At 36.7% G+C, this 62,790-nt stretch overlaps 1 protein-coding gene across 2 annotated transcripts; it reads right to left on the bottom strand.

Annotated features, from left to right (window-relative positions):
* Positions 1-7,900: 7,900 nt before the first annotated feature.
* Positions 7,901-36,946, bottom strand: LOC100370383 (uncharacterized). Of its 2 annotated transcripts, none has more exons than XM_085496996.1 (7): positions 36,692-36,946; positions 32,048-32,150; positions 29,347-29,457; positions 13,854-13,949; positions 11,503-11,682; positions 8,891-9,088; positions 7,901-8,463 (listed from the first exon to the last, which is right to left on the bottom strand). In XM_085496996.1, exons 2-7 carry the CDS (start codon positions 32,118-32,120, stop codon positions 8,090-8,092), a joined length of 1,032 nt encoding a protein of 343 aa, XP_085353122.1. In that variant the 5' UTR covers positions 32,121-32,150; positions 36,692-36,946; the 3' UTR covers positions 7,901-8,089. The 2 variants fall into 2 exon arrangements, with proteins under 2 accessions (XP_085353122.1, XP_085353121.1); XM_085496995.1 differs by lacking the exon at positions 36,692-36,946 and adding an exon at positions 34,656-34,780.
* Positions 36,947-62,790: the final 25,844 nt, after the last annotated feature.

The raw sequence follows: 62,790 nt of genomic DNA, 5'->3' as shown, positions 1-62,790 counted from the left end.
TCGAGGCCATGTAGAACAGCCAATTATAGTCGAGGCCGTGCAGAACAGCTAATCATAGCCGAGGCCGTGCAGAACAGCCAATTATAGCCGAGGCCATGCAGAATAGCCAATCTCAGCTGAGGTCGTGCATAACAGCCAATCATAGCAGAGACCATGCAGAACTAACAATCATAGCAGAGGCCGCACAGAACAGCCAATCACAGCTAAGGCCGTGCAGAACAGCCAATCATAGCCGAGGCCGTGCAGAACAGCCAATCACAGCTGAGGCCGTGCAGAACAGCCAATCATAGCCGAGGCCGTTTAGAACAGCCAATCTCACCAGAGGCCGTGTAGAACAGCCAATCATAGTCGAGGACGAGCAGAACAGCCAATCATAGTCGAGGACGAGCAGAACAGCCAATCATAGCAGAGGCCATGCAGAACTACCAATCACAGCTGAGGCCGTGCAGAATAGGCAATCACAGCTGAGGCCGTGCTGAACAGCCAATCATAGCAGATGCCGTGAAAACAGCCAATCATAGCAGAAGCCATGCAGAACTACCAATCACAGCTGAGGCCGTGCAGAATAGCCAATCACAGCTGAGGCCGTGCTGAACAGCCAATCATAGCAGATGCCATGAAAACAGCCAATCATAGCAGATGCCGCGAAAAAAGCCAATCATAGCAGATGCCGTGCAGAACTACCAATCATAGCAGAAGCCATGCAGAACAGCTAATCATAGCCGAGGCCGTGCAGAACAGCCAATTATAGCAGTGGCGTATGAGTCATATATTGTGCTTACAACTAATACAACGTGCTTTGTCAAAAAATAACCACACTACAGAGTTAAAATATATAAAGTGTCACCTACGAGGCCGGATACATCGCACACTAATTAATAAGACCGTGTTTTTCGTGGCAAAAGTAAAATAGAATCCTGTTATATCAATGAACGTATACGGGAGATGATTAATGGATAGTGATTATTGAATGACAACTGAAAATTGATTATCGATCTTATAGCCGCAAGTCGCCATCAAACGTAGTTACAATCAAAATGACGTCGTCTACATTTGACTTTGAGTTAAACCGCGCCGTCAACATGTCATGTTTAAAAATCACTGAGCAATCTCATTGACCCCAAGACAATGTTCAATCGTGTGTACATTTTGACTTTTACCAAGACAGAAATTGCAAACTGAATATTAATTTAATTTCAGCTAATTCCGATTATTTAGTAGAAAATACTGCCATTTCCACACCATTTTCTAACTATTCAAACATGTTGGAAGCGGGAAACGACCCGCTGTGCATTCGTTGATTGCGGTAGTCAAACACACGAGAATCGTTTTTATTTGGCTGAATGTTATAATACATCATTATCACTGGGTGAAATATGACGACGAAGATGAATTTCTTTGTACGCGAAGCTCATTAAACGAGTACATGAATGAGTCTATATGCGCAGAAGAGGGATTCCATGTGCGTAGACCGCCTGTCACCATTTAATTTTGATATTGTCAATTATATACCGACCTTGCTTCGCATGCGTTCCTTAACGCGAACATTTGAATACACACTAAATCGTATTTTCTGAACAAATTTAATTTGTTCATTCAATTTTAATGTTGTTGCCGAAAGCAGAAAAGAAGTCTCGCGCCATTTGAGTCAGATAAAAAACAACCGTGATATGAGAATATGGGAAATACCTTTCTAGATCAAAATCTGAAGATTCCAAACACGCAAGCATACGTGCACTACAATACACCGCACCGCTGGCGCCTTATCGTCACATAGAAACACACAAGCAATACCAACATTGCGCTATATTCACCACTTACACGCTCACACTGCATGCCCCTTTTTCACACAGCACACCATATTCCCACGTGCACTACTGCACGCATACCACAGGTTAACTATCAACCATCACGCACGCTACATGAAATCCTACCTGAAATGATTTCGATTGTCGACGATTACATATAAAGATTGGAAGTGCAGCTAGAGGACAGGGAACTCGGCGATGTCGATATTGATGACTTGCGTTGTTATGAAGACAGTGAGAAAACAAACATGTGACAGTGTCCACGCTGAGTTAATTGTCGTACAATTGTGACATGATATATATAAAAACGATAGATTTTACCAGAATATAATTTTACCATGAAATATAGCGAATGAAATAGAAACAAACTGTGCAGGGGTGACTGAAATATAAATTATCCAAATTCAGGAAAGTCCACATGGGCACGGTGCTTAAATAGTCGCGGTTTGCAACGAGTTGTTTATGATATCTGCCTATACTGTCTCCAACACCGACTTAAAATCGTCTACGTGATTACTATCGAATATCAGAGTGTCATGAAATGATCGGCGAAAGATGTGAAAGTTAGTATTTCACCGATGTATCCAATTCGATCGCAACCAGGAGCGCGTTACAAAGAGGTACCACTATCCGGAGTATTTCTACTATGAGTGAGCGATAGGTAGCCCGTATGTAAATGAATTCATCATCCGCTTTTCGCTTCGCTGCTACCCACCCGTGACGTCATGCTATGGATTATTCAATCACTATGACAAATCCCGAGTGATGACAACGTTATTGCCGAAATTGTCATTACGGCTGTCTTTTGTTTGAGAATTATTTCGGGGAAAAGATAAGAATGTCTGTAAAATTAAATTGCAGTCACGTGCAATTCGTAAATATCATGAACCTAAAACAAAAACAAATCTGTGATCGTTTTGTAATCTTACACTGGTACAAGAATAGTACCCTCATTTAACATATTGACATTTGACATATTTAAAACAGTTGATTTGTTTATTCATCGATACGAAGCAATGTAGGACTTGGCCCGGGGTGGGCAATTATTTTTTTTCGCCGGTAGTCATGCGTATTTGTTTCAAAGCAGTCCCGTCTGGTGAATAATATAGCTGATTGCAGTGATACTGTGGGGACTTTGCGCTGTACTCTCGGGTACGCTTGAAGGAAAGAGCCAAATTGCCCTACTGTAATATATCTATCAAATCCTAAATACAAAGAACGATTTCACGTTTAAATATAATCCATTACAAAAATCCGCATAATGCATAATGCAATTGCAAATCCATTTCTTTACTTCAACAATAGAAAACTATTCAATGTTTTCGCTGAAAAATCTCGAACAGCAGTCATGTTTTCTGTTGCTGTTGTCATCACCATGGGTAATATGAGAGCAGCATTTTCTATAGCCGTACATAAAGCACTGAGCCGTCGCTCTCAGAGGCCTCGTATTTTGACAATATGAATCGTATCTTGCATGCTAAATGGAGTTAACGCTGCTCAGTTCTCATCACTTAATACGTCTGGACATGTGCAATATACCCAATGCGTAGAGCAATTGAAGGTTCAATATAGTGTCATACTTCAATATGGTGAAAGCAACCACATTACTTAGTTTAATCGCCAGAAACATAATTGAGGAAAGAGGGTAGGTATTCGATTGTCAATCTGTCAATAATATCACAATTGACTGTCAAGAATTGCGTGACAAAAACCTATACCCCGGTTTTTAAGGTAAATTATAGTAACTACATTGCACGTTACGCGAAGGATAATTTTCAGTTGCCCACTTTGGATTCAAATTATCCAAATTCATGATATAATATAAATTGAGGCCATTTCATTGGACGCTGTAGATAATATTGAAGAATTGTCTATATAAAGATGGTCTCCGTCTTTTGCGGGTCGTCAAATATGCCAACACATATTGTGAGACGGGCGCCGGTCTGCGCCACAATAAACACAAAATGAGTGTTTCGAATGACCGTGACAGGTCGCATAATATTTTACGCGAGTTTTGACAGCACGACATATGTGTGCGACACTAAGTGCTCATACACGACCTAGTTTTTTAATGTTTTATTGATGTATTCAATGTGCAGTTTGTCTGAATATTATACACCAATATCGACATGACCGGCATTGATGAGAAATGGGAAATGCATGAACGCATTGTCGGACAAGATGGCGTAAATGCTCTCGGCCGTACATCCAACACAACAGGGAATATCTAGTGAACGCATTATGACCTGTCATATATAACACACAAATGCAGACGTCATTGAGACATCACGAGCGCAATTTATGTATTCAATCTTCCAAAAATTAAGAAAAAAATAGGGCGAAGGCATAATCTACTGCAGATCAACGGGAAAGTGGGCAGAGAAATGTTGCGATAACTGACACAAGACCGCTATATATTAATTACAATTCCCATAGACGACAGTATTAACGTTTAGTTCGGCGTCACGAATTCGAAACTGTGTTCAGTCTAGTTATTGTCGGTTACCGGTAGCTGAGTTATTCGCAAATAGTCCACCATTCTATCGTGAAGTAGCACTGGAAGTAGCACATCGGCTCAAAAAACCCCAAAAAAACCCCACTGTACTCTGAGCGGAATCTCAAAGATTATCCCAGCCAATGGCAATAACCTACCATGAGTTAGACGAATTACTGCTGCGTCTTTCATGTAAGATCTCTGCTCTTGTGTGTATTGTGTGAAAAATATTGACTTGTCAAACCAGTAACGTATCTAACATTTGCAGGAATCAAATCTCACTTAACACGTTGTGATTGTATTGGGTAAACCATTTGTATATTTCAATTTAAGGACATAGTTATTTTACGAGAGACCTTACATATTTTGGAATAAAGCATACAGTATGAAGTATTACAGTTGGAATAAGTATGGCGCCACCTATATGTTGAATCGATTTAAATCATATGTGCAAACAAGGTTGTTTTTTGTTTTTACCTTAAAAAACAGGACTTATTTTATTTCTTAGAAATAGGGAAAGGTTTGAAATCTCTTTCTGTGACGGATATTAAATGAAAATGTGTTGAATATAGATGACGTGGAGAAATCAGTTATCGGATTTTATGGATTATTGATATAGATTATAAGTTTACATTGTTGGGATCATCATTTCCCTGACTCAACTCCCCCATAAATTGTCATCCGCGTGATCTAATCTCGATTTTAAGTCATTTTGGACAACCCTGTACTTATAACTCTGTACCCTGTAACCGGCTTATTCTAAAATGTATAGTTACTCTAGTTGTATAATATTCGTAATGAATACATATAATCGCTAAAACACTAATTAACAATAACAGATGAACTTCAGAACCTGAGATTGTGGTTAGACTACTGGTTTGACCTGGTTAGCACACATATTTGATAGCGACTGAAAACCTCACTGTATCTAGGAACGCTAGGAGATAAGGCAGATTCAATCAATCTATTACCAATTTTAGATATTCTCATAAGAAAACTGCCTCCCTTCGGATACATTCAAACGTACTAAAACAGTTATTTACACAACACTGGCTAATAACATTAATCCCGAATCCATGGAAGTTTCTAGAGGCGTTGTTGTAGCCAACGCTGACACAATAAACCAGAAATGAGAGCATTACATATTAAAAAAGATATAATTTAACTAATAGAAAACAGTGGTGCATGCTACAGACAAGGCTAAACACTTCTCATTTGCTGTTTGTGCGTACGTAAGGGAGTTACCAATAGTATTGAGGTTACAGTATTATGCAATGAATCGGATGTGAATTTATTGCGTGAAAATTTGAAATAGTTTATGTTCTCTTTTATTTGTCTAGGTGTTCATCGATTAATTGAAAACGACTATCATGGGAGCTCCAAACTATAAACACATATTATATTAAAATTTAATTATTATGTCTATAAATAATACAAAAAAATAACAATCCCAGTTGTAGGTAATTGTAGATATCATGACGTAGTATTGAAACAAATTGATGCAATTTACTTTTGGTATACGATAGCAAGAAATTATTTCTCGCAACATGTACATTAAGCTTCAAATGCACGAATCAATAAAACCAATACTTATGTCAAGGCCACGCACATAATTCTCACCTGGTTCTCACTTTAGGATGAAATTAACACCTCTCTGTCAATGTCGTATTTAATTGAATATGACTTGAATATCATTTTGTCTGACAAAAACTAAATTAGTCTAATTTTAATCAGCTGATTCAAAGAAGTGATTACATATACAACAGGCGAGGATCATGTGTCTACTTTGAATCTTGGACCTGATTGAAGTGGGAGCTTGTAGAGTAGTTGTAGTAGGTTTTGTTATTACTGATTTGAATCGTTTGCCGGGGTCATGGCAATATAGAGGTTACTAATTGTCTCCAGGAATGCAGTATTCAAAGCCAATTACACTCCTTAATGATGTTCTATCGACGACTAAGGTCCGAGATGATTAAAGCTTACCCATCCAAGCAATGTATTAATGCGATCTAGTACGTATTTTGACATAAACAAATAGACTATTGATACACCGTTAAATACCCGTGAGTCTTATTCCGTGTACGTGCACGGATTACGGACATAAATGGTGTATACTTCAAGGTATACATGCAGGCTAGTGGTCATTCAGGAGCCTAATGGTTTTGCTTTGTCTTATATTTAGTCAGTGTTGGTTCACACACTGTTACAAATTTAGAGCTCTGTTGTAAGTATTTCCATCGGTTATTCTCTACAGGGAGTTGCTCATCTAAATGAGTTTTAAGAATTTTCTTTTAACTTGATTGGAAATGTCTACACTATTAGGCATCTCTAGAAAAAAGCGGCCGGGACTTTTGATATTTTTCGTTGTATTTCGTGAATGATGTGACTTATTTGAGTGGGTTCAATTATGCGGATAATGTTTAGTTAACACATTCCCACTAGAGAACAATTCTAGGCGCCGACGTAGTGTGGAAATTTCACAGGGCGAAAACTCTAGAGCTATTTAAGTTGAAACATTTTTAACCAACTATATCTAAAAAAAAGTTGAGAGAAAAACTAATTTGCACAATAATGACCCAGAGCAAATTTTTCATGAAAATGGTAAATTTACACAAAGATTTCGGCTTCGATTTTTGAAACAAAATAATAGTTTCAGTTATTTGTGTACCACCTTACCAATTTATGCACAGAGTTCAAAAAAATGCATTTCCCGATAATTTAACTTTGTTTAAATATGTTGCGTCTGTGACAGAGCGCTATAACTTTAAGAGTGTGAAGCTATATGTAAAAACTTAAACACTTTTTTTAACACAATAATATGTTTTGGACTGTATCTACAACTAAGACTACAGTCGACAGTGTTCGATATTGTGTAGAAAAATACATTGTTTGTTTACTCGAACTCCGAACACGCGTTGTTACCGAAAGATAAAGACACACTTGTGTTGATTGGAAATATACTTTTACTGGGTCATATTTTTATATAGCGGAACATTTATAAATGTCATATATATAGAAATAATAAAATACAAAATATTTCAAAACAAATTCCACACTACTATGTGTGTTTAAAGTATATAGTAGAAGAAAGCGTGTTCAAATCGAAAGTTGAAAATTGTTTTAAAGGGATGTTTTAAACACTACGGTTATAATGATTTGTTTTTTTTGGGGGGGGGACTGTATTTGTTTCTCGGGAACCGTTTTTGTTTGGGGGTCAATGATTGTTTTCTTGGGCATCATGCTTGTTTCATGGGGCACTGTGTTCGTTTCTTGGGGAATCGTGTTTTTTTTTTCATGGCATCATGTTTGTTTCTTGTGGTACCATGTCTGTGTCTAGGAACTTCATGTTTGTTTCTCAGGGCGCCATGTTTGTCTCTCAGGGAACCATATTTTTTTCTTATGACACCATTTTTTCGTTTTTTTTTTCAGAAACCTTGTTTGCTTCGTGGGGCACCATGTTTGTTTATTGGGAAAACAAGTTTGTGTCTTGAAGGCATCGTGTTTGTTTCTTCGGGTATCAAGTTTGTTGCACCTTGTTTATTTTTATGGGGATGTTTGTCGGAAATGGAAGCGATTGAGACATATGTTAACACGTCAGTTCTGTATAAGCAGATTGTATATTTACATGATAACATTTCACCGTACACAGTGAGTCTGAGGTATGGTCGTTGAACATATACTAAACCCTTACTTTCCCATCACAGAAAGAACAATGATATATCTTGTAACAAAATATATAATATTTGTAGCAGGATTTTGTTTAAATAACTAACTAGTCCAATGAATGTTAATACTTCATATCATCCTCACGTACGTCGGCGAGTTTGACGGTTTGGTACTGTTTTGTTACGGTGTCGTACGAGGGCGGCAGTTCAGGAACGCGACGTGTTGGGGTACTCTGTTGCGTTCTGCCCGATCTCGCCGATATACTGATTGAAGGTATGGGTGGAGCAGGCACAGAGGGCGCTATATCATGCTGGCTCATTTCGAGCTGATCGTAGCGATAGTTTCCACTTCCTCTAGCTCGACCACCATCGTCAGCATCAGAGGCGGTATTCATTGGTTCCAGCGTTCCATTCACAATAATTTTGGGTCGGGTTTCTTCTTTCTGGCGGACACTCTCAAAATGGGTATACCAATGTGGACGATAAGTTTGAAAACCTGGGAAAGAAACATTTAGAAAAGAAAATTTAAAGAAGTGGCATAAATACACTGCATGACAAAGGCACGAAAACAGAAGATGGAGAGATCGTCAATACGTCATAAATTAGAGGCAGAGCCTTACGTAGTGGAGTCTCGAGAAAAAAACTTTATGAATTCAGAGAATTGTAATTACTGCGTAACATTTTTTGAATTAGTTCCATTAACCTAATGAAATAAAATATAAAATTTGAAAAATTTGTAAACAGCAAAAATGAAAATCTGTTTTCGTGAAACAGCCTAGTAATATGCTGGAGTGAATTATTCCAACATACTAGTATACATATTAACTGAATTCAAGGTTACTACTCGGATGGCATGAATTCGCTCTACTCTCGTGATTACCAAGGCAACCACTTTAATAAAATTACTTGTTCTACTGACATACCTTGCTTAGGCTGTAGTGATATGTTGGCTGCCATCATTTGGTGGCGCTGTCTGGTCTTGGCATTTCGTCGCGATACACAGACACAACAGGCGCAGAGACCGGTTATAGCAATAACTATTATCACAAAGGCTATGACCAAAATTTCCGTCACAGATTTCTTGTTTTCTTTATTTTCTTCTTCTTCAAGACTGTACCATTCTTTGTTTAAAACAACAGAGGAGACCATAGTTAGAGGCTGCACAGCTTCTAGTTTGCGCCTTATGATTTTTTTCGCGTTTAACTACTACAATTCAAAGGCTGTGTTACGACTGTTACGTTCATACACTCTGTTTCAATCTAAACCTACAATCAGTACGCAACCCCGTATTACGATATTGTAATATTCTCTAGAAACTAGCGTGCATTGAAATTGAATGTACATACTCAGTCGTCGGTAGGCAATTTTAATTAATCGTTGTTGTTACCATAATACGGGGCATCATCATTGTTATTTGAGAGACACAATTTGAATCACCTTCAGTTAAAGATATATTTCCGTTCAGAAAAATTTAATTATTTTCCGTGAACAGCTGGCGTAGTTATCTGAATTAGATGTCGTATAAAATACATTTTGAGTGGTAAACCCTATTTCCAACCGACACACGCATGTACAATTCATACTAAAGAAGATACGTACAGGAAGCTTTCATCACACTCTCATTTGAACACTGTAGATTGTTGTTCCTATCAGTTAATTTAAGAGATGGACAACAAGAGACGGAAACTCATCAGATAGCAGGAAATTAATTCGACCGACACGTGACGTACACTTGTAGACTCTGTAACCTACACCGTTGCCATCGCCTCAACGTGTTATGACTGATTGAAACGTTAGTTGCATCGATTAAATAGATCGCCTTGCAATTTATTTGATTACTAGCTTCCCTGGTTAATACTTCCTCGGATGTGTTAGCCAGGTAGATCAATCAATGTCAAGAACGCAATTATTATTTACATTTGATCTCTATGACAACAGTTCTCCTCTTGTCGAACGGATGTGTGTTCTTATTTCAGCATCAACGTACGCGTATTTTGCGTTTTTGAATTAAGATCTTTTTAGAGCACCTTTTTATGATGCAATGGGTAACCGAAATGACATCATATCCACCGACAACGCCTGTGCTGTCACGGAATTGGTCACGTGACATCATGAATAATTGATATTTGTTTTACTTCAGTAGTCGTGATTTTATCTTATCTAAGTAAATATTTGAAGAACATATAACAACGTATGTTCTGAATGGTCCGATAAATGTCCCCGATAACCATCCATCGACATTTAGTTACGGCAGGGAGTCTCATTTACAAGCACCAATAAGAAACATAATCATTTCAAATTGCAAGTACACTTTAAAACAATATACATTGGCATTAAGCAGCAACAACGCATTATATACGGTCCACTAAATTTATACATCATTTGGGACAAATTCAACTATTTCATTGGTCTAGCTAAGGGCGAATGAATCAACACGACTACAGGGAGGAAGTCTGAAATATGGAAGACCGCCACATTCTGAATGAATGAGATTATAAAATCACAGAAGCGTCGTAAATACCGCTGTCTCTTTCATTATTTGTAGAGCATAATGTCGATGTAGACGATGATATAAATGCAGGTATGCATTGAGAAAGTATTCACGCTGATCACCATCGTATATCTTATCAGTTTGATAAAACAGAGATAATAACTTAGCGCTGGATTCGTCATCGCCACTCAATGTGTTTTGTCTGTCTAGAAATTTCCAATCCATTTCTGAATTGATGTATAGATGAATATTACACTGTTATTAACTATACCAAACACTGACAGCGTATTCTGAATTAATTCTCATTGTGCACCGCAAATAATGATAACAAATATATCCTGCTAGCATTTATCATACACAATAATACGATGAAGTTGTGCTTTACACGGAAAACAACATCCCAGTAGTCGAAGTCTTGAAAATGAAAATGATATTGTTTCCCAGTCGTGTAACGAGGGAACAACTTGAATCTTGGACAATAATATACAAGTAATATACCGATTGTTCACGAGATACCTACATTAAGTTTATTACATTTTGTAGTATCTATTATTGATTATAACTCTTTACATGTAGTAGATGTTGATCGTACATTCATATGAAACAAAATGTATTTACACCGTGTCTTGAAATTGATGTAGCATGTATTCACATCCCCAACCATATTTCCCATCTCATACCATTTTATTGTTGGATATCAGGTAAACTGCCACAAATGACACTCACATCATAGCAGAACACATTCAAACGCTAACAGCTGAATGTGACGTCCATCCTTAGTGACTTTGCATAATATGTATTAATTTCAACTTGTTTAAGTTCTCGCCCTAGGGCAAACTGGCAGTGACGTTTTATTTCTAGTAACAGTTAAATAGGTATTTCCGGATAATGTAGCATTATTATTATTTGTTATTAAGTATACAGAATTTAATTCCACGGAGACTGAATTCGTAACCAAATAGAGGCAAATTTATGCATTTGCAGCGATGTAAATGGTGAGATACAACACAAAAGTTGTTATGCAGAGGTCGACGGAACACTCACCCGCTATGTTCTCACATTGTTCTCCCTCGTAACGGAAAGGGCAGTGGCACTCGCCGTTGGCGAGGCACGTACCGCCATTTTGACAACCATTCACGGTATATTCACAATGAAAATCACCATCTGCAATATATGCTGACTCGTCTATCCCGTATTTTTTATCGAGCAATTCCTCGTAGCTATCTGAAATACAATAGTTCAAAACATTGGATGGTTACTACATGAATGAATGAATCATTCGATTGAATGAATGAATGAAAGAGTGGAAGCATTAATGAAAGAATGAATTATAATCTCAGAGCTAATAATAACTAAGAAATAGTTTTTTTGTACGACTCCGAAAAGCCATTTATCCGGGAATGTTCAGGGTGTATTGTTGTCATATAAAAGGGAAAAAAATATATTATGCCTCATATTTTGTCAATGACAACTACTTAAATGATTTGTTTTTCGAAAGAATTATTATAATAATCTCCCCCAAGAAAGTTCATCATATGTGACCTTCAAGGGCTTAACGTCTACTGTGATGTTTACATACAAATTAAGTTACAATCAGCTTTTATTCTCATCTTTTATCACGTGTTAAGACTGTTTGAACAAGCACACCTTGACTAGCAGTGAACTCTATTATATATATTAAACTCCTATCTGTTCTCCACATAGCATATATTTTGCTATTACAACGAATTTGGACGTGAACTGCTCGTACGACAACTATCGAAAAACAGAAATGATGGCTACTTAGCAACAGCCGATGCTGTTTCGTAATGGTTTACGACGTTGTTGTACATTTCAAACGCTGCGTCTTTGTAAGCGGGAACGATAAGGCACTCAACAGCGCAGACACCAGAGTCTCGTCAATCTACACGTCGCATGCCAATACATCATGGATGTTGTCATAGAAACACCCGATCTGGGTTTTTTTTTGTCTAAGCTGCTTTTGGTGAATTGTGGATTGTGTATTGAAAGTGCTAAAACCTCACACTGGCCGTCATATCTATTGATGGGAATTTGAGATGAAATAAACTAACCCTAAGAAACGGGACGGAAGCATAGAGATGGCTAGCAGATAATACAATGTGTGCACTGTTTCCAGTTCACCTCTCAAAGTGTGTTCATCAACATCCCCCACGCGCATTGCCCTGGGTACTCAATTCACAGGTTGAGTTCTATATTTTTTTTATTACAATCGATGTCATTTCAGAATTAAAAATGCGTTCTTTATTGACGTATCTTTTTATTCTTTTAACATAATCGTTTTTTTGTGGTCATAAATATCAGATTCCGTTACAAAGATCTAGCAATCGTGAACAACTATTCTAGAATTGTTTGCATGGTGTAATTTACTTACCATACTGGCACTGTTCGCCATGGTGTAACACACTTACCATACTGGCACTGTTCGCCATGGTGTAACACACTTACCATACTGGCACTGTTCGCCATGGTGTAACACACTTACCATACCAACACTGTTGGCCATGGTGTAACACACTTACCATACTGGCACTGTTCGCCATGGTGTAATTTAATTACCATACTGGCACTGTTTGCCATGGTGTAATTTACTTACCATACTAGCACTGTTTGCATGGTGTAATTTACTTACCATAATGACACTATTCGCCATGGTGTAATTTACTTACCATACTAGCACTGTTTGCATGGTGTAATACACTTACCATACTGGCACTGTTCGCCATGGTGTAATTTACTTACCATAGTGGCACTGTTTGCCATGGTGTAATTTACTTACTATACTAGCACTGATTGCCATGGTGTAATACACTCACCATACTGGCACTATTTGCCGTGGTGTAACACACTTACCGTACTGACACTGATTGCCATGGTGTAATACACTCACCATACTGGCACTGATTGCCAAGGTGTAATACATGTACACTTACCATACTGGCACTGATTGCTATGGTGTAATACACTTACCATACTGGCACTGATTGCCATGGTGTAATACACTCACCATACTGGCACTATTTGCCGTGGTGTAACACACTTACCATACTGGCACTGATTGTTATGGTGTAATACAATTACCATACTGGCACTGATTGCCATGGTGTAATACACTCACCATACTGGCACTATTTGCCGTGGTGTAACACACTTACCATACTAACACTGATTGCCATGGTGTAATACACTCACCATACTGGCACTGTTTGCCGTGGTGTAACACACCCACCATACTGGCACTGTTTGCCGTGGTGTAATACACTTACCATACTGACACTGATTGCCATGGTGTAATACACTCACCATACTGGCACTGTTTGCCGTGGTGTAATACACCCACCATACTGGCACTGTTTGCGGTGGTGTAATACACTTACCATACTGGCACTGATTGCCATGGTAGTCTTCCTTACATGCGCATATCTTGGTGCCAGTGATACACGTTCCTCCGTTCAGGCATCCACATGTGTTAACTGTAAAAAAATGGAACATACATCACTTTCAACTTTCACCTCAATCACGTTTCTGACTATTAAGTAAATTAAAAAAGGAGCTAGATTTTTGAAATGTCGGACTAGTTCCTAAATCAAGGGCTTTGATGGTTTCAGGTTCCCAGTCGGAAACGTAATTCTCGAGGGAAATTACAGAATATTTGTTCTTTGGATTTGTGCACTCACTATTACTTGGAATAATAGCTATTGCTCCATGTAGCACTATTTCCAGTTGATAACCCTCGGAATGTATATAATAACAGTACATTGGAGTTGTTACCGTTAAATATGGGTCAAGGCGGTTCAAGAACACAACGTAAAGAAAACACGTCGCGTCCACATCGGCTGCATAACCGTGACACGTTCCAGTCCCACTCTTACTATCCCGTGTACACGTTACGATGGCTCATTTGTAAAAACATTGTTAAATTGTCAGTGCATATGTCTTTCTACACGTTAATCAAAGTACGAGTACCTCTACAACATGTTAACTAAAAGCATGAGTTTTTTTCAAACAGCAGACACATCATTTATAGGTTGTGTACGTGCGAAGAAAAGTAGCAACGATCGCTTGACGAGAAAATTCAATTTAAGTAATGTGGAATCCGCTTGACAACAACCTCGCCTACACTAATATCTACTAGGCTAGACTATTCAAGTAAATATATCCCGTAGTTATGACAACGTAAATTTCTTCTAGTAACATTAATATGTACATAGGCCGTGGATGGAACTGGCGAAATCTAAAAAAATACATGCTGCGTCTTACATTGCGAACAATGATTTATTTATGAAATTAAATTTGTTTTGCGTAGACACCCCGCAAGCACTGCAGTCGGAGGGTTTTGCACTGGTAGCAGCAGAACAATAAACCACGCTAATTACTCCAAGGCAAGGCTTTGGTTGTGTATTACACTGCGTCTACTGAGAGTCGCTAAATCAATGACTTTTCGTCTCATTTACGATAATTGAATTTCTTTAAATCCCATTTATTAAGAAAGGCGGTTGACAATCAGTTTTATAATAAACTAACATTAAACGAAACTATTATTTTAAAGCGTGTGTCAACTCTGATTAATATTTTAAGAAAGATGCGCGACTCGTTGCCATGAATATTCTTCATCGTTTGTCTGTATATATTTCTAGACTTGTGGTCATACATCACTCATTGAGGACGTAATACAATTTGCGCGTATATATATATTTGTACATACGCTGTTTGTATACATTGCACGTCCCACCCGTCGTATTCTGATCATGAAGCATGGTTTCCACTGCTGTAATTAACATCACTATGATTTAACATTCGCATTCTACATGATAAATGCCTACATTAAAGTAATCACCCATGAGAAGATTTTTTTTTTATATTACAGTCTTTTTTTGTAATCACACCTTTGTCACAAATCCTTCTTTAGCTTTGGTTCCAACCCGACCACCGCAAGGCAGTGGTGTCACTAAATCAAAACAGACTGTTTTGACAGCCACGGGAATTAATGTCTCAACGAAAAGGATAAAAGTAAGTACTTATTTCTTGTGGCCGACCTCTGACCTTAGGATACGTACACTAGCCTATATTACCAAACCGGGGTCATTATGACGTGAGAGAAAAGTCAGTTTGTATATTATATAATAGTATATATTGTGAGCGTGATGAATATACTAATTAGCAGAGATTTTAATCACTAAAAGCAAAAAATAATTGCCGCTAATATGACGTATTATGTCTACAATGGATGCTGAAGCCCGAAACGCAGTAGATATAAGATTTCGTTTTTTATAGTTTATTTCATCCCAAAATGCATGTTATTTGCTGTGTTCAGTATTGGTTGATTTTTACTTTCAGGACGTGTAATTTTTGTTTCTTATATAGTACAGATATGCAATCGAAATCAGGGAGGATTAACATATTCTGCACCAAATTTCAATATTTGATAGTGGGACAAATGCACAATAAGTCTGACAAAATTTGTTGGATCACCGTTTTTTAAGTTGTCATAGAAAGGTTCGGTTACAATTTTCAAGTGTACGCCTAACGTCACAAGTTAGTGCGGTGACATCATCGAATTCTGAAAACGTACGCGTAAGCTGATCTGCGTGTTGTACGTGTAGATATCTGATCCCACGTAAGTTGTGTCCTACCTGGGTTCGAGGCGTGTAGGTTTCCCGGGGTAGATTCATATTTCATGTACCGGATTCACAACAGCAGTTTTTCTACTTCCTCCCTTTCATATTTATTATGAATTTGAAAGATTTTTTCTGTGTTTATGTAATTTACTGAACATCACCAAACCCAATCAACACATTGTATTTTGTAGTGTGGCTACAAAGTTGACGTCATTTTGCTAATTTTCTTGGTACAAAACAACGAAATGTAATTTTCATCTTCGTGATACTTCTGTCACTGAAAGTATTTTGATTCGATAGAAAATCTGGATATGTCCGTCTGCCCAAATCAAAAATTTACTTTAACGTATCCTATTCATTGCAAACCTTGAATTAAAACAATGTGCCATGGTTCCATCTAAAGTAGTTTAATTAGTATTGTAAACCGTTAAAAATCGTTATGCTAACTCGGCAATATTTGTCATTATGCACGATAATGCACAACTGCTCGATCTACAATTAACGTCGGTGTTAATGCGTAGCCGTACGATTTGTCACCACGGACGTCTACGTCAACGCGGATTTTGCGCGTACACGTGAAACGTGTAGAGAAACGTCTTTAATGTCGCGGCAAACCGCATCATCGTATTAGCATTTCCCACCTGACTCAAATTAAGCTAATGGAATTACGTTTTCAGACCTTAGAAAATGTCTAGTGATTTCTGGTCTCTTCAAATCCGGGAACACCAAATTTGCTGTTGTTGACTCCCCAGTAACATCTAACAAGCCACTTATGCTTAACTCCATAAATTATAGGGAAAAAAATATGTTTGATAATTCAGAATATAATGGAAGTATCCCGTGTTATATCACCGATTTATGTGGAATAATACACGACAAACAACTTTTTATAAATGTTCGAAATCCATACAAGTGCAAAAACACACGGGTAGACTAAGACAGCAACGTTCTTTTCACTAATAAAATAAAGTAAGAGAAATGGTTTCCTTGTTTGCTATTTTGTTTCAATACACCTGGGTTGAAAAGTTATGAATATTCAGATTTCTACTGGGAAATAAAAAACATATTCGTGATAATCTTATTATTATCGGAATAATATTATAAATTAATTTTTAATCTCTGATGTATTTTTTCTTCTCCAATTCCATAATGTGATTTCATGAATTATTTTATCACATTGAATAAATATCCCTCGTGATGAACGTTCACATTTGACTTTTTTTTGGTAATAGCGTCTGGAATTAGTAATTGGTTATGAGAATAGAACATAATGGCAAATTTCCTCTGAGGTCTCGTTGAGAGCGAGATTGTTGCGCGACTTGATTTGGTCTTTTGTTCTCTTCTGTTGCTATCGCGACCACTGCTCCAAAAATATCGTTACATGGGTCAGCAGAACAGTGACGCCGATGACGATAGAGAATGGAAGTTTGTCGGGGAAGGAGGGGGTCGAAAACAACTCGCGTTGTGCTCTTGCTCTCTACGAGAGCTCGGCGAAAATTTGCAAATACAGTTTAAACACCGACTTCAATTATGTAAGCTTGATTGAGACTTTTAGATTTTGATTAATTTGTAGTATGTCGAATGACTTCATATATTTTGTCGAATCAAATATTTTAGAACTCCAGATTTTGTACTATTACTATGTTTTGTTGTATGTTCGAGTTTAAGAATTCGATATTTTTAATTTTGTGAATAATTCGATTATATATATATATATATTATATAATGTGATAATCTAATGTAATTAAACATATGTATTAGAAGAGTTTTAATAACAAGAATGTCGCTGTTATACATTTATCAATGTAACTGTGTAACTATGGTTAATATTCGCCAAACCTTTTCATTGTTAAAGACAACTTGATGATGGTCATCGTACTGATCTGTCATTAAGTTGAAACGTCTTGTAAAACATCTTTTTAAAGGCCATTATGACTACATTTTGGTTTTATCACGTCTTTGCTACATTATTCATGGAATTTCTTCAGTTTACCTGTAGTGAGAAGGATGTAGAGTATCCATGTCAAAACGGTGCGACGTTACGGTGGACATACATTTTCCGTGTAATCGTATTACAAAAACACGAGAAGCACTGACCGTGTATTTATGAAAAAATTATTTTATTTCGGAGTATCCATCTCTATAATTCATCTATAATTTTTCACCAAGCGTATAGTATAACGCGATTTTATATGAAAAAAAAAGTTTGCTACCGACAGTTTGGACCAACAAGTTCGTACTGAAAGCTAATACATTTCTGTTGCTACGAAAACAGTTTTTTAATGTTTACCAAATCATCACTCTCACTACGTTCTTTCTAATTTGACCGTTGCCAAGCGACGCACACAATGCAAAGAATCTTTAGATATGTGCTCTCAAAGACCCATCACTAGGTACATATTTAAAATCAATTTCACTTAGTGGCATTCTATATTTCAGTAGAAATATTAAATGTGAATGTTTTGTTCAAAATTAAAAACCGAATGCACGTTTTTTCACAATCGAAATAGTAAGAGTAGTTTGATTGTTAATATAAATATAAGGCATTGGACATTGACATTCTGTTTGTCTTATATTGACTGACTATTCCGGGCGGCGAATTGATCTGTTCACAAGAATGAGAACGTAAGAATTACCAGCCAGCAAGAGAATTATTTTTGAAATACCGGTACTATTTTTTTAAGTGGTTCCTTAATTGGGAGAATTGCTACACTTTCAAGAGAACAATTTGAATATTCCATTAGCCGACAACTTGGAAACAATTTCCAGCAGAAATTACTTTTGAATGAGGCAATGTCGAGTTTAATTATACTCCATCAATTAGTTGCGTTCGTGCACAGCTCTTTACTACGGTCTAAAATATCAAAAACGTTAGTTCGTGTTACGAAAACGTGCGCGAACGTTTATCCCGTCCTAAGAAACGGTAACTACCAGCTAAATCAGACCCGTTTTTAAGACCCGGTCTAGACCCTTAGCACGGGTTAACGAAGTGTGCGCGAATGCTTAGCTCGGGCTAAGCGCCTAAAACACCGTGAATGTATTCAAGGTATGTTTGAAAGATTGCATCCATAACTATTCTATTCGGCAAGGACTGACTCTGTAATACTTCCTGTTATTGCGCAATATGCACTTTCTGACATTGCATTATTATTGTTTTATATACATAGAACTAACATGTATACCTTCTTGGTTATTGTACTTAGCAATCATAGTTAAAAGGACTGAAGATTTGTATATTCTTAACACGTCTGGGTGTTACTTAGCTCGTGTGCTAACTGTTGTTCCCTCCCGTGCATCAACGCAATTAATCAAGTATTGACTCAACCAAATACAAATAGACGGTTTTCTCCTCTAAAAAAATTCAACAATGTCGGTCCGAGTATACACTCAAAACTGGAAATCTCTGTTTCAACATTCTTATTGTATCTATCTAGACCTAGAGAATACTTTCGTTTTTGACATCATATAACATTATTTCCATCTCCTTTTCTCGTCTAAATTAACGCAATTTGTCCCTCACTGTCACATGTTTACGATGCATCTGCGTACTGCGATATTCAAATTAAATTACGTGACATGATCAGAGAGACAGATTACATTCGAACCTTCTCGACCACCTCCTTGTGAACGACTAGGAAGACATACATGTCCAAGTAAGCAAACAAGACACCACTTGCCAACCCATTAAGAGTGACTGAACAAACCTAGGGCGAGACACTCTCTATCGTACCAATTACATTGGATGCGTATTCATCTTACCCACGGCCAACGTACTCAAGTATGACAATAATGAACAACCCAAAGCGTCGTGTTGGACGGAGTCGCGAGATATAGTTCGATCCACAGGCGAGCATGACGTCTAGTGTTGAATCGACTCCGAATCAAATACAGCATAGTTCATAATTTCATTATTATATACCATAAAACGTAATATGTGTTTAATCAGGAGTGATTCCGCGCAATTGTGAGTGTATTTTAGCTTTAGATCCGTGGTGCTCAGCCAAGAGCACGGTAGCGGTGAAACATGTACAGACATGCCACTCTATTCTGGGACCCGCAGACCACACGATTTCTGCTAATGGTATCTTCGCAAAGCGTTATAAACACTGTTCGCGGCAAACGTGTCTACTTCCTTACTTTGTCGTCTGCGTATCAATGCTTTCCATACGTATTTTAAAGCGAGGGAGTCGTCACCTACGCATGCGTCAGATGGCCATAGCGTGTAATTGTTTACAAACAAGCGTTTTCCCATGAGCCTTTGCATTCTTAGCGTGAGCTGTTATCATCGCTTGCGATTAAATTCCCGCGCGTGCGCGGGTGACACCATCCCGCATTAATTTCTGAATTGCAGTAGAAATGTTTAGTAAAAAACGACTTATTGAAAACATACTGTAACGCAATAGGTGACATAAACGCTATACGTAGTGAAGACATAGAAGTGAATGACGGTTTTGACCAACCACGTTATAGTATGAGCGTGTTGTAATCCACAATGCATGAAATACGTAATACTCATCAAGAATTAATACGATTTGTTAACCATTTACTCTGGTAAATATAGTAACTACTATGTTATTTAAATAAATACAGCTCGATAAACCTCCAAATCTATCCTTCAGCTCAATCAATTGTGTTATCAACTAAATCCAATCAATACACGGTTATATTATCTACCTGTCAGTCAAATTAATTACCGTACCATCTACATTCAACCAAATTGATTGGTCATACTTTTATGGTTGAGCACATTGATTAATCATCGCACGTGCGATTCAGCCCATGAATATCAAGTTTACCCCAATGATTTGCCGTGTCATTTCAGGACCAGCCAACGGAATTGTCGTGCTAATCATCAGCCAATTAAGGTGTGATGTCATCTAATCATCAGCCAAATGTATTGTCATATGTCATCTAATCATCAGCCAAATGAATAGTCATGTCATAAAATCATCAGCCCAATGAATTGTCATGTCATATAATCATCAGCCCAATGAATTGTCATGTCATCTAATCATCAGCCAAATGAATTGTCATGTCATCTAATCATCAGCCAAATGAATTGTCATGTCATCTAATCATCAGCCAAATGATTTGTCATGTCATCTAATCATCAGCCCATTGAATTGTCATGTCATCTCATCATCAGCCAAATGAATTGTCATGTCATCTAATCATCAGCCCAAGGAATTGTCATGTCATCTAATCATCAGCCAAATGAATTGTCATGTCATCTAATCATCAGCCCATTGAATTGTCATGTCATCTCATCATCAGCCAAATGAATTGTCATGTCATCTAATCATCAGCCAAATGAATTGGCATGTCATCTAATCATCAGCCCATTGAATTGTCATGTCATCTCATCATCAGCCAAATGAATTCTCATGTCATCTAATCATCAGCCAAATGAATTTTCATGTTATCTAATCATCAGCCAAATGAATTGCCATGTCATCTAATCATCAGCCAAAGGAATTGTCATGTCATCTGATCATCAGCCAAATGAATTGTCATGTCATTTAATCATCAGCCGAATGAATTGTCATGTCATCTAATCATCAGCCAAATGAATTGTCATGTCATTTAATCATCAGTCAAATAAGGTGTCATGTCATCTATTCATCAGCCAAATGAATTGTCTGTCATCTAATCATCAGCCAAATGAATTGTCATGTCATCCAATTATCAGCCAAATGAATTGTCGTGTCATCTAATCATCAGCCAAATGAATTGTCATGTCATTTAATCATCAGTCAAATAAGGTGTCATGTCATCTATTCATCAGCCAAATGAATTGTCTGTCATCTAATCATCAGCCAAATGAATTGTCATGTCATCTAATCATCAGCCAAATGAATTGTCATGTCATCCAATTATCAGCCAAATGAATTGTCGTGTCATCTAATCATCAGCCAAATGAATTGTCATGTCATTTAATCATCAGTCAAATAAGGTGTCATGTCATCTATTCATCGGCCAAATGAATTGTCTGTCATCTAATCATCAGCCAAATGTATTGTCATATGTCATCTAATCATCAGCCAAATGAATTGTCATGTCATATAATCATCAGCCCAATGAATTGTCATGTCATATAATCATCAGCCAAATGAATTGTCATGTCATCCAATTATCAGCCAAGTGAATTGTCATGTCATCTAATCATCAGCCGAATGAATTGTCATGTCATCTAATCATCAGCCAAATGAATTGTCATGTCACCTAATCATCAGCCGAATGAATTGTCATGTCATCTAATCATCAGCCAAATGAATTGTCATGTCATCTAATCATCAGCCCAATGAATTGTCATGTCATCTAATCATCAGCCAAATGAATTGTCATGTCATCTAACCATAAGCCAAATGAATTGTCATGTCATCTAATCATCAGCCAAATGAATTGCCATGTCATCTAATCATCAGCCAAATGAATTGTCATGTCATCTGATCATCAGCCAAATGAATTGTCATGTCATTTAATCATCAGCCGAATGAATTGTCATGTCATCTAATCATCAGCCAAATGAATTGTCATGTCATTTAATCATCAGTCAAATAAGGTGTCATGTCATCTATTCATCAGCCAAATGAATTGTCTGTCATCTAATCATCAGCCAAATGAATTGTCATGTCATCCAATTATCAGCCAAATGAATTGTCGTGTCATCTAATCATCAGCCAAATGAATTGTCATGTCATTTAATCATCAGTCAAATAAGGTGTCATGTCATCTATTCATCAGCCAAATGAATTGTCTGTCATCTAATCATCAGCCAAATGAATTGTCATGTCATCTAATCATCAGCCAAATGAATTGTCATGTCATCCAATTATCAGCCAAATGAATTGTCGTGTCATCTAATCATCAGCCAAATGAATTGTCATGTCATTTAATCATCAGTCAAATAAGGTGTCATGTCATCTATTCATCGGCCAAATGAATTGTCTGTCATCTAATCATCAGCCAAATGTATTGTCATATGTCATCTAATCATCAGCCAAATGAATTGTCATGTCATATAATCATCAGCCCAATGAATTGTCATGTCATCTAATCATCAGCCAAATGAATTGTCATGTCATCTAATCATCAGCCAAATGAATTGTCATGTCATCTAATCATCAGCCAAATGAATTGTCATGTCATCTAATCATCAGCCCATTGAATTGTCATGTCATCTCATCATCAGCCAAATGAATTGTCATGTCATCTAATCATCAGCCCAAGGAATTGTCATGTCATCTAATCATCAGCCAAATGAATTGTCATGTCATCTAATCATCAGCCCATTGAATTGTCATGTCATCTCATCATCAGCCAAATGAATTGTCATGTCATCTAATCATCAGCCAAATGAATTGGCATGTCATCTAATCATCAGCCCATTGAATTGTCATGTCATCTCATCATCAGCCAAATGAATTCTCATGTCATCTAATCATCAGCCAAATGAATTTTCATGTTATCTAATCATCAGCCAAATGAATTGCCATGTCATCTAATCATCAGCCAAAGGAATTGTCATGTCATCTGATCATCAGCCAAATGAATTGTCATGTCATTTAATCATCAGCCGAATGAATTGTCATGTCATCTAATCATCAGCCAAATGAATTGTCATGTCATTTAATCATCAGTCAAATAAGGTGTCATGTCATCTATTCATCAGCCAAATGAATTGTCTGTCATCTAATCATCAGCCAAATGAATTGTCATGTCATCCAATTATCAGCCAAATGAATTGTCGTGTCATCTAATCATCAGCCAAATGAATTGTCATGTCATTTAATCATCAGTCAAATAAGGTGTCATGTCATCTATTCATCAGCCAAATGAATTGTCTGTCATCTAATCATCAGCCAAATGAATTGTCATGTCATCTAATCATCAGCCAAATGAATTGTCATGTCATCCAATTATCAGCCAAATGAATTGTCGTGTCATCTAATCATCAGCCAAATGAATTGTCATGTCATTTAATCATCAGTCAAATAAGGTGTCATGTCATCTATTCATCGGCCAAATGAATTGTCTGTCATCTAATCATCAGCCAAATGTATTGTCATATGTCATCTAATCATCAGCCAAATGAATTGTCATGTCATATAATCATCAGCCCAATGAATTGTCATGTCATATAATCATCAGCCAAATGAATTGTCATGTCATCCAATTATCAGCCAAGTGAATTGTCATGTCATCTAATCATCAGCCGAATGAATTGTCATGTCATCTAATCATCAGCCAAATGAATTGTCATGTCACCTAATCATCAGCCGAATGAATTGTCATGTCATCTAATCATCAGCCAAATGAATTGTCATGTCATCTAATCATCAGCCCAATGAATTGTCATGTCATCTAATCATCAGCCAAATGAATTGTCATGTCATCTAACCATAAGCCAAATGAATTGTCATGTCATCTAATCATCAGCCAAATGAATTGCCATGTCATCTAATCATCAGCCAAATGAATTGTCATGTCATCTGATCATCAGCCAAATGAATTGTCATGTCATTTAATCATCAGCCGAATGAATTGTCATGTCATCTAATCATCAGCCAAATGAATTGTCATGTCATTTAATCATCAGTCAAATAAGGTGTCATGTCATCTATTCATCAGCCAAATGAATTGTCTGTCATCTAATCATCAGCCAAATGAATTGTCATGTCATCCAATTATCAGCCAAATGAATTGTCGTGTCATCTAATCATCAGCCAAATGAATTGTCATGTCATTTAATCATCAGTCAAATAAGGTGTCATGTCATCTATTCATCAGCCAAATGAATTGTCTGTCATCTAATCATCAGCCAAATGAATTGTCATGTCATCTAATCATCAGCCAAATGAATTGTCATGTCATCCAATTATCAGCCAAATGAATTGTCGTGTCATCTAATCATCAGCCAAATGAATTGTCATGTCATTTAATCATCAGTCAAATAAGGTGTCATGTCATCTATTCATCGGCCAAATGAATTGTCTGTCATCTAATCATCAGCCAAATGTATTGTCATATGTCATCTAATCATCAGCCAAATGAATTGTCATGTCATATAATCATCAGCCCAATGAATTGTCATGTCATATAATCATCAGCCAAATGAATTGTCATGTCATCCAATTATCAGCCAAGTGAATTGTCATGTCATCTAATCATCAGCCGAATGAATTGTCATGTCATCTAATCATCAGCCAAATGAATTGTCATGTCACCTAATCATCAGCCGAATGAATTGTCATGTCATCTAATCATCAGCCAAATGAATTGTCATGTCATCTAATCATCAGCCCAATGAATTGTCATGTCATTTAATCATCAGCCAAATGAATTGTCATGTCATCTAACCATAAGCCAAATGAATTGTCATGTCATCTAATCATCAGCCAAATGAATTGCCATGTCATCTAATCAACAGCCCAATGAATTGGCATGTCATCCAATTATCAGCCAAATGAATTGTCATGTCATCTAATCATCAGCCAAATGAATTGTCATGTCATCTGATCATCAGCCAAATGAATTGTCATGTCATCTGATCATCAGCCAAATAAATTGTCATGTCATCTAATCATCAGCCAAATCAATTGTCGTGTCATCCAATTATCAGCCAAATGAATTGTCATGTCATCTAATCATCAGCCAAATGAATTTTCATGTCATCTAACCATAAGCCAAATGAATTGTCATGTCATCTAATCATCAGCCAAATGAATTGTCATGTCATCTAATCATCAGCCCAATGAATTGGCATGTCATCCAATTATCAGCCAAATGAATTGTCATGTCATCTAATCATCAGCCAAATGAATTGTCACGTCATCTGATCATCAGCCAAATGAATTGTCATGTCATCTAATCATCAGCCAAATGAATTGCCATGTCTTCTAATCATCAGCCAAATGAATTAAGATGTCATCTAATTATCAGCCAAATGAATTGTCATGTCATCTAATCATCAGCCAAATGAATTGCCATGTCTTCTAATCATCAGCCAAATGAATTAGGATGTCATCTAATTATCAGCCAAATGAATTGTCATGTCATCTAATCATCAGCCAAATGAATTGTCATGTCATTTAATCATCAGCGAAATGAATTGTCATGTCATCTAATCATCAGCCAAATTAATTGTCATGTCATCTAATCATCGGCCCAATGAATTGACATGTCATCTAATCATCAGTCAAATGAATTGTCATGTCATCTAATCATCAGCCAAATGAATTGTCATGTCATTTAATCATCAGCCAAATGAATTGTCATGTCATCTAATCATCAGCCAAATGAATTGTCATGTCATCTAATCAGCAGCCAAATGAATTGTCATGTCATCTAATCATCAGCCCAATGAATTGTCATGTCATCTAATCATCAGCCAAATAAGGTGTCATGTCATCTATTCATCAGCCAAATGAATTGTCTGTCATCTAATCATCAGCCAAATGAATTGTCATGTCATCTAATCATCAGCCAAATGAATTGTCATGTCATCCAATTATCAGCCAAATGAATTGTCGTGTCATCTAATCATCAGCCAAATGAATTGTCATGTCATTTAATCATCAGTCAAATAAGGTGTCATGTCATCTATTCATCGGCCAAATGAATTGTCTGTCATCTAATCATCAGCCAAATGTATTGTCATATGTCATCTAATCATCAGCCAAATGAATTGTCATGTCATATAATCATCAGCCCAATGAATTGTCATGTCATATAATCATCAGCCAAATGAATTGTCATGTCATCCAATTATCAGCCAAGTGAATTGTCATGTCATCTAATCATCAGCCGAATGAATTGTCATGTCATCTAATCATCAGCCAAATGAATTGTCATGTCACCTAATCATCAGCCGAATGAATTGTCATGTCATCTAATCATCAGCCAAATGAATTGTCATGTCATCTAATCATCAGCCCAATGAATTGTCATGTCATCTAATCATCAGCCAAATGAATTGTCATGTCATCTAACCATAAGCCAAATGAATTGTCATGTCATCTAATCATCAGCCAAATGAATTGCCATGTCATCTAATCATCAGCCAAATGAATTGTCATGTCATCTGATCATCAGCCAAATGAATTGTCATGTCATCTATTCATCAGCCAAATGAATTGTCTGTCATCTAATCATCAGCCGAATGAATTGTCATGTCATCTAATCATCAGCCAAATGAATTGTCATGTCATTTAATCATCAGTCAAATAAGGTGTCATGTCATCTATTCATCAGCCAAATGAATTGTCTGTCATCTAATCATCAGCCAAATGAATTGTCATGTCATCAAATCATCAGCCAAATGAATTGTCATGTCATCCAATTATCAGCCAAATGAATTGTCGTGTCATCTAATCATCAGCCAAATGAATTGTCATGTCATTTAATCATCAGTCAAATAAGGTGTCATGTCATCTATTCATCGGCCAAATGAATTGTCTGTCATCTAATCATCAGCCAAATGTATTGTCATATGTCATCTAATCATCAGCCAAATGAATTGTCATGTCATATAATCATCAGCCCAATGAATTGTCATGTCATATAATCATCAGCCAAATGAATTGTCATGTCATCCAATTATCAGCCAAGTGAATTGTCATGTCATCTAATCATCAGCCGAATGAATTGTCATGTCATCTAATCATCAGCCAAATGAATTGTCATGTCACCTAATCATCAGCCGAATGAATTGTCATGTCATCTAATCATCAGCCAAATGAATTGTCATGTCATCTAATCATCAGCCCAATGAATTGTCATGTCATTTAATCATCAGCCAAATGAATTGTCATGTCATCTAACCATAAGCCAAATGAATTGTCATGTCGTCTAATCATCAGCCAAATGAATTGCCATGTCATCTAATCAACAGCCCAATGAATTGGCATGTCATCCAATTATCAGCCAAATGAATTGTCATGTCATCTAATCATCAGCCAAATGAATTGTCATGTCATCTGATCATCAGCCAAATGAATTGTCATGTCATCTGATCATCAGCCAAATAAATTGTCATGTCATCTAATCATCAGCCAAATCAATTGTCGTGTCATCCAATTATCAGCCAAATGAATTGTCATGTCATCTAATCATCAGCCAAATGAATTTTCATGTCATCTAACCATAAGCCAAATGAATTGTCATGTCATCTAATCATCAGCCAAATGAATTGTCATGTCATCTAATCATCAGCCCAATGAATTGGCATGTCATCCAATTATCAGCCAAATGAATTGTCATGTCATCTAATCATCAGCCAAATGAATTGTCACGTCATCTGATCATCAGCCAAATGAATTGTCATGTCATCTAATCATCAGCCAAATGAATTGCCATGTCTTCTAATCATCAGCCAAATGAATTAAGATGTCATCTAATTATCAGCCAAATGAATTGTCATGTCATCTAATCATCAGCCAAATGAATTGCCATGTCTTCTAATCATCAGCGAAATGAATTAGGATGTCATCTAATTATCAGCCAAATGAATTGTCATGTCATCTAATCATCAGCCAAATGAATTGGCATGTCATCTAATCATCAGCCCAATGAATTGTCATATCATCTGATCATCAGCCCAATGAATTGGCATGTCATCTAATCATCCGTCAAATGAACTGTCATGTCATCTAATCATCAGTCAAATGAATTGTCATGTCATCTAATCATCAGCCAAATGAATTGTCATGTCATTTAATCATCAGCCAAATGAATTGTCATGTCATCTAATCATCAGCCAAATGAATTGTCATGTCATCTAATCAGCAGCCAAATGAATTGTCATGTCATCTAATCATCAGCCCAATGAATTGTCATGTCATCTAATCATCAGCCAAATGAATTGTCATGTCATCTAATCAGCAGCCAAATGAATTGTCATGTCATCTAATCATCAGCCAAATGAATTGTCATGTCATCTAATCATCAGCCAAATGAATTGTCATGTCATTTAATCATCAGCGAAATGAATTGTCATGTCATCTAATCATCAGCCAAATTAATTGTCATGTCATCTAATCATCGGCCCAATGAATTGACACGTCATAATCATCAGTCAAATGAATTGTCATGATATCTGAGTTTTATTCCAATGAATTATAACATTTAACCCTCATCCCAATAAATTATCATGCAACTTGAGCATCTTTCTAATGAAGTGTAATGGCATCCTGGCGTGATATCACTGGCATGATATCAGATACCGGATAGATATCTTGTAATCTGTTCTTACCTATTGGATATTCACAGTTTTCTCCAGTGTAACCCATCGCACATATGCATCGCTTTGTGTGCCAGAGGCATGTGCCTCCATACCCACATCCACCGCAGCTGTCCTGTTGACCTGCAAGCATATCCGGATTAGAGAAATGACATTTTAATAATTATCTGTTCAATTCGCAACATATTTTCCAACAACACGGTGATTTTTAGCAAATATCAATCTGTGCGATGCAGTGATCATAAGTAACTACGTTGACCTTTTTGCACTGAATTCCAATTCATTGTAATGAATTGTAATATTTTTTTGAAGTTTGTTAGTTTATCTACATTCTGTTGTCAATCAACCAACTAAACAATTAGGTATGGTGAGAATTCAGACTAATCTCATTCATTATCAACCGTCAGTAAGACGTATATATAAATGGAAAACCAAAATGTTTGATGGAATGAGAATTGAATAAATCGATTAGGTAGCAGAAGATAGCACAGATTTCTACAATGTTCACCAATCTTCCAAAATCAAAGACCAGCCATTATACAATCTAGTGATAAAACTCGATCTGAATTTAAAAACACATGTTTACACATCCAGTGATTCCAGTGATTAGAAATTGCTTATCACATGTACTTGACTAGTGAAAATTGTAATTTATACCGTGTAGATGTCAGTACCGTATATAAGATTGTTTGACATATAGCAAGCTCGAAACGTCGTGAAAATATGACGATACATCCGAATATTCCTTGCTTAGCTGTGAACAACTTATATAACATTCGCACGCCAAGTCCAGATTTTATTTAGATTTCAGATTCTTTTTAATACATCGGATCAATGTCAACACTGATGTCAGAGGCTTTTCCGACCGCTCAGCGACCAATAAAGGCATTGCTGTTACGAATTCTGCTCCGGGTTCTCTCGAACCACAGTTAGCATGGGAAGCAACATGAATGAATGCCGCCTTAAAACAGAAGGATGGCGCCTAAAGGCTGTGCAGATGAAAAAAATGAAGAGCTGGAAATTTATCGCAGATCAGTCTTTCACATTGAAGTTTAATATCGTATTAAAGTTATTCTCGAATCTTCGATCATCGCGTACTCGGCATGATGCCACCCCAAGCCGATGGCAATTCAGTCACTAACGAATTGTTGGCTATGTTCAAAAACCATTTGACTCGGATAAATTGCAAATACCATTATGTCATATGTCAGTGGCTTGCAATACAATATACGATAACAAATAACAATTTACAGACACATAATATTATAAAGCCTAAAGAATTAATTCAAGTCAATATCATCTACACGTTTGAAGTTGTCTTACTATTCATGTAGTCATTTTTTTAAATAGATCAGAACGTACATTTTCTTGAAAAATATTAATCACACCCACGTCGTCCCTGGTGTCATTTAAAAGTGTTTACAATATTCAATCACGTCAAATGTTATGAAATGGTACTTTATGTGAAGATATGCGAGTGTGTACTTGATATCAACACTGTCTGTCGTCTCTAATCTCTTTCAAACAGAGTATGCACATTGTGGCAATGAACGATGTCAAGATCGATAGGTACTCTCGTTTGTAATCGTTCAATACAATTGACCTATGGTGAAAATATCACAAGATTGCAAGCGTTAACTGATTTTATCAGGTGATGTCATTGTCATGTAATCACTTTATTAATCTTTGTCTAGCATTATTTATATTTTTTATTTGTTTAACTTTTAAATTTTCAGTGGTACTTGAATAAAAAACAAAATATTTTCTTGATTTGTTTGACAAAGTATCGAAATAAATTTATTGCAACTGATTTTAACAGGTGACTTTATTATTTTGGCGGTACCAGTTTAAGAAGTTTGCTATATTTTTTTTACAGAATTTAGCTATTTTACTAATACTTTACTGCTTGTTCTGAAGATTAAGCAGCACGAGAACGAATATTTTTCAATGAATAAACTATTTAAATGTAGTTACTTGAACCAATGTCAAATAATTTCTACCATATTGTAGAACCTTTATGTGTGGTCGATTGGTATCTGAAACATGATCATTTAAATGGGCGTTCGTCTGTACTTTTCTAGTCGTCGCCGTTCCTCACAAAAATATACACAGTTATCAGCAGTTACTTCTCATTAGGAGAGCTGTTCTACTCATATCATGGTTGACAACTAATCGCTGCTTGATGCCGACAACAACGCCGCATTGGAAATATTACATTTTGTCACTTGGTGTGAATTTCAGCTTGATGTAATTACTATAATGGACACCGCTGATTTTCAGACGCCTATCTCAACGGAATCCGGCAATGATAAAGGCAATGAGCACGCGCTGTGAGAACTACGAAGAAAGGGGTCGTTTTTTCAAAGATAACCTTCATTCACATTCTTAAAAAACAAACAGTCACTGGCAGCGCCGTTCGTGTTTTGTGTAACGATCGAGTATAGTACATATAATGATTACAATAGAGCATGCGCACATTGTCGTAATAAGTGACAACCTCTGGTAATAAATATGAAATTAGGCAAAGAATCGCATCGTGTAATGTCAAGGTGTAATATTTCGTAATATACCTGCGGGGGAAATATCAAGTAATCTAGACTGTCGTCTGTGGACAAACCTACAACGCGACCGATTATATTCACACACCGCCACAATTATTAAATATGTATGGCGCCAACAGACCGGCGAGGATGACGCAACGTCATCAACTTACCCCGTGACGCAGAGACCAGCATCAAGATGGCAACACACAAACGACACCGGTGAAGACATAGGAGGAGCGACATGATTTCTATCGGAGATCTGTTTTTTTCAGTCTGTAAGTGAACAAGAACAATTTTAAAGAGCAGTCTCGAAATATGTATTTTTCTCGATCGATTGCAGACTGAATACATTTATGGGCTTCCAACGATAGTTATCTTCTTCTAAAAACTCAAATGCTGGCTCACGTGCACACATACATTCCAGATCCGAATTGAATTGATGTCATTAACATTTCTCACGGAAGCCGTGTTGAATAACTGTATTGAGTAACGATGGATCAATTCAATTCAAAATGGAATCGATAACATTCCCAGTCAAGCAAAATGCCAGGTACAATTTTCGTCGGTAGTAAAACGTACAATTCATTGGCGAATTCATTAGTTCGTGTTAAAGGAATGCATCATAACACTTTATTATTGTTAGTGGACTGTCGTATTTGACGTACGTCACATCCGCCCGAATGATTTGCAAAACGGAAATAAAAGACGTGATTGGTCACCGAATTCGTTATGTTAACTACATGTATTCCCATTACCACTCTTTTATTGCGTACGTAAATAATACATACTCTTCGTATAAGAAAACATTGGGTGGGCTCGCACACCATTTGTTTATGGTGCCTTGAATCGAAGAGTGGACAACAAATGCGAGTGAGTGCGATGTATCAACATCAGCAAAGAGACTATTCGATGGTAAATAGCAACAACTCATCTGTTAAGTGCACTGTATAGTGATAACCTCGGGCCATGTAAGATATATAGAGGATATATCAATAGCGAGTCTACAGTCTCACATTTAATAAACGAGTGTAGTATTTCATTTGTTCAGAGTTGGCGGGTTTAATAAATCTGATATTATATGTACATTGATATTGTTCGTACATAGCACCCAATATTACGCATACGCCTTAAGCATTATAGTTATGATTTGTTGTGATCTGGTTTGTTTTAATGCAACTGATACTATGATCGGTTTGATCTGCTTTATACTAGTATACGCTACGCACACATTCATTGGACATTCAACCGATTTAATTCAATTTCAACTAGATGTTTAACATACCCTATGGATATAATTGCTTACACTGAATAAATGTATAGCCAACATAGATAGGTAATTACCGTAAATAAATGTACTGTAACAGAATGTGAGCCATAAACACCAAGTATATTAACACATATAGTTTTTTTTATCGGAGTCCGAAAATGGTTGTGCTTTCCTATTTCAGTTGCAATTTTAGTATAAATAAGAATATTGTTGTATACGTACTTGATTGTCAGTTGTTCGACACCAACGATTAGGCTCTACGGTTGATTTGAAGCATATATACAAGAAAGAATTTGATGCGTCAAAGAAATATTGTCAACAATCAAGCTGCTCTCTGATTGGTCTGACCTTTACATGTTAGATATAGGCAACCAATCAGACTCACACAGTCTTAAAGTAGCTTTATGCGATAACTAAACATATTCATAATGTAGACAAACTGTTCAATATGCAACTTTGATCAATTTGCTGATGTTCGTGTTAAAGCGGTGATAGATATGTTGATTTATACATTGGCACGTTATTTAATGTTTCTCTTAACAATTATTTTTCTACTTTGCACTAAATTCAAATATGTCATCTGAACGTCGTTGCGGCCACTGTGGAAGACAGGTTCAAGATAGAAATTGCGCGCAGAGCGTCTCGCGCTGTTGTCTAACGAGAAAGATTTTCACTCTTTACTTTTTGCTTTCAATTGCGTGCAAGTGTAAACAAGACTAAGAAACTTCTCGCAAATCTTTACAAATGTATTGATGCTAGCAAAGAAAATATGCCGGGGGTTTCAATGTTGACCCCAATAACACATACACTTACCACAATGTCAAAACATGTTTGCAGAATTAATGGCAATGACGGATGTAGGATTTTAGTTAGAGGCGCACATTTACAATGACGTCATTGCCGCATTATACAGTGTAAGATACGTCTGTATGAGTGACGACAGTTTCACTGGAATCACGTTTTCTCTGAATCAGCTACTGTATAGAATAACAGTAAACACGAAGGTGTAGTTGCTACGTACAACGGGAAGTAGTTGCGTTTGAGCAATTTATTGTCACGAATCCAAATATTACAAAACTACATTCTCGTCACAATGCTTTTTGTACAATGTTCATTTTAATATCAGTATTGTACAATGTACCACATAATCAATTTCGTCTACCCTTCTTTACAATAACAATTTATTCAATACTGTGAATAATCGTCGTTAGCATAGTTACGTAACATACATGAAGCCAGATAAGGTTACCGACACGAATTTGTAATACAGAATATTCGTAATCACAATTCCTATTCATATAGAATTGCAAATTGTCGGTCCAGTTATTCATTTACAGCTTACAACTAAAAAAAACGTTACATTCTGTTTGACTACACAGAAACGAAGTCGAATTGAAGAACTGATGGGTAATCGCAAAATACGAGTTTGTAAAATTGGATTACGATACTCTATAGGATCGTAAATGTTTCACTTGTTAATGTATCACTTATCTTAGGAGATAAATACGTACCATATTGAACATCTCATTTTTCTGCTAATAGTAAACAATGATTCTATCAGAATACGCGATAAAGACGGATTTGACGTTAAACATGGTCGACACTGCCACATTTCCAATTAGATCCAACGGGTGTCCTTTCCATAAATGACGTGGATAAATCGCATGAGAATGCAATCGAAAACTTTGTCGTATAATCCCCTTGAGATCTGCGCCTATATTACGTAGATACGACCACGACCCCCGGTGAACTCCATTAGTTGCCAGTAAATCCTACATACATACGGAATACGTTTCACCACGGTATTTATTCCTGGGATTCATTGAAAACAGAACAGTTTTGTGTACATAAATTCTGATATATGTTATTACGAATGTGTCTTCCGCCAATTTCTTCCTAAGTTTTGTCAGTATTATCGTCATCGCTAACTCAGAAAAGTGTATTTGGCCGTCCAAATTGATAATATCATTATACTATTGGAAGTTTATAGACGAGTACATTACGCCGTCCGAATTGAATGTTATCTGCATGTTGTTTATAGACGAGCACGTCAGCTATATATATAAATAACGGAGAATAAATCTCACGCTTACCCTATTCAATGATTGTAATTTTACCGTTTTAATGCTACACCCTTGGCAGCAATTCAGCAGAGCGTAATCGAGTTTATAACTCACTACTGCACTGCGATTACGAACATAGTCCCAAGTCACGTTATATTGGTTTTAATGTACATATCTAACTGAAGCATTATCTCTGGATTGCTCATTTCACCACCGCCACATGTAACATCTCCGTAATTGAGATGCGCAATAATTATATTTATATACGGCTGTATTTATTGCTCGAGTAGAGGAAGAGTCTTGAAATGACATAGTGGCTCGGAATGAATGTTTTGCACTTTAAAGATATTCGAACGACGGTAAAATATGGGGTTAGTTAAAGGCTGCGCGTTTCGATCACGATGGCAATTTCTTTTACAAGCCACGTTTTTATAACACTAGTTGAATTCCTTCTCCGGGGACACCATCCACAGAGTGCTTCCAATGATGAGATTAGAGCGTAGAATTGCAAAGGTTGAAGTTGGCGACGAGGGAATAGACTGGCCTAAGTTTGTAATATGTAAGAGGATGAAAAGCTGGCATAATGAAGAGGCCATTCCAACGCCGGAGAACATTGTACACTCGACACAGCTGAGATTCTATATAACGCTGCAAATGCATACAACATTCGCTTTAGGCCTATCCTCTCCATGGCGTATTGTCAGTATCTAAGGTACTGACTTTATACGCCAGTAATGTCAAAGGTATAGCTACAATTAAGAATGATATTATCAGATAACCAGTGCTCAACGCAATTGAATACTGCCCCGTTTCCCGTGGGCTAAGTATTAATTCGGGTTTTTTGCTCTTTCTGGGTATCTATTATATTCCCACACCAGAATACCGAATCGTTCTTTTTTTAGTTTCATCATCGATACACGTTGAATATTATCCACATTTACGTACAGAGAGAAGTTATATTCATTTTATACGTTTGGGCTCTGTTAAAACCATAATTACATTTATTAAATACATCGCATGTATTAACATAAAACACGTGTTATTGTGCCCGTGTAGCAATTTACCGTGCGCGAAACAAAATTTGTAAAAAAACAAAAAAACAAAACAAAAAAAACACACACACTCCACGTCTGTTTCATCTAAAGGGTAGTATCCCTCGATATATTATAAAAAAAGCCCGTACTGAAACGCAAAGTATGAGTGTAGGTAGTACCTCGACTTAATATAAAAGGTTAAACATACACCTTAAGCAAGATTAAAATCGTCGATTTGTTGTAGCCTTCTTTTTTAATGGGGTAGTTATGTCAGCACGCAATGTACGCATTTGACGAGTAGCAGTAAAACAACATCATTGACTACAACGGTACGGGATAATACAGTACCTACAACGAGACCGTCAACACAGTGGCTATACGTGGTACCACGAACATTGCCAACAGCGGGTGATATTAATGCATTGACTACATTATCGCTGCGTACTTTACCTGTTGTTCTTCTCTTTTAAGGAAATCTTCTAAATCGCCAGAAGTTGTCGGAAGCAATTGGTCTACGGTAACTTGGGGTTATTATTTGGAGCAGTTCGTGCGCGTGGCTTCATCATACAACAAGTCGCTATTTGTTTTGAAGAGCTGTATTTCAATCGTCAAACGAAAGACATCTCACATCTCTATTGCACGGCGTTGAAAATAAGGTGACTATTATATATCGCTGACACGAGAGCCTGAGAGCGGGAGTGATAAATGTTAATACGGGGCAATCGCAATGCATCATGGGTGAACACATACTGATAATCCATGCATGACCTCGTCTGCGAATGAAAGTGATTTCGTTTTCATATTTATTTACTGTTCAATTCCAATTACATCGACTTGGGCTAATTTCCCGAATAATTGAAATAGCGCCACGGGCACTGTTAGTCAATGTCTCGACTCAGTACAATGAATTTATCTTCACATTTATTTATTTATTTATTTTCACTCATTTTACGACTGAAGAATTTTAAAGATGCACATCACCAAACGCAGAAGCAATATCTAGTGCGTTTCATACTAAATTATATGTATTCGGGATTAAAAGTGGGTACAATGTGGGTGTACGGGATTGTATACCACACTCTAATGTGTATTATGGACTAAAAGTGGGTACAATTTGGTTGTACCTGAATGTATACTAAACAACAATATGTATTATGGAATAATAGTGGGTACAATGTGGGTGTAGGGGAATGTATATCACAAAACAATATGTATTATGGACTAATAGTGGGTACAATGTGGGTGTAGGGGAATGTATATCACAAAACAATATGTATTATGGACTAATAGTGGCTACAATGTCGGTGTAGGGGAATGTATATCACAAAACAATATGTATTATGGACTAATAGTGGGTACAATGTGGGTGTACGGGAATGTATACCACACAACAATATGTATTATGGACTAATAGTGGGTACAATATGGGTGTAGGGGAATGTATACCACACAACAATATGTATTATGGACTAATAGTGGGTACAATGTGGGTGTACGGGAATGTATACCACACAACAATATGTATTATGGACTAATAGTGGGTACAATGTAGGTGTAGGGAATGTATACCACACAACAATATGTATTATGGACTAATAGTGGGTACAATGTGGGTGTACGGGAATGTATACCACACAACAATATGTATTATGGACTAATAGTGGGTACAATGTGGGTGTACGGGAATGTATACCACACAACAATATGTATTATGGACTAATAGTGGGTACAATGTGGGTGTAGGGGAATGTATACCACACAACAATATGTATTATGGATTAATAGTGGGTACAATGTGGGTGTAGGGGAATGTATACCACACAACAATATGTATTATGGGCTAATGTGGGTACAATGTGGGTGTAGGGAATGTATACCGCATAACAATATGTATTATGGACTAATAGTGGGTACAATTTTGGTGTAGGTGAATGTATACCACACAACAATATGTATTATGGGCTAATATGGGTACAATGTGGGTGTAGGGGAATGTATACCACACAACAATATGTATTATGGACTAATAGTGGGTACAATGTGGGTGTAGGGGAATGTATACCACACAACAATATGTATTATGGGCTAATATGGGTACAATGTGGGTGTAGGGAATGTATACCGCATAACAATATGTATTATGGACTAATAGTGGGTACAATGTGGGTGTAGGGGAATGTATACCGCAAAACAATGTGTATTATGGACTAATAGTGGGTACAATGTGGGTGTAGGGGAATGTATACCACACAACAATATGTATTATGGGCTAAAGTGGGTACAATTTGGTTGTACCTGAATGTATACCACAAAACAATATGTATTAAGGACTAATAGTGGGTATAATGTGGGTGTAGGGGAATGTATACCGCAAAACAATATGTATTTGTGACTAAAAGCGGGTACGGTGCGGGTACGGGAATGTATACCGCACAACAATATCAATCTTAAATTAAAAGTGGATACAAAAATAACAAGTCGAACCCACGTTACAATATCGGTATCAGTATAAAGCAACTAACACAACGACATGATGTTCTTCTTAACTCGTTCTCGTTTCAAAATTATATATAATATAGTGTGATGTTTTCTGAGTTGTTGTTTTTTTCTTCTACAAAGTAAAAAGAACAAAAAGAGAAGGTTAAAAACTTTCATCAAATGTGAAGTGATATTACAAAAATTGTATTTACCATTTATCTAGTTCTAATTTATTATTTTTACTGCTGACGTATTTTTTCATCTCTGTGTTTTAGCCATATTGAAAGTGGGCATATAATTTGCGCGAGTAGAGCCTGTTATATTATATGTTATTAATATGGCTCATAGAATTAGATCGTGGGAGGTAGTTTTAATTTATGCAATCCGGTCTAAAGTATCTGATATACCGCGGTTTTCCGTATTTAGAAGTAGGCCCCAAACGTGAATAAATGAACAAACAGCAACGTTAACTCCTTCTGTCAAATGAAATCGATTACAGACATAGTGCGTATTGAACATTCAGATTCTCGGGTATTTTGTGTTCAAGGGAGAAGCATGAGAAAAATATTGTTTCAGAATTATGCAAACGATGTTAGCTAATTTATTGCCGTCTGCTGCGACTCGCGCGTGAAATTTTTGTCAATATTTAAAACTCTATCGGGCGTACGGCACTAATCGGCGTCTGTAATTAGCGAAAATATGATTGAAACTGAAGCAGAAGGCCCCCTTATCAAATGTCTAACCCCCACAAGTGCACACCATATACGCATTCGCTATTGTTCACGTGTATATGTTGCGAAACTTGCCCAAATTGTGTGTGGTATACTCACCTCGGGGGGGGGGGGGGTTATACATTAAATATAAACTGAATCATGATACCCGTAAGAGTTTGTGGGGGCACTCGGATAACTCATATTTAACCCATTTGTTTTACAGAAATGTCAACAGTCATTTTCACCCTGTCCCACAAAATAAACAAATGCTCGAGTGTTTCACCACTGTGATGACAAATGGAGCAGAGGGCAGATTGTTTGAGTGGAGGTTTCATACAGTGAAACATAGTAATACTGTATAAAACGTTGTGATCAAGTGTGAAGTTTTGTTTATAACAGTGAATGGAATAGTAAACGGAGATTGCATTTTGATGTCAACAAACTGAAACCTAGGTGGGATAATAAACTGAAACATAGTTGTGTATGATTTCGCAAAATATTGTATTTAATGGAAATTAATATTTTATAAATTACTGTGTACGCGATAATACAGTGACCATTCCTCGCCAAAGTAGAAATTGTTTTTGGATTAGGCCAATTTGCTGTAGATTTGATTTTTCCCTCCAGAGACAAACAAATCATATATATATATATATATAATCCTTTTATATATGAAATCCAAATAACATATACTGTTATTGCGATAGCGATAATAATATTGGCGATGAATAAAGGTGATACATAATGGTGATGTTATTGCCAACGTCGTAGGTAGTATAATAACATAATTGTGTTGTTTTTTCATTATTGGAGGCTGGATACATCGGTGTTGACACTGTAAACTGTACGATTTTGAAACTTAGCACACATGTTACTTTTGGCACTCTTGTTCTGCTACACAATACAATAATGTAACGCAAGTGTTCTCCTTCGATACAAATTAAATTAGTCTTGGCAGCGTGTCGAAAGTAATAGAAATACATGTTTTTATCTGAGTATTTGCGTCGTGCTAGCTTAGATGCTCAATCATGTTTTATAATGAAATATTACCTGTGGCCTTGTACTGTATTGGTCAGCACAACTACTGACATGATGTGCCTTGCATCATATGTCCAAGACCTTTGACCTCGTGAAGCACAGTATGTTAATAACAAAGTAGACAATCTATGGGTTGTCAGATGAAGGTTATAAACTGTTTTAGATTATACCTGACAAATCGTCCTGATGGGTTATATATCTAATAGACAGAATATATGTGATAATGTTACAATGATCTATTATGGTGTTTGCCATGTGACTGTCAAATGATTCATTTCGGTTGCATATGTATTGCTTTTGATCGAATCTTATTTGCAACAAGCATTCATTTTATCGTTACGATTGTCATCTGGATTTTTGGCGGGAACAAAGAGCCGATTAAAAGTCATTTCTTGGATTAGCGCGACTCAAGACGCTGTTGTGAATAATCAATCACAACTACGCCAGGGTGTAAGTACCCGGATGCAAGCAACAGATTTGCAGAGAAAATTTTGAATAATTTAATTATGTACGTTTAGATGTTTATTGTGACAGTGATACTTATCTCAAAAAGATTGCTATGACGTATGCTATTTATATAAAACAACGGATTGGAGTTGTTTGAATTATCATAATCAGCTAAAACAATCGAATGATGGTGAAAAAAAAACGATCAATCCATCGTCATATAAAAGCAAAAAAAAAAAAAAAAAACATAATCGCGTACAACATTTAGATAAAAACAAGTCTTTATTTGTTGAATTGAATTTTTATCTCTCCATATTCATGGGAGGGGAGAAATTCTCACAGATTTTAATCAATATAATTATATACATAAATGCATCAATTTAAACGCAAAGGCTCTTGGGTAGACACTTGTTGGTGAACAATGACACGCTATGGCCATCTGACGCATGCGCAGGTGACGACTCTCCCGCTTCAATCAAACTAGTTTGGTCATTTGCGTCTAATGGTTATAGCGTGTCATTGTTTACAACTGAAACCAGTGTCTACCCATGAATCTCTGCGTTTTTAGCGTGTGTTGTTATTGCCGCAGCACACAACACAACAACACAGAGCAAGAGTCAATGTTATCGTCTATATCTAGTGTTAACAAGTTCTCTTATCCAAAACTATGATGGTAATGGAAGCCGCGATTTAGTTTATAGTGTACTGGTATGTTCTACACATGACAAGGAAATTAGTTGTCAAAAATCCTCACTGTAAATTCCTTCAACTAACCGTTCCTTCAGTGGACCGTTCTTGAGTAAGATCGATTCAGGCACCGTCATTGTAGTACCGTAGCTCCTATAGAACGTTAAGTGTTAAAACAAACATAATTAATTCAAAATAGTATGCTATCGTTCCTTTCATCTTTATAAATATTTAATAAATGTTAAGGGCAGTTAAACCCAGCCAGTCAACGAGCGCCGTGCACTACGGCGTCAGTTGGAAACGTTCCTATATTATTTAATCCGCTAATAGACCCCTCTCGTTTTAGATTAAACATTTATATAAACATTTATAAAGAAATCCACAAGAAAACAACAATAGACAATTAAAAAATATGCCCAAGCTTGTACCACACATGAATGACTGCAGCGGCGTGTGAAGGGCATCGATGACGATAATATCATTAAATATTTTTTTTTTCACCATATCTCTGTCGCAGTTCTGTATTGTATTTTCGTGGTATAAATTGGCTATTTACAGTATCTATAGGTGTCGTCTGTTCAATGTATGTAATATTGACTGGGGAAACGTGTACCAAAATCGTGATTTATTTTATAAATTTAATTTCCAACATGAACATTATGCGTATGAAACTTCCAAAAATAATCTTTTTCGAATACTAGTAGATAAGTTTCGAGTTACAGCGCCACCAGTCGTTTTCAATGCGAGAATGGGTGCTCATTCCAAGCTTGTGCAATCTATTTGCTGGTTTCCCTGGTTACCGGCGTTCCGATGAGGTATCGATGCTTCACGCGGCGAGCCCCTCTCCTCTACACATGAATCCGAAAATCGAGCGTGCAGGTTCGTAAGGTAAATAGAAACCACAGTCAGCTGGCTCACAAGAGATAATAAAGTACCAAATGCGATAGATACTATATATGGGGGCCACCAACTCGAATACGGCATGACACTAAATAAAGAGACAAATTGTGAAACGCGTTTTTCAGATTCCTATAAACCAGGAAAAAATACTAAATTACGCATCTCAGATTTTAAGTAAACGTGTACTCTAGCGAGTATAGTATTGTCGGTAAATTGTCAAATCTGTTGAGTTTTCAGAAAACGTGTTATATTAACAAAAATCCGAGTGCAAACACAAATATTTTTGACATATGCGTTCGATTCTCACAAGTCAATACAATATCCTGAAGAATCATACCTGTGTGTTACGAACTTTTGAAGTTTTGGAAAAAAGGTATGAATCTAGTGTTGACTGTACCATATAAGTTACGATGAAAGAATTGACGACACTTTCTTCCGTTGAAACGAAAGAAATCAAGTAGGATTTGTCTAAACAAGATGTTGTCACTTATTTTTAATGAAACAACAGTGAATATTGTTAATAATTTATAAAATAACAATTTCAAAACGCCAAACTTTCAGTATTTCATGAGGGCGCTGTTTTGGGTCTAATGTTTTTTCACTGCTCTCATCATTTTCAACTTGCGCTGAAGGGGAGTGGTGTTGACAATCATTTCCCGGATTTTATCGTTGATTCATTTTTAACTTGTCTAACTTGAAGATCATTTGAGAAGAAAGTTTTCCTCTTCGCACTCATTTGTTATGATAGCGACTTCAGGTTCGCACATTCCAATCCCACGCCGTTGCACTATTGTTTAGAATTTCAATAACTTGCATGTTTAGGGTGGAAATTATAAACATATAATGCAGGAATCTGATAAATAGATTGTTTACTAATTGTATTTAGTAGTGGCAACTTTGCAAGGCTTTAACCGTGAGACACATCCTTGGTAATCACGAGATTGTACCAACGACTGCAGCGATTGGTTGATCGCATGTTGTGAATAAAGCTAAACTACCTGTAATGAACTTATGTATATTCATTTGGGTCAAACCTGGTATCTCTACGTGTATGTGTTATCAGCCAAACAAGACGTTCCCGATCCCCGAACACGAAGCTAATGTTCATAACACATTTATTGAATGAATTTATACCAGTAATCTCCAGTCGCGTATTAACTACCGGTACAATGAAATTGTGGCTAATACGGCTGGCTGTATTCATCGCGTGTGTGTTTGACCTTGCTGCCTCAACCAACAAGCAACCAACATGCCAACCAGTGTGTATTTTATAGTTTTTTAATGTATATAATCTTTCTTTCAGATAGCTTGGGTTGTTTACTTGCAAGCGTGTAAGATCTAAACTAACCTATAGTAAGTAAAATCACCTTGATGTGATGATCTCCGCCACATACGAATTGGACGTTACACCCGGAAACTTGAAAAGAATTGCATGAGTTGGGTCATCGTCTGTGGAAACACGTTTCTGGAATGTTAAAGCTTAAAATGTTGCTGGGCATACAAGCTGAATGAGAGACAGTCTGCTGTTCGCATTGGTTATGATATAATTTCAATTTAATTTGATATTTGTCATAATTGTTCACTAATTCATTCATGGGTATTTACTGTCCACATTTGAGAACATGATGCAAAGGAAGAATGTGAAATTAACTTCTTTATAACGTTTTTGTCTTGCAGGATGATTTTCATTATGAGTTTACTGAGTGTAATAGTGATGGAGTAAGGTGGAGAGTGTCTGTACCGGACCCAGACACTTGCGTTGGCGGTGCCCCGCCTCCTCCTGTCAGAGCACCTGACTGTGGTAAGTATTATCACATTCAATGGTACATTTGACCTAATTATTTATTATTGGTTTTATCAATGTTATTAAAAAAATATTATCTGCATTTATTAATCAGCAAAGATCCCGTTTACAATACTTTAGTAGTCAACCTATATATATTCGATGAAAACCACAAATGTGGTTTTTACACATTTACACAAAATATTTTATTGGATTTTATCTGCACTGATATTATTAATCAAAAAATCGGGATAACAAGATTTCACTGGATTTTATTTTTACTGATATCATTAATCTGACCATTGGGGTAAAATGAATTTCACTGGGTTGTGTTTTCATTGATTTACGTATAGTCGTGGTGCGTACAGATGACGTAGAGAAGAACTTTGGGCCAACTGAAACGACAATCGCTGAGGGAGGCAAACATGAAGGAGATGTTGGAGTGACACAAACAACTGAATACAAATCAGATCCTAAAAATCTGTCATGGTATGAAGTTGTAACTAAAATGAAATCTTCCCTTTCACTACACATGAATGACTTGAACAACAACATCAACACTAAAGTTGACGAACTTACACGCGAAGTTAAACATTTACACGGCAAACTAAAAGAGGTTACCATGAGACTGGCTACCATGGAAGCAGCTAACAGTGAACTAACACTTCGGCTAAGAAAGGGAAAAAAAAGGAAAAGATGCCGCTTTCGAGTGGGAGAGTCAATAGAAATTTATGACGAATCGAAAAGAAAACTCCAGCTAAGAAAGGGAAAAAAAGGAAAAGATGCCGCTTTCGAGTGGGAGAGTCAATAGAAATTTATGACGAATCGAAAAGAAAACTCCAGCTAATAAAGGAAAAAAAAAGGAAAAGATGCCGCTTTCGAGTGGGAGAGTCAATAGAAATTTATGACGAATCGAAAAGAAAAAACTCCAGCTAAGAAAGGGAAAAAAGGAAAAGTTGCCGCTTTCGAGTGGGAGAGTCAATAGAAACTTTGGACGAATCGGAAAGAATAGTCCGCGTATAGGGAGTTAATATTATGTGTATTACATAACACTGAATATATGATGACTTACTGGATAATGATGTAAATAATTACTAAATAAATCAGACGGATGTATCAGCTATCATGAATTTCTATTTTTAGAGTGTTTGAATATCGGAGGTTTAAGCTTTAAATACAAAAAAATTAACATTGCTGAATTATATTTCGAAATTTTCTTGCTATGCGTTTATTTGAGGCATGTGCGACAGCTTAATCCCACTTTTTCTTCCTTAAAATTAGCGTTATGTACGTATACTGTGGGCGCTATCACAAGGTCCACAGGAATGTTAGAAATATCAGCCGATGAATTATATATTGGGTTTAATTTTTCACATAATACAAACAAAAAACTTTCAACAAAGTAGTATTCCTGAATTAATTTTAATTTTGGTAGCCTTTTTAAAGAACAGAGCTATCACGCAAGTCCATTTTTTTAAAAAATAGTCCGTATAAAATAAATAGTTAAAAATAATGGAAAGAAACTGTAGAATAATCGGAAAAGAAGATTTGTAAAATGCACTCGGCGCAACCTAGTGCATAGCATTGTTTGTACAGTTTGATAATAGTCTTTTTTTTATTTTTATTTTTTTTTTATTTTTATTTAATACTTTGATAATAGTCGTAAATTCATGAACACTAATATCGCTTGTACTTTGATCTTTACAGTTAATAAAAAGAGTTCAGTATCGCCACTGACCGCAACTCTACTGAACCATGGAAGGTACTAACGTTAGTACCTTCCATGACTGAACTAATCAAACCATGTTCAATCACATTTTATTGGAGGTATTGATGATACAATGTGGTGGGGTGTAACGTGATGCGTTTTAATGTAATGCGGTGCGGTGATGGGATGCGATGTGATACCATGCAATGTAATGTTATGCGATGAAATGTGATTGGATGCTAGTGCAATGCTATGGAGATCATAACACCATAAATAAAAAAACTAAAAAAAAAACTGACGATTAGCGCTTTCAAGTACAGAGATAACAGTTATTCAAAATACAAATGCTAAATATAATACGAGGTTGTTGCGAGAAAGCATCAAAGTTATGTACCCAGGACAGTACAGCAGAAGTATTGACCGGCGCGTAGCGGAGGTCGATGTAACCGTATGCTGTAATAACCTTATTATTATATCTTTTCTCCATCCGATGCTTGTTGGTGTAAATTATTTGAACTTTCTCGTTATATGAAGTTCGTTTTAAAACAACCGTCTTGGAAACAGTTTACGACGTCGGTCCGTGCAATACCGCCAAATTACGCCATGCTATAACTTATGGCGATTCTCTGACACATGTGGGCTTATATTACATACGTTTGTTTGAAATTAAAAGATGAACTTCCATACTATTCTGGAATGATGCTACATAGTCAAAAATATTATAGTGGAAGTTCACAGGATTCCATAATTTTGAAGCGGCATTTGCCACGACTCCCATAATATATGTTGATCGACGTAACTTGAACTTGAAGTGTAATTTAGAACGACGGATACAAGTTCAGACATATGTCTGTCTGTCTGTCTGTCTGTCTGTCTGTCTGTCTGTCTGTCTGTCTGTCTGTCTGTCTGTCTGTCTGTCTGTCTGTCTGTCTGTCTGTCTGTCTGTCTGTCTGTCTGTCTGTCTGTCTGTCTGTCTGTCCGATATGCCGTTAAGTTAGCAGTCGATAAGAAGTTGGAATAAAGATAGACATTACCAATCTGTACTATAATCATTAACATACATGTAACCAATTCAACTTTATTTTTTTTTGCAAAGGTGTCTTCCTTGATAAACATTTTATTGTTGTTTACAGTTCTGATTAATGGAAGTGTTATCACAGTGTTAGTACCCAGTTAACATGATGCGATAAATTGATTTGATTGAAAACGATTTTATGGCAGGTATCTGTTAATGGTCTTATCGTTACCATTAGATTAAAGCTGATAATATACATATATATCACGACTACGTGTCTACTAGCATACATTAACGAACACTTGTTCAGGGCACAGTCCGGGATAGAGGGACTGTGTTCAGGGCTAGGCATGGTTCGCATACTATTATTTTTGCCTATTTTGCTTGCCAAGCCGTGATACCGGCTATTGTCGATGTATTGGTGCATGAACCCACTATTTTCTTTTTTATACATCACATCATATTACATTGCCCGGCATCGCATCGCATTGCATCGCATCACATCACATTACATCGCATCGCGTTGCTTTGCATTACATCGCATCAAATCTTATTTCATAGCCATAGCATCTCATTACATTACATCAACGCCGTAATAGTGTCACATTACATCGCATCTTAAACACCACATCGCATTGCATCATTACATCAAAATGTAATAAGTGATAATAATAAGAACTATTTCACCGCATCTAATACATCGCATCATACTTCAACATCCGCTGACATTAGTGTGATATTTATTCTGAGATAAATAACATTAAAGCGCGGTGGTCGTCGCGCAGCGCGTGTTCGAAATTCATGTAAATAAACAGTGTATTTTACACGCGTTGTATACGTCGCTATGAGTCCCATATCAAACAGGACGCGGCACGACGACTACCGCCCTTTAACAACCCTTGAAATGTACATCATTGGCAAGTTACTTGGTGTCACTCAGGGTCTTTGCAGTACGCCATCGTAAACTGAAAAGCAGCAATGAGAACTGCAATTGTATTCTTCATTCCTGTTAGAATGTTACACTGCTGTGAATAAAGTTAACATTTTCGGGTGCGTGCAGATGCATATAGACGTTTTAGAGCATTGGGAACAGATAATTCAAGGTCACGAACACGAATTAACATTGCAACAGATCGAAACAATTTTCTTAATTTACTTTCTGTTTTTGCGAGTGAAGTTTTCCCGTCGTTCCTGAAACGCGTATTGAGTAATGGATAAAAATGAAAGCCTATACCTGGACGACAGCCTGAAAAAAAAAAAAAAAACAGTCCACGAAGGTTTGTTCGTGTGTTACATCAGTTGAACAAGTAAAACCGTACAAGATGGAATAAATCAGAAAATAATACTTCGTTTAAAAATGCATTACCAAAACAAGGCAAAGTCATCTACATACAACCACGAATATATTAGCTTCTTTTTAATGAAATCCATTTACAATGATATTGCAATATATGTTTTGTTTTGATAAAAGTGAAAAATACGTTACCACACAAGGGTCTGCTGATGAAATATGTTATGCTCTATAAATACGACTAATTCCCTAAGTTATAATTTGATTATCAAACAATGTATCACTTATGACCAATATATGTTAAATACGTCATTTACATATAACCACGTGTATATTAGCCTCCAAATGATGGATTGATAGAAATGTCACTATCCTGAGGTCAAGGGATATGTACTTTACAGGACAGGACTCTTGTTCGACGCTATCATTATGAGACTGGTTGCATGTCCCTATTTGCAACAGCTCTTGATATATTACAAATTTACACAATAATGAGATCACGTCTCTTATCTGATATAGCGGCCGAGATATTACAGTTTTACAAATCAATGATGTAATATGACCATATATGGTCATCTGATAGATTAATCTCATCTCTCGTCCGATTTTATCTTTATATAATACGGTTGCATGTTCCTGTCTGTAACAGTTCTAGAGACATTACAGATATGCATATTGTGATGTCACCTGACCCCCTCCACCCGATCACCACATGACATACAAAAAAAAAAAAAAACAATAATTCAAATTGAAAATAACACTTTTTCATAAAAACGACGATGACCAAAGTACTTGACTTTCACGGGGTAGACTGTGCTAGTAGAATAGATAACACATGCTAAATTTTACGTCGATTGGAAATTATAAAATCCAAGATGGCTGCCAAATCACGGACAAAATTTAAAAAAAGTCATTTAGAAGAGATTCACGTTAATTCAACTAGCGGTTATGAACCAGTTGATGCTTGAATGTCTTACGATTTTTTATTTGAATATTACAACACGAATAATCAAAACTGGCTCGGTCACTTTGTAGAGTAGAACAAAGGGAGTGTACACCTAAATTTTCAGGCCAAATGGTACAGCCGTTTACAAAAAGAAGTCATTTGTAAAAAAAAACGGCGGAAGGAGAATCACACGAAAAAGAAAAATTAACAATAACATTAGGATTTCAAGCCTAGCAAGCCTGATATATTGTAATAATTTATATAGAATTTAAATTAATTTTTGTCACAACTTGTCATAATTCAAATTAATTTGTTATTTATATATAAAATAATTGTCATAATTCTATTTCAGTGTTTGTTATTGTCATAAATCCAATTAAGGTTTTGTTGTAATGTATTGTCATAATTTTCTATTTACATAGTGCCATATTTCCAATCCAGTGTCTGTTGCCATATACATTTTCATAATTCCAATTAAGTTCCTGTTGTCACATATTATCATAATTCCAATTCATTTATTGTAATATATATAGCCATAATTACAATTCCTTTTTTTAAATACAAAGGGTGGGCGGTCGAGAACTATACCATGTGTTGACAAAACTAATTACACAAAAACAAATTAGCAGTGCATGTTATTTATTGTTCTAGCATCGCATAGTATTACAGCACGCTGCCACTAAGTCGGGCAAACTAGCGACCTAGTTATTTTTGTCGAATTATACCGCTAGGGACATGATAACACTTAATCAGAGCATCAGTCCATGCCCCTGTCTATAATGTTTAACTTTATTAACCACAATAGCGCTGACATCACAGTCGTACCGAAGAACCATAACGCATCATCTCCGGGCCAACTTCCCCAACTGTAAACATCAACGTTATACTCTTGTATTGGACTTAAGCGTCTCGTCGTTTACTGTAACAGTTCACGATCAGCAGAAACCTTTTTAAAAACCGGCTTCCCCGAGTCGCACCGCTCTAAAGTCCCCTGTTGGTGATCAACAGAACGTCCGATATGTGAACGCAGATACGAAGGTGAGTTAGTGTTATTTATTTCAACTTCATTTTGCGGGTTGTGTTCTGTGATTAATCTATACCGCGCTGGACACCGGGAAACTGACAACTCTGCCATCATGTTGCATTTCACTGTGAACTATTCACCTGATCAGCAGCGTTTAATGCGAGACGATGTGTAGGCGAGTGTCACTCAGTGCCTATCGCGTGTATACATCACATGACTGACCCGATGTAATTTATTACTGGCGAAGGTAATATTTCATAACAGTATTTCCTCGGTGTGTTTTGCAATATATTACGATACTTCATATCTGTCAACAAATATGTCAGCCATACATCATAACGTGATCAAACGTAACATATGAAAAAGCAATGCACAGTGTGTTACCTTGTGATTGTGAGGTCTATCAATCAACAACAACAACAACAACAAGTAATTAACGTTGCCATTTACAAGAAGAAAAATACAAAATTAAATCGGATTGTTAAAAATAAAATCAACATATGTGGTATTATTTATGACGAATTTGGAATATTCGGGAAAAGACAATAGCGTACTTACTAAGAACTTGTGGGTGTTATCTTACAGTGCCAGAATAAGGCTGGTACCGACCTTTGACCCGTGGGCCATCATGTACGTGTCTATATATGCGACTGCCATTGCTTGGCAAGGTTTGACCACAATCAGTGATTGTTCTTATTTATTCAAAAAAAAACAAGATTTATCAAAATGACTTAGCTATCAACGGGACCACTTTCTCGCGTAGTTGCGAAGTGCTGTTTTGCGACATGGCAACAAATCATAATTTATTCTATAAAATAATGATAATAATAATAATAATTAAAAAAAAAAAAAAACGTTATAACGCTATTATCGCGAAATTTATCATAGAAGAATAGTCGCACTTAGAAAAGATGTAGTGAAACTTGTACATCACGCAGTGTGTCAAAAAATATTCTTGATTTGTTTCTTTTTGCTCCTACCAGCTAGTTCCCGTATATTGGTCAATGAGTGTTTTATTAAAAGCTACCAGGCTTACAACGCGTTGAAACATTTTGACTATCGGAAGATATACTCAAGACACATTGAAATCGGTAAGATGTCTGGTTATGAACTTTTTTTCGTTGTGTCGGCTATTTCACCACAATGTCCGTGAACATTCGATATTTACATGTGTAGATATCGGGCCTCGGCACTAAGTGTGTTAAGCCGCGACGTCTCTTCCTCGAACCATTATTGATGATTACAACAATCATACATATTCCCCACTAGTCCTGAACAAGAATTAACTACTAGTGGCTAATCGAGAGACAGAGAGGTCGCCGTGACGATCCCCACCTCCCCCTATCTAACCTGCTAGAATGTAGATACGTCGGAATTTTCGCTGTTGAACGTAACAGGCGGGGATGGGTACATTATACAGCATTGCTACTCAGTCTATAGAAGCGATGGCACATCAAGAATAAACGATAAGTATAAACGATATGAACATCGTAAAACCAGGTTATCTATCAACTACCATGGTTATTATTAATTCATTGCAACATTATGTGTGCTTAGTACCAGGTGCTGTGTAAATCTTCATTAGAACGTATGCACTAGTGGTAGCTCACGGACTGCTCCTTGATGGAGTTTAAAAACTACTGGGTTACGGAGTTCCTTGTTATACTCATAATTTTAACGTGTGATATCTCACAGATCGCCAATGGCATTGAAACAGGTAAGAACATTGCATAGCGTGAATTCGTGTAGCTTTACGTAAAACCTATTCCTGTTTCTTATTTTTAAATTTTTCTTTTTATTTATAAAATAGAACATTTCTGTGAACCACCAAGTTTTTTTTTAACTTAAACTATTTTGAAAATGAACTGAAACTAATTTTTTTTTTCGATTTTATCTTTTAAATATTTATGCAAAAGTGTTGTTTTTGTTACTTTTTATTCGCAGAGTTATTGTGTGGCTCCGTACGTTTTACCGGTAATAGCGAGGACAAGATCGAAGGGAACTTAACGTCTCCGAATTTTCCCAGGTCCTTCCCAGATGATGTTTACAACTGTTCCTACACCCTTGTAAATACTGCAGGTGGATACATTAATTTGCTGTTCACAGACTTTATATTGGACGACATTAGAGAAGAAGACTGGGATTGCAAAAACAGTATTACAGTAAGCATGACCTGCCTTTCTTGCAATACGTGTATATTTCATTTGGTAGTGCTCGAGCTCAATCCACGCAGCCGAAACATTTTCCCTGTTCTATTGAACTAAGATGGTAAAAACCCATGCCATTGTGCATATTGATAAAACAATATTCGGACTCTTTCATGAAAACAAGCAGATATTCAATGGAACTATTTTCTGGGGGATGCCTAATTTTAGATAACTGCGGTGAAATGACTAAAGTGTAAGGACCACGACGTAAGGATCTATATACTTGGTCTACGGGCTACGGTGACGTAACTGAATAAATTCATTGCGCAATCGCAATGTCTTTTTGAAAGGTTTTTAAATGCACGAAGCATTGGCATTCCATTGATTGGCAATTCAATTCTACATACAGTCTAACAGTAGATATTTTACAGGAATCCTATAAAGCAAAGTAGTCAGTTCTCAAAATATATTGAATAAAATTCAAAACCCACAAATTATCATTTATTCAAGTAGTAGTGGTTAGAACGCTATAAAGTCAATAAATCGGTTGAATTTGTTTTATCTTGCGTGGTCTTTCTGAAATTATAAAAAGAACTTATTCCCATGTTTTAAATTAGTCAAAAAAATATCAGAAATTTCAAGAATATATATATATATATATATATATATATATATATATATATATATATATATATATATATATATATATATATATATATATAAACAATAACATTTGCAATTCCTCGTTCTATAGGACGGCGTTATGTCGAGCACTCACCATTCCTGACTGGATTACAGAGACTACCAGACTCTCACGCAATCCGTAACATCTTAACTTTTTTTCATGACTGCATTTTAATGACAAAATATATGAAAAAACAACAACAACATATACTGTAGGTTCGTTTGTTGACCACAAACATCTTGTTCAACATGTGGCATGATTGAAATTATCTACACGAGATTTTAAAAACGAAAATGCGCCGCCTGACCTTTAAAATGCAGAAATAAAAGACTTAACAAATTTCATGTATGAGTGACCATATTTCAAGGCTTTTTGTAAGGCATACATGTTTTATAGTTGTATTGTTTGGGGGGGGGCATCAACGATTATATAACAACAATAAACTGCTGGTAACATATATACTGTCATGATATTGTGTTTCTCCCAAATAAACAAACGAACCCATCGACTTACCTTGTATCATTCTTGTTTTTAAGTTACAGGATGGTGTGAACGAACCAAGAATTCAAAAATTTTGTGGAAACGTTAGACCACCGGCGATTATATCATACGGAAGTTTGGTGAAAATCGACTTTATAGTGACCACTAATAACGCCGCTGCCACAGGCTTTAAAGTAAATTACTCGTTCGTCGAGTCCGCTATGTGGCCTGACAAACCTATAGGTAGGTAGTGGAATGTTCGCTCGCAAAAAAAACAAACATGTATTTTACTTCATAACGCATACAATTCATCGAAAGAAATTCAAATTGATAAAATAAAATACAGAACTCAGATACTAACATCGAAAATAACATCGAAACATACTGCGGATGACCACGCGAGCAGCACCAACAATAAAATCTATAAATTAGTAAAGTTGAATCGATCTGCTGCTGTCTTTGTTAAAAACTGTTATTAATAATTTTCAAGTTGGCCATTATGATATTATGGATAGGAATGTGTTTGATTTTCGTTTGTAAAATTAGAAAATTGCTATTCAAGTTCATGCAATATATATATGTATATTATATTCTTCTAGCAAGATTGGCCACAATATATATAGATCATCCTCAACCTCCCCCATCCCCCTTCTTTTAATTTATACGACGTATAGTACATTTCATGTTTCACATTTCATAATGCCATGTCGCATTTCGTAACGGGATGATTTTCAAATTCTCTCTGTGTCTCTCTCTTTTTCTCCACTACAAGTTGATGAATCTGTCTCCGATTATATAAACATCAATATTTAAATAATGTGACAAACTGTTCATGAATTTCTACACTAAATACATAGCTATTGCTTTAATATTTAGTTTTGAATTCTCGTATCCTTTTATGATATGATTCAATACATTGCAGCCCACAGTTTACAGGAAATTCGAACGTGCGCTGAAAATTCGCGCTTGCGCTTTGATGTGGAGTCATCGATTGCGCGCGGCTTGCTGATCGAATTTAAAGGGCGGTAGTCGTCGCGCCACGCATGCGAGATGTATGAGTCTTCTATAAACAAAGATGGCAAATTTGGCTGTTGCGCAGATCAACGAGTACAAACTGAGACGTTACCTAGCTTTAATTGGGTTATTCTTAGGTGATTGGAAGGTATCCAAGGATAATTTAGTGCAAGTCGCGCCCAGGTCAAATCTCATACTTGTGATTTCCAATAGAAGAGCGCATTGGATGGTGGTAAAATCAATGTTTATCAACACAGATGTCGCACATTGGCGGGGCGACGACTACCACCCTTTAAATTATTGCATTTATAATAATATGCCATTTATTGCACATTTTGCAGTTGAAAATGATATACTGACGACCTTGGGTGGTATTTTTATCTTTATTGGTTCGATGGGTGTACAGGATAAATCTGTCGATTTTACGTGGATAATTGTGGCACCTTTGAAAAGACGAGTTTCTCTTAGGTTCGACAACGTTACACTCACATGTGAGTAGTCATTCAAATACGCTAATTTAGCACGCACGTCTGTAAAGTGAAACATTGTGCCGAACTTTCGGATGCGAGACAATGATATCTCAGAAAGTAGCAGTTTTCGGGCGAAATACACAAAATCACTGGCCGCCAAGGCAGCACCATTTACTTTTACTGATTTCCATTTTACAGATGAAGGGGGTAATCACGACCAATTATTTCTTCGCGATGGCCAGACATCTGAATCGAAGCTGATAGAGTCATTGAATACGAAAGACGTACGGCAGGCACCCAACACACACTATGACACCATTTCTAATTCGATGTTCGTACAACTTCAGCACACAATTCTACAGTATGATGGGATTATGGCCACTTATGTTATATTTGATATGGCAGGTAAGTTGCATTAAGCCCTTAAGGTAGATCATGTTGTGTCTGATATGGCAGCTGTGTTGTGTGACTTCTATCCAACCTCAACCTATGTTTGTTTCATATGGCTGCTGTGTTGTATGTCTTTTATCCCATGTCAACCCATGTTTTGTCTGATATGGCAGCTGTGTTGTATGTCTTTTATCCCACCTCAACCCAAGTGTGTTTCATATGGCAGCTGTGTTGTATGTCTTTTATTTCATGCCAAACTGTTTTGTTTCATATGGCAGCTGTGTTGTATGTCCTTTATCCCATGTCAACCCATGTTTTGTTTCATATGGCAGCTGTGTTGTATGACTTTTATCTCATGCCAAACTGTTTTGTTTCATATGGCAGCTGTGTTGTATGTCCTTTATCCCATGTCACCCCATGTTTTGTTTCATATGGCAGCTGTGTTGTATGACATTTATCTCATGCCAAACTGTTTTGTTTCATATGGCAGCTGTGTTGTATGTCCTTTATCCCATGTCAACTCATGTTTTGTTTCATATGACAGCTGTGTTGTATGACTTTTATCTCATGCCAAACTGTTTTGTTTCATATGGCAGCTGTGTTGTATGTCCTTTATCCCATGTCAACCCATGTTTTGTTTCATATGGCAGCTGTGTTGTATGAATTTTATCTCATGCCAAACTGTTTTGTTTCATATGGCAGCTGTGTTGTATGTCCTTTATCCCATGTCAACCCATGTTTTGTTTGATATGGCAGCTGTGTTGTATGACTTTTATCTCATGCCAAACTGTTTTGTTTCATATGGCAGCTGTGTTGTATGTCCTTTATCCCATGTCAACCCATGTTTTGTTTCATATGGCAGCTGTGTTGTATGTCTTTTATCTCATGACAACCTGTTTTGTTTCATATGGCTGCTGTGTTGTATGTCTTTTATCCCATGTCAACCCATGTTTTGTTTGATATGGCAGCTGTGTTGTATGTCTTTTATCTCATGCCAACCTATTTTGTTTCATATGGCAGCTGTGTTGTATGTCTTTTATCCCATGTCAACCCATGTTTTGTTTCATATGGCAGCTGTGTTGTATGTCTTTTATCTCATGCCAACCTGTTTTGTTTCATATGGCAGCTGTGTTGCATGTCTTTTATCCCATGTCAACCCATGTTTTGTTTCATATGGCAGCTGTGTTGTATGACTTTTATCCCACTTCAACCCATGTTTAGTTTCATATGGTAGCTGTGTTGTTTGACTTTTATCTCATGGTAACGTGTTTTGTTTCATATGGCAGCTGTGTTGTATGTCTTTTATCCCATGTCAACCCATGTTTTGTTTCATATGGCAGCTGTGTTGTATGACTTTTATCCTACCTAATCCCATGTTTGTTTCATATAGCAGCTGTGTTGTATGACTTTTATCCCACCTCAACCCATGTTTTGTTTCATGTGGTAGCTGTGTTGGGTGTCTTTTATCCCACCTCAACCCATGTTTTATTTCATATGGTAGCTGTGCTGGGTGTCTTTTATCCCACCTCAACCCATGTTTTGTTTCATATGGTAGCTGTGCTGGGTGTCTTTTATCGCATGTCAACCCATGTTTTGTCTGATATGGCAGCTGTGTTGTATGTCTTTTATCCCACCTCAACCCAAGTGTGTTTCATATGGCAGCTGTGTTGTATGTCTTTTATTTCATGCCAAACTGTTTTGTTTCATATGGCAGCTGTGTTGTATGTCTTTTATCTCATGCCAAACTGTTTTGTTTCATATGGCAGCTGTGTTGTATGTCCTTTATCCCATGTCAACCCATATTTTGTTTCATATGGCAGCTGTGTTGTATGACTTTTATCTCATGCCAAACTGTTTTGTTTCATATGGCAGCTGTGTTGTATGTCCTTTATCCCATGTCACCCCATGTTTTGTTTCATATGGCAGCTGTGTTGTATGACATTTATCTCATGTCAAACTGTTTTGTTTCATATGGCAGCTGTGTTGTATGTCCTTTATCCCATGTCAACTCATGTTTTGTTTCATATGACAGCTGTGTTGTATGACTTTTATCTCATGCCAAACTGTTTTGTTTCATATGGCAGCTGTGTTGTATGTCCTTTATCCCATGTCAACCCATGTTTTGTTTCATATGGCAGCTGTGTTGTATGACTTTTATCTCATGCCAAACTGTTTTGTTTCATATGGCAGCTGTGTTGTATGTCCTTTATCCCATGTCAACCCATGTTTTGTTTGATATGGCAGCTGTGTTGTATGATTTTTATCTCATGCCAAACTGTTTTGTTTCATATGGCAGCTGTGTTGTATGTCCTTTATCCCATGTCAACCCATGTTTTGTTTCATATGGCAGCTGTGTTGTATGTCTTTTATCTCATGACAACCTGTTTTGTTTCATATGGCTGCTGTGTTGTATGTCTTTTATCCCATGTCAACCCATGTTTTGTTTGATATGGCAGCTGTGTTGTATGTCTTTTATCTCATGCCAACCTATTTTGTTTCATATGGCAGCTGTGTTGTATGTCTTTTATCCCATGTCAACCCATGTTTTGTTTCATATGGCAGCTGTGTTGTATGTCTTTTATCTCATGCCAACCTGTTTTGTTTCATATGGCAGCTGTGTTGCATGTCTTTTATCCCATGTCAACCCATGTTTTGTTTCATATGGCAGCTGTGTTGTATGACTTTTATCCCACTTCAACCCATGTTTAGTTTCATATGGTAGCTGTGTTGTTTGACTTTTATCTCATGGTAACCTGTTTTGTTTCATATGGCAGCTGTGTTGTATGTCTTTTATCCCATGTCAACCCATGTTTTGTTTCATATGGCAGCTGTGTTGTATGACTTTTATTTCATGCCAACCTGTTTTGTTTCATATGGCAGCTGTGTTGTATGTCTTTTGTCCCACGTCAACCCATGTTTGTTTCATATGGCAGCTGTGTTGTATGACTTTTATCCTACCTAATCCCATGTTTGTTTCATATAGCAGCTGTGTTGTATGACTTTTATCCCACCTCAACCCATGTTATGTTTCATGTGGTAGCTGTGTTGGGTGTCTTTTATCCCACCTCAACCCATGTTTTATTTCATATGGTAGCTGTGCTGGGTGTCTTTTATCCCACCTCAACCCATGTTTTGTTTCATATGGTAGCTGTGCTGGGTGTCTTTTATCCCACCTCAACCCATGTTTTGTTTCATGTGGTAGCTGTGCTGGGTGTCTTTTATCCCACCTCAACCCATGTTTTGTTTCATATGGTAGCTGTGCTGGGTGTCTTTTATCCCACCTCAACCCATGTTTTGTTTCATATGGTAGCTGTGTTGGGTGTCTTATCTCATGTCAGCCTGTGTTGACTTTTATCCTATGTGATCCTATGCTGTGTTTGATATGACAGTCGTGTTGTATGACCATATTGTGTATGATATGACGGCTGTGTTGTGTGAATTTTATCTCATGTAGACCTATGTTGTGTTTGACATGGCGGCCGTTTTATGACTTTTATCTTATGTGAAGCTATTTTTGTTTGTTATGGCGGCTGTGTTGTGTGACTTTTATCTTATATGAAGCTATTTTCTGTTTGATATGGGGCCGTGTTGTGTGGCTTTTATCTTATATGAAGCTATTTTGTGTTTGTTATGGCGGCCGTGTTGTGTGGCTTTTATTCTATATGAAGCTATTTTCTGTTTGGTATGGTGGCCGTGTTGTGTGGCTTTTATCTTATATGAAGCTATTTTCTGTTTGTTATGGCGGCCGTGTTGTGTGGCTTTTATCTTATATGAAGCTATTTTCTGTTTGTTATGGCGGCCGTGTTGTGTGGCTTTTATCTTATATGAAACTATTTTCTGTTTGGTATGGTGGCCGTGTTCTGTGGCTTTTATCTTATATGAAGCTATTTTCTGTTTGATATGGTGGCCGTGTTCTGTGGCTTTTATCTTATATGAAACTATTTTCTGTTTGATATGGCGGCCGTGTTGTGTGGCTTTTATCTTATATGAAGCTATTTTCTGTTTGATATGGGGCCGTGTTGTGTGGCTTTTATCTTATATGAAGCTATTTTCTGTTTGATATGACGGCCGTGTTGTGTGGCTTTTATCTTATATGAAGCTATTTTCTGTTTGATATGGCGGCCGTGTTGTGTGGCTTTTATCTTATATGAAGCTATTTTCTGTTTGATATGGCGGCCGTGTTGTGTGGCTTTTATCTTATATGAAGTTATTTTCTGTTTGATATGGCGGCCGTGTTGTGTGGCTTTTATCTTATATGAAGCTATTTTCTGTTTGATATGGCGGCCGTGTTGTGTGGCTTTTATCTTATATGAAGCTATTTTCTGTTTGATATGGCGGCCGGGTTGTGTGGCTTTTATCTTATATGAAGCTATTTTGTTTTTGTTATGGCGGCCGTGTTGTGTGGCTTTTATCTTATATGAAGCTATTTTCTGTTTGATATGGCGGCCGTGTTGTGTGGCTTTTATCTTATATGAAGCTATTTTCTGTTTGATATGGGGCCGTGTTGTGTGACTTTTATCTTATATGAAGCTATTTTCTGTTTGGTATGGCGGCCGTGTTGTGTGGCTTTTATCTTATATGAAGCTATTTTCTGTTTGATATGGTGGCCGTGTTGTGTGGCTTTTATCTTATATGAAGCTATTTTCTGTTTGATATGGCGGCCGTGTTGTGTGGCTTTTATCTTATATGAAGCTTTTTTCTGTTTGATATGACGGCCGTGTTGTGTGGCTTTTATCTTTTATGAAGCTATTTTCTGTTTGATATGGCGGCCGTGTTGTGTGGCTTTTATCTTATATGAAGCTATTTTCTGTTTGATATGGTGGCCGTGTTCTGTGGCTTTTATCTTATATTCTTATATGAAACTATTTTCTGTTTGATATGGCGGCCGTGTTGTGTGGCTTTTATCTTATATGAAGCTATTTTCTGTTTGATATGACGGCCGTGTTGTGTGGCTTTTATCTTATATGAAGCTATTTTCTGTTTGATATGGCGGCCGTGTTGTGTGGCTTTTATCTTATATGAAGCTATTTTCTGTTTGATATGGTGGCCGTGTTTTGTGGCTTTTATCTTATATGAAGCTATTTTCTGTTTGATATGGCGGCCGTGTTGTGTGGCTTTTATCTTATATGAAACTATTTTCTGTTTGATATGACGGCCGTGTTGTGTGGCTTTTATCTTATATGAAGCTATTTTCTGTTTGATATGGCGGCCGTGTTGTGTGGCTTTTATCTTATATGAAGCTATTTTCTGTTTGATATGGTGGCCGTGTTCTGTGGCTTTTATCTTATATGAAACTATTTTCTGTTTGATATGGCGGCCGTGTTGTGTGGCTTTTATCTTATATGAAGCTATTTTCTGTTTGATATGGGGCCGTGTTGTGTGGCTTTTATCTTATATGAAGCTATTTTCTGTTTGATATGACGGCCGTGTTGTGTGGCTTTTATCTTATATGAAGCTATTTTCTGTTTGATATGGCGGCCGTGTTGTGTGGCTTTTATCTTATATGAAGCTATTTTCTGTTTGATATGGCGGCCGTGTTGTGTGGCTTTTATCTTATATGAAGCTATTTTCTGTTTGATATCGCGGCCGTGTTCTGTGGCTTTTATCTTATAAGAAGCTATTTTCTGTTTGATATGGTGGCCGTGTTCTGTGGCTTTTATCTTATATGAAACTATTTTCTGTTTGATATGGCGGCCGTGTTCTGTGGCTTTTATCTTATATGAAGCTATTTTCTGTTTGATATGGCGGCCGTGTTGTGTGGCTTTTATCTTATATGAAGCTGCAGTCGGACGATATAATCTCGAACTTCCGTTTTCACACGTTCAGATGACTACACCAGTTTATGTCCTGAAGCAGAAATTGATGGCGTAGAAACATTCAAATGTCGGAATAGAAGGTGTATCAATTTGGAACTTGTTTGTGATGGAAGAGATCACTGCTTTGATGGTTCGGACGAGGAATACTGCGACACAGGTTAGTCTCAAACACAGAGCCGTCAAACATCAAAAAAGTATTGACGATAACCAAATATCAGTGTATCCGTTGTTCATTGATAAATATATGGATACTATATCCTATAATATATCCTATAAAACCACTTTTTAACCAATACCGGAGCTCGTTACTTTTATCATCAAAGAGTCTCTCTTCACTGGAGCGAACGTCCTTTCAAAATCTACAAAGAAATACCGTCTTTTCCTATTCCTAGATATATGTGTTTACTAATTTATTGACGGTTAAGATCTCAGAGAATACATTGAGAAATGTAATTACTAGTTAGGAAATATCGCACCACAAAAAATCGTGTTAAATATAATATCGAGAAAATTATTCGAAAGGATCATACGAAAATTTAAAGAATTTACCAATGATAAGATTGAGGCTAGAGCATTTATTATTTTTCGTTTTTTTGTGCTATCAAGTGAGTTATAGAAATTTAATAGTTGTCTGAGTATATCTGGGTCGGAGATATGTAAATACTGTATCTCTGTGATAAATGATGGGTCATTCCGTATCTCCTCTGTAATCCCAATGTATAAGTTATCGAATTATTGAACCCACTCTTCAATTGAGTTGTACTTGTTTATTGTCGTCATCTCTTGATATTATATCTTGATAAAAAAATAAGTGTATCGTAGTAAAAATATAAATACTTGAATATAAAGTCTCGTATTATTTACAGATTGTCGCTACGCTGGTTGTCAGAATGGTGGTACATGTGACGAGACAACTGGTAGATGTGACTGCAAATCTGGCAACTATGGCACCTTATGTGGTTCGGAAAGTATGTACGACTTATGTTGAGTTCTATTTAAACCTATATCTACATGGACATTTTCAACAACAAAGATTAAAAAAATAAAATGTTGGCGCGTACTTCTACATCTTATTTCACAGTTAATCAACATTTTTGAAAATAAAATGAGTATACACCATCATTAAAAATGTAGTGCAGATAACAGTACATTTCCTCTCACAAAGGATGCCTTCTCATCAAAAAGAGGGACATCAATGTCATTTTTTGATAAAAGATAATAGCTAATAATTTGTTATTCTAACTACCGGGATTTGCCATCGTGGCATATCAGCAACTTAGCACAGGTGCATCGGATTCAATTTTATATGTTAGTCATTACTTTATTAATACTATTGGACGAACGCACGTCATTTTGACATTGCCACAGGTATGTTTATTATAAACCCAAACTATACGAAGTTGAGAGAAATAGCGAGCCAACACTTGCATGAGATTGGCGACCCAAGCTATTATAAATTACGGACTACTGGAGGGCGCACTTGTCGTACGTTTTTTTGCGCGCGGGCATTGGTAAAT

The sequence above is a fragment of the Saccoglossus kowalevskii genome, chromosome 3 (assembly GCF_978046115.1).
Source record: "Saccoglossus kowalevskii chromosome 3, keSacKowa6.1, whole genome shotgun sequence".
Classification (NCBI taxonomy): domain Eukaryota; kingdom Metazoa; phylum Hemichordata; class Enteropneusta; family Harrimaniidae; genus Saccoglossus; species Saccoglossus kowalevskii.
Note: the sequence above shows the minus strand (reverse complement) of the source record. Positions and strands in the feature narration are given on the sequence as shown.

Coding starts and splice junctions, on each gene's coding strand:
- LOC100370383 (XM_085496995.1), bottom strand. Junction 29,458..32,047: donor GCTGGTCTCTGCGTCACGGG/GTAAGTTGATGA, acceptor ATATGCTTGCAG/GTCAACAGGACAGCTGCGGT. Junction 13,950..29,346: donor AAACTGTGAATATCCAATAG/GTAAGAACAGAT, acceptor ATTTTTTTACAG/TTAACACATGTGGATGCCTG.